Raw genomic sequence first — 72,089 nt, forward strand, 5'->3', positions numbered from 1 at the left:
CAGTCCATAGATGGATCGCTGGAGCTTGCATATTTTGTTAGCACCTTTAGGATCGACAAAACCTTCTGGTTGCATCATATACAACTCTTCTTTAATAAATCCATTAAGGAATGCAGTTTTGTTTATCCATTTGCCAGATTTCATAAAATGCGGCAATTGCTAACATGATTCGGACAGACTTAAGCATAGATACGAGTGAGAAACTCTCATCGTAGTCAACACCTTAAACTTGTCGAAAACCTTTTGCGACAATTCTAGCTTTGTAGATAGTAACACTACTATCAGCGTCCGTCTTCCTCTTGAAGATCCATTTAATCTCAATGGCTCGCCGATCATTGGGCAAGTCAATCAAAGTCCATACTTTGTTCTCATATATGGATCTCATCTCAGATTTCATGGCCTCAAGCCATTTCGCGGAATCTGGGCTCATCATCGCTTCCTCATAGTTCGTAGGTTCGTCATGGTCAAATAACATGACCTCCAGAATAGGATTACCGTACCACTCTGGTGTGGATCTCACTCTGGTTTACCTACGAGGTTTGGTAGTAACTTGATCTGAAGTTACATGATCATCATCATTAACTTTCTCACTAATTGGTGTAGGAGTCACAGGAACAGATTTCTGTGATGAACTACTTTCCAATAAGGGAGCAGGTACAGTTACCTCATCAAGTTCTACTTTCCTCCCACTCACTTCTTTCGAGAGAAACTCCTTCTCTAGAAAGGATCCATTCTTAGCAACGAATGTCTTGCCTTCGGATCTGTGATAGAAGGTGTACCCAATTGTCTCCTTTGGGTATCCTATGAAGACACATTTCTCCGATTTGGGTTTGATCTTATCAGGATGAATTTTTTTTTCACATAAGCATCGCAACCCCAAAATTTAAGAAATGACAACTTTGGTTTCTTGCCAAACCACAGTTCATAAGATTTCGTCTCAACGGATTTAGATGGTACCCTATTTAACGTGAATGCAGCTGTCTCTAATGCATAACCCCAAAGCGATAGTGGTAGATCGGTAAGAGACATCATATATCGCACCATATCAAATAAAGTACGGTTATGATGTTCGGACACACCATTACACTGTGGTGTTCCAGGTGGCGTGAGTAGTGAAACTATTTCACATTGTTTTAACTGAAGGCCAAACTCGTAACTCAAATACTCTTCTCTACGATCAGATCGTGGAAACTTTATTTTTCTTGTTACGATGATTTTCCACTTCACTCTGAAATTATATGAACTTTTCAAATGTTTCAGACTTATGTTTCATTAAGTAGATATACCCATATCTGCTCAAATCATCTGTGAAGGTGAGAAAATAACGCTATCCGCCACGAGCCTCAATATTCATTGGACCACATACATTTGTATGTATGACTTCCAACAAATCTGTTGCTCTCTCCATAGTTCCGGAGAACGGCGTTTTAGTCATCTTGCCCATGAGGCATGGTTCGCAAGCATCAAGTGATTCATAATCAAGTGATTCCAAAAGTCCATCAGTATGGAGTTTCTTCATGCGCTTTACACCGATATGACCTAAACGGCAGTGCCACAAATAAGTTGCACTATCATTATTAACTTTGCATCTTTTGGCTTCAATATTATGAATATGTGTATCACTACGATCGAGATCCAACAAACCATTTTCGTTGGTGTGTATGACCATAGAAGGTTTTTTATTCATGTAAACAGAACAACAATTGTTCTCTAACTTAAATGAATAATCGTATTGCAAAAAACATGATCAAATCATATTCATGCTCAACGCAAACACCAAATAACACTTATTTAGTTTCAACACTAATCCCGAAAGTACAGGGAGTGTGCGATGATGATCATATCAATCTTGGAACTACTTCCAACACACATCGTCACCTCGCCTTTTACTAGTCTCTGTTTATTCTGCAACTCCCGTTTCGAGTTACTACTCTTAGCAACTGAACCAGTATCAAATACCGAGGGGTTGCTATAAACACTAGTAAAGTACACATCAATAACATGTATATCCAATATACCATTGTTCATTTTGCCATCCTTCTTATCCACCAAATAGTTGGGGTAGTTCGCTTCCAGTGACCAGTCCCTTTGCAGTAGAAGCACTTAGTCTCAGGCTTAGGACCAGACTTAGGCTTCTTCACTTGAGCAGCAACTTGCTTGCCGTTCTTTTTGAAGTTCCCCTTCTTCCCTTTGCCCTTTTCTTGAAACTAGTGGTCTCGTCAACCATCAACACTTGATGTTTTTCTTGATTTCTACCTTCGTCGATTTGAGCATCGCGAAGAGCTCGGGAATTACTTTCGTCATCCCTTGCATACTATAGTTCATCATGAAGTTCTACTAACTTGGTGATGGTGACTAGAGAATTCTGTCAATCACTATTTTATCTGGAAGATTAACTCCCACTTGATTCAAGCGATTGTAGTACCCAGACAATCTGAGCACATGCTCACTGCTTGAGCTATTCTCCTCCATCTTTTAGCTATAGAACTTGTTGGAGACTTCATATCTCTCAACTCGGGTATTTTCTTGAAATATTAACTTCAACTCCTGGAACATCTCATATGGTCCATGACGTTCAAAACGTCTTTGAAGTCCCGATTCTAAGCCGTTAAGCATGGTGCACTAAACTATCAAGTAGTCATCATATTGAGCTAGCCAAACGTTCATAACGTCTGCATCTGCTCCTGCAATAGGTCTGTCACCTAGCGGTGCATCAAGGACATAATTTTTCTGTGCAGCAATGAGGATAATCCTCAGATCACGGATCCAATCCGCATCTTTGCTACTAACGTCTTTCAACATAATTTTTCTCTAGGAACATATCAAAAATAAACACAGGGAAGCAACAACGCGAGCTATTAATCTACAACATAATTTGCATAATACTATCAGGACTAAGTTCATGATAAATTTAAGTTCAATTAATCATATTACTTAAGAACTCCCACTTAGATAGACATCCCTCTAATCCTCTAAGTGATCACGTGATCCATATCAACTAAACCATGTCCGATCATCACGTGAGATGGAGTAGTTTCAACGGTGAACATCACTATGTTGATCATATCTACTATATGATTCACGCTCGACCTTTCGGTCTCCGTGTTCCGAGGCCATATCTGCATATGCTAGGCTCGTCAAGTTTAACCTGAGTATTCCGCGTGTGCAACTGTTTTGCACCCGTTGTATTTGAATGTAGAGCCTATCACACCCGATCATCACGTGGTGTCTCAGCACGAAGAACTTTCGCAACGGTGCATACTCAGGGAGAACACTTTTATCTTGAAATTTTAGTGAGAGATCATCTTATAATGCTACCGTCAATCAAAGCAAGATAAGATGCATAAAAGATTAACATCACATGCAATCAATATAAGTGATATGATATGGCCATCATCATCTTGTGCTTGTGATCTCCATCTCCGAAGCACCGTCATGATCACCATCGTCACCGGCGCGACACCTTGATCTCCATCGTAGTATCGTTGTCGTCTCGCCAACTTATTGCTTTTACGACTATCGCTACCGCTTAGTGATAAAGTAAAACAATTACATGGCGATTGCATTGCATACAATAAAGCGACAACCATATGGCTCCTGCCAGTTGCCGATAACTCGGTTACAAAACATGATCATCTCATACAATAAAATATAGCATCATGTCTTGACCATATCACATCACAACATGCCCTGCAAAAACAAGTTAGACGTCCTCTACTTTGTTGTTGCAAGTTTTACGTGGCTGCTACGGGCTTAGCAAGAACCGTTCTTACCTACGCATGAAAACCACAACGATAGTTTGTCAAGTTGGTGCTGTTTTAACCTTCGCAAGGACTGGGCGTAGCCACACTCGGTTCAACTAAAGTGAGAGAGACAGACACCCGCCAGTCACCTTTAAGCAACGAGTGCTCGCAATGGTGAAACCAGTCTCGCGTAAGCGTACGCGTAATGTCGGTCCGGGCCGCTTCATCTCACAATACCGCTGAACCAAAGTATGACATGCTGGTAAGCAGTACGACTTATATCGCCACAACTCACTTGTGTTCTACTCGTGCATAGCATCAACGCATAAAACCAGGCTCGGATGCCACTGTTGGGGAACGTAGTAATTTTAAAAAAAATCCTACGCACACGCAAGATCATGGTGATGCATAGCAACGAGAGGGGAGAGTGTTGTCCACGTACCCTAGTAGACCGAAAGCGGAAGCGTTATCACAACGCGGTTGATGTAGTCGTACGTCTTCACGATCCGACTGATCAAGTACCGAACGCACGGCACCTCCGAGTTCAGCACACGTTCAGCTCGATGACGTCCCTCGAACTCCGATCCAGCCGAGTGTTGAGGGAGAGTTTCGTCAGCACGACGGCGTGGTGACGGTGATGATGTTCTACCGACGCAGGGCTTCGCCTAAGCTCCGCAACGATATTATCGAGGTGTAATATGGTGGAGGGGGGCACCGCACACGGCTAAAATATCGTATATCAATTGTGTGTTTAGAGGTGCCCCCTGCCCCCGTATATAATGGAGCAAGGGGGGAGGCCGGCCGGCCCTTGGGGCGCGCCAAGGAGGGGGGGAGTCCTCCTCCTAGTAGGAGTAGGACTTCCCTTTCCTAGTCCAACTAGGAAGAGAGAAGGGGGAAGGAAAGAGAGGGAGAGGGAGAGGGAAAGAGGGGCCGCGCCCCCTTCCCCTAGTCCAATTCGGACTCCTCATGGGAGGGGGCGTGCCACCTCCTGGGCTGCTGCCCTCTCTCTCCCCTCAGGCCCACTAAGGCCCAATACTTCCCCGGGGGGTTTCCGGTAACCCCTCCGGCACTCCAGTTTTATCCGAAACTTCTCCGGAACACTTCCGGTGTCCGAATATAGTCGTCCAATATATCAATCTTTATGTCTCGACCATTTCGAGACTCCTCGTCATGTCCGTGATCACATCCGGGACTCCGAACAACCTTCGGTACATCAAAACATATAAACTCATAATATAACTGTCATCGTAACGTTAAGCGTGCGGACCCTACGGGTTCGAGAACTATGTAGACATGACCGAGACACCTCTCCGGTCAATAACCAATAGCGGAACATGGATGCTCATATTGGTTCCTACATATTCTACGAAGATCTTTATCGGTCAGACCGCATAACAACATACGTTGTTCCCTTTGTCATCGGTATGTTACTTGCCCGAGATTCGATCGTCGGTATCTCGATACCTAGTTCAATCTCGTTACCGGCAAGTCTCTTTACTCGTTCCGTAATACGTCATCCCGCAACTAACTCATTAGTTACAATGCTTGCAAGGCTTATAGTGATATGCATTACCGAGTGGGCCCAGAGATACCTCTCCGACAATCGGAGTGACAAATCCTAATCTCGAAATACGCCAACCCAACAAGTACCTTTGGAGACACCTGTAGAGCACCTTTATAATCACCCAGTTACGTTGTGACGTTTGGTAGCACACAAAGTGTTCCTCCGGTAAACGGGAGTTGCATAATCTCATAGTCATAGGAACATGTATAAGTCATGAAGAAAGAAATAGCAACATACTAAATGATCGAGTGCTAAGCTAACGGAATGGGTCAAGTCAATCACGTCATTCTCCTAATGAGGTGATCCCGTTAATCAAATGACAACTCATGTCTATGGCTAGGAAACATAACCATCTTTGATCAACGAGCTAGTCAAGTAGAGGCATACTAGTGACACTCTGTTTGTCTATGTATTCACACATGTCTCAAGTTTCCAGTTAATACAATTCTAGCATGAATAATAAACATTTATCACGATATAAGGAAATAAATAATAACTTTATTATTGCCTCTAGGGCATATTTCCTTCACGAAGGCGAACCACCTCTTCCAGTTCGGCGAGTCGGTGGCGTAGGCGGCGTCGCGGCGCTGCTCCGGCGTCAGCAGCGCCCGTCGGCGCCGCATCTCCTCCGCGTGCACCCTAATCGACCGTGGCGCCGCCGACACTGGGATCCTATCTGGATCCATATGCCAGTCGTGCGGCAGGGTCATGTCGGGGTACGGCAGAGGCTGGCGGTGCTGGCAATGTCACTCCGCCTGGTGCACTGGCACGTTCACGCGCACCCTCTGCCGGCAAGCCGGCGCCGGTGGAGGTGGTAGGAACTCGGAGGGAAAAGGAACGGCGGGGGCCTTGCCCTTGGCCTTGCTGCTGCTGTTGCCGGTGCCGGAGAAGAGCCCCATTTTGGCTAGGGTTGGCTAGGGTTTGCCGGCGACGGGGGAGCGAGCTTGCCTAGATGTGGACGGCGAGTTTGGATGAGGACGGCCCCGCCACACGGTCGGCTTAAAAAAGGGCGACCGCCGTCGCTGACGCGTGGGCCCGTGGTCATAAATTAAACTGACCGCGTGGGCAGCAGGTAGTTGGACGGCCGCCAGGTGGGGACGCCGCGGATAGCGAGAAGGCGCGCGTGGCGTCCCTTCGGCGTCTGCGCCGACGCATTTGGGGCGCAAATTTGGGCCGCAAATGTGTCGGCGCGGACGCGAAGCGGACGTGATTTGGGTTTAGGTGGGCCACCACTTTTGCCCGCGCCGACCCAAACGGACGCGGGCGGACGAAATGGGTCGCCCCATTGGAGTTGCTCTTATATCCGGCATCCTATATCCATAAATTCATGCAACGTAGTAGTACGTAGATCACCAAATGATCACAATGAACAGGAAACAGACTTATAAACCGATACGAAATAGGCATAATTCACATAAACATCACCAAAAGATCACCAAATGTGCATAGTTCACACAATTCAACGAAGGTGGAGGAGGCCGTCAGGCGGGCGGAGTGATGCGGAGCATCCTACGGTCATCCCCATGGACCTACCATCGTCTCATCAAGAGCCAAGAGGACCTATGACACGAGCACGAGCTAGAGCTCTCGAGAACGAGGTGACTTCCTTCCTTAGTGATATCACATATGATCCACTCGAGACATGGCTACTACCTAAGTCCGATATGCTATGCATGATCAGGTGTCAAGAGGACCCTCACGAAGATGCACGTGAAGACGGACAAGCCACCAAGTCCATGGATGAAGAGAACCAACGGAAGAAGGCAAGTCCACCTTCCAGGCCCCGGACATCCGGCCAAGGCCCTGGACATCCGGCCCCTGAAGATGTCAACAACAGCAGCAGCCCAGCCATCGAAGTGCTACAGGGCCCGGACATCCGGACCCAGCCCCGGACATCCGGCTCCTCCCGAAGCCCCGGAAATCCGGCCCCTCGCCCGGACATCCGGCGCCACGCGACAGAAACTACAGTAGCTGAACCCTCCAGCCCGGACATCCGGCCACCAAGCCCGGACATCCGGCCCCTCGGGAAGGCCCAGACATCCGGCCCGTCGCCCGGACATTCGGCCCCCTCTGTCTGCGCACAGTAAAGGGCCGAAGCCCGTGTACCCCTTTGACCCTCTAGACTATATATACTCCTTCTCCCCCATCTTTCTAGGGTTAGCAAAGGATTAGCTCATTTAGAGATAGAGCTTTGCTCATCCATATCGGATCTACTCCACGAGAGAGACTGCGGCCCCTCTACGGAGAAGATCCACCTTGGATTCAAGACCCCTCACGGGAAGATCCCCTCGTGGATTCAAGACCTCCTCACGGAGAAGAACCGGTTACCGTTTGTATCATCCGTTGTTGACTTTGGATCTTGTATCTTACCTTTGTGTTCATCGATCTAGTGCATGTGTGATCTATTCTTGTTGGTTGTGTGATTTCTCTCGTGTTCCTCTCGTATTTCCCTCGTGTTTCCCCTCATGTTCATCACGTTCCTCGTAGGGATCCGCTCCTTTCGTGAAAGATCGGCCATCTAGGGTTCCGCCCTACATCATCTTGGTATCATGAGCCACGTTGATCACGATTTCGGAGCTCCCTCTCTTTGTTTTCTAGCTTGATTTTGTTGTTTTTCGTCCTAACCCGAAAATTGGCCGACAAAAATAGCCCCAATTTTTTTTGTGATTTGTTGGTGTGATTAAGTTTTGTTGGATTTGATCCGCGGATTTCATGATGGTCCGCTCTTCTACAACTTCGTCCTCGTCAAGACGGAGCCGCTCAAGTCGACACTACGACGACACCATCTCCGGTTCAAGTACACCGACATCGAACACTCTTCGTCGTGCCGCGCGTCAAGACCGTCAAGCTAACCGCAATCCTCTACACGACACCGACTCTCAAGAGCATCGACATGGTCACAACCAAGCTGCTTTCGCACAAGCACAAGAACGGCAACGCCAACGACAACAAGAACAAGAGGAGAGAGCGCGACAACATCAAGATGCACAAGACGCCGAGGCGCAACGTCAAGAACGACAACTACGTGAAGCTCAAGCACTTGAGGCGCAACGTGCTCTTCAAGACTCAAGTCGTGCCGTCGCCAATCGAGGCCGACAAGCTCGACTACATCAAGAAGCACTTCGCGACGAAGCTCAAGAAAGGATTTACGAAGCACGTGTGCATCGACAAGCTCCTCGACATGATCGACAAGTTCCTCGTCAAGATCGACAAGCTCCTCCTCATGCGAGACAAGAACGTCAAGTCCATCGAGAGCAAGAAGACAATGGACCACCTCCTCGCCAAGAGCAACATGAGGAAGACAACCCTCCTCGCCAAGAGCGACATGAGATTGCCAATCCTCACCGACATGGGCGTCATCATCCCCGACCCCAACACAATGAAGATCAACGATATGGCAAGCTAAAGTTCACCATGCCCAAGTTTACCGGAAGTAATGACCCCGAAGAGTACATATCATGGGCATTGAAGGTTGACAAAATCTTCCGCTTGCACAACTACGAAGAAGAGAAGAATATCGCAATGGCATCCCTCGAATTCCAAGACTACGTCCTCATTTGGTGGGAACAAGAAATTGAGCGCCATGCGGCAAGAGGTGAACCACCCATCACCACTTGGGCACAAATGAAGGATGTCATGAGAGCACGATTCGTGCCAAACTACTACAACCGCGACCTCTTCAAGAAACTCCAACAACTCAAGCAAGGAACCAAGAGCGTTGAAGAGTACTACAAGGAAATGGAGATTGCCATGATACGAGCCAATGTCAAAGAAGATGATGAGCAAACTATGGCACGTTTCTTGAATGGACTCAATCACCCTATCAAGAAGATTGCCGACTTCCAACCATACTCGAACCTCATCGAGCTAGTGCATCAAGCTACCAAAGCGGAACGGCAAGTACAAGACGACTTCAAGTATGCCAAGTTCTCATCCAAGTCCTATGGCCTCTCCAACAATCAAGCTTCGACGACTCCCACCACGAGCAATGGCGACAAGTCAAGTTACAAGAAAGCTTCGACAAGCTCAAGTCGTCTTCCTACTACAAGAAACTTCAAGCCGAAAGCTTCATCATCATCTACTCCAACCGATGAGACCATCAAGACAAGTTCCATCAAATGTTTCACATGCGGAGGTCGAGGCCACAAGTCCTTCGAGTGCACAAACAAGCGCACCATGATCCTCAACGATGACGACACCTACGACTCCATGAGTGAAGGAGAAATGGAAGCTCTTGAGCAAGTGGCCATGCACCGACAAGTGAATAATGAAGAAGAAGATGATCACATCTTTTGTGACGAAGACTCAAGTCCCGCTCTTGTTGTCTCCAAGGTCTTGACTCTTCAACATCAACAAGACGAAGATCAAAGATGCCATCTCTTCCACACAAAGGCCGGCATCAATGGACGGTCCGTCAAGGTCATCATCGATGGAGGGAGTTGCCATAACTTGGCAAGTGAAGAACTATGCTCCAAACTCCAATTGGTCAAGATGAAGCACCCGCACCCCTACAAGGTTCAATGGCTAAGCGACACCGGCACCATACAAGTCGAGCAGAGAGTACAAGTCTCTTTCAAGATCGGCGCCTATGAAGATACTTTGGAGTGTGATGTCCTTCCGATGACTGTGTGCCACCTCCTTCTTGGACGGCCATGGCAATTTGACCGAGGTGTCATTCACAATGGGCGTAAAAATCACTATAGCTTCAAGATGAAAGGGAAAGAGTTTGTGCTACGTCCTATGTCTCCAAGCCAAGTGCTCGCTGACAAGCAAAACACCCATCGTGGAGAGAATAGTGAGAGAGTGAACCACCAAAAAGAGAGTGAGCGCCACAAGCCCAAATTGAGTGCCTCCACGATGAGCGACAAGAAAAACTTAGTCCTATTTGCCACCAAACGTGAGATGAGAAAAGTGTGTGAGAACCCATCAAGTGTCCTACACTATGTCCTATTGTGCAGGGATGAGGCACCAAAAACTAACAACTCTCACGATCTACCTTTGGTGTTATCTTCTTTATTGCAGGAATTCCAAGATGTTTTCCCCGATGAGCTACCTCCGGGTCTACCTCCACTACGAGGCATTGAGCACCGAATTGATCTCATCCCCGGAGCGCCGCTTCCAAATAAAGCGCCCTACCGCGTCAACCCCGAAGAAACCAAAGAAATTCAAAGGCAAGTAAAGCATCTCATAGACCATGGACATGTGCGTGAAAGTTTGAGTCCTTGTGCCGTACCGGTCATTCTTGTGCCAAAACGAGACGGTAGCTTTCGCATGTGTTCCGATTGTAGACCTATCAATGCTATCACCGTTCGTTATAGGTACCCCATTCCATGCCTTGATGATATGCTTGATGAACTTTGCGGTGCCACTATCTTTTCCAAAATTGATCTTAAAAGTGGTTACTATCAAATCCGCATACAAGAGGGTGATGAATGGAAAACCGCTTTCAAAACAAAGTTTGGTCTATATGAGTGGTTAGTCATGCCTATGGGTTTATCGGAAGCACCCAGTACTTTCATGCGTCTTATGCATTACGTGTTTCGCCCTTACATTGGTGAATTTGTTGTTGTCTACTTTGATGATATCCTTGTGTTTAGCAAATCTCTCAAAGAGCATGTCACCCACCTTCGCACCGTGCTACAAACTCTTCGAAAAGAGCAACTTTATGCTAATATGAAAAAATGCCTATTTGGTGTTGATAAGCTTGTTTTCTTGGGTTTCGTAGTATCTTCTAAGGGTGTTCATGTTGATGAATCTAAGATCAATGCTATTAAAACTTGGCCCCAACCAACCAATTTGCAACAAGTGTGTAGTTTTCTTGGTTTAGCCGGTTTCTATCGCAGATTTGTGAAGGATTTTAGCACCATTGCTTCACCTTTGCATGCTTTGAGTAAGAAAAATGCACCGTTTGTTTGGGGAACATCTCAAGATATCGCTTTCAATGAGCTTAATAATTTGCTTACTCATGCTCCCGTGCTTGCATTACCCAACTTTGACAAACCTTTCGAAATTCATTGCGATGCTAGTGGTAATGGCATAGGAGGTGTGTTAACGCAAGAGAAGCGCCCAATTGCTTATTTTAGTGATAAACTCTCCGGAGCGCAACTCAATTACCCTATCTATGACAAAGAGCTATATGCTTTGGTGCGAGTTTTGCATGAATGGGAACATTACCTACGCCTCAGGAGTTCATCATCCATACCGACCATGAAACGCTTAAATACCTTAAGGGTCAAACTAAGTTGAACAAGCGTCATGCTAAATGGAGTGAGTTCATTGAGTCGTTTCCTTATGTCATCAAGTGTATTAAAGGTAAGGAAAATGTTGTGGCGGATGCACTTTCCCGTATATGCATGCTTGTTAATCAACTTGAGTTAAATGTCATTGGCTTTGATCATATAAAAGACTTGTATGAGCATGATCCTACATTTTCTATTCCTTATGCCAAGTGTTTGACGCATACTTCTTGGGATTGATACTACATCAAAGATGGATATCTTATGAGAGCTAACAAACTTTGCATCCCCGAGTCCTCTCTTCGCTTGTTGCTTTTGCAGGAATCTCATGGAGGCGGACTCATGGGACACTTTGGACGTGACAAGACATTTGCTACGCTCTCCAAGAACTACTTTTGGCCCAAGATGTTCCGCGACGTCAATCGCTTCACCAACCGATGCTCTACATGTCGCAAAGCTAAGTCCAAAGCTCAATCTCATGGCCTCTATATGCCACTTCCAATTCCATATCACCCATGGGAAGACATTAGCATGGACTTTGTGCTTGGTTTGCCTAGAAATCGAAATGGCAAGGATTCCGTTTTTGTTGTTGTGGACCGATTCTCCAAAATGGCACATTTCATTCCTTGCAACAAGATAGACGATGCTTCACATGTTGCAAATTTGTTTTGTAGGGAAATCTTGCGCCTTCATGGAGTGCCAAAGACGATTGTCTCGGACCGCGACGTCAAGTTCTTGAGTTACTTTTGGAAGACATTGTGCGCCAAGCTCGGAATCAAGCTTTTGTTCTCTTCGGCATACCATCCACAAACTGACGGCCAAACGGAGGTGACCAACCGCACGCTCTCCACTCTACTACGCATGTTGATAAAGAAGAACATCAAGGAGTGGGAGGAGTGCCTACCCATCGCCGAGTACGCCTACAATCATGCAAGACATTCGACTACCGGCAAGTCCCCCTTCGAGGTCGTCTATGGCTTCAACCCATTGTCTCCATTGGACATTCTACCTCTACCGCTACAAGAGCGCACAAACATGGACGCGAGTGCCCGAGTCAACTTCCTCAAGAAGATGCACGAAGATACAAGAAACAACATCGAGCGCCAAGTACAACGACTCGCGACCAAGCTCAACGTCAACAAGCAACCCATGATGTTCAATGTTGGAGATCTTGTGTGGCTACACCTTCGCAAGGATCGCTTCCCCAAGGAACGCAAGTCCAAGCTACTATCCCAAGCGGATGGACCCTTCAAGGTGCTTGCACGCTACAACAACAACGCATACAAGATCGACATCCCACGCGACAAGTACTCCGTGAGCGACATCTTCAACATCAAAGATCTATCCCCGTACCATGGTGATGAGGATTTTGATCCGAGGTCGGATCTTTCCCAAGGTAGGGGAGATGATGCGGAGCATCCTACGGTCATCCCCATGGACCTACCATCGTCTCATCAAGAGCCAAGAGGACCTATGACACGAGCGTGAGCTAGAGCTCTCGAGAACGAGGTGACTTCCTTCCTTAGTGATATCACATATGATCCACTCGAGACATGGCTACTACCTAAGTCCGATATGCTATGCATGATCAGGTGTCAAGAGGACCCTCACGAAGATGCACGTGAAGATGGACAAGCCACCAAGTCCATGGATGAAGAGAACCAACGGAAGAAGGCAAGTCCACCTTCCAGGCCCCGGACATCCGGTCCCTGAAGATGTCAACAACAGCAGCAACCCAGCCATCGAAGTGCTACAGGGCCCGGACATCCGGACCCAGCCCCGGACATCCGGCTCCTCCCGAAGCCCCGGAAATCCGGACCCTCGCCCGGACATCCGGCGCCACGCGACAGAAACTACAGTAGCTGAACCCTCCAGCCCGGACATCCGGCCACCAAGCCCGGACATCCGGCCCCTCGGGAAGGCCTGGACATCCGGCCCGTCGCCCGGACATCCGGCCCCCTCTGTCTGCGCACAGTAAAGGGCCGAAGCCCGTGTACCCCTTCGACCCTCTAGACTATATATACTCCTTCTCCCCCATCTTTCTAGGGTTAGCAAAGGATTAGCTCATTTAGAGATAGAACTTTGCTCATCCATATCGGATCTACTCCACGAGAGAGACTGCGGCCCCTCTACGGAGAAGATCCACCTTGGATTCAAGACCCCTCACGGGAAGATCCCCTCGTGGATTCAAGACCTCCTCACGGAGAAGAACCGGTTACCGTTTGTATCGTCCGTTGTTGACTTTGGATCTTGTATCTTACCTTTGTGTTCATCGATCTAGCGCATGTGTGATCTATTCTTGTTGGTTGTGTGATTTCTCTCGTGTTTCCCTCGTGTTTCCCCTCGTGTTCATCACGTTCCTCGTAGGGATCCACTCCTTTCGTGAAAGATTGGCCATCTAGGGTTCCGCCCTACATCACGGAGCAGATTGGGTAGGCCGTGCAGATCCGTGCGCGGGGCGGGAAGGGCCGGCGTGGGCGTCGGCGCTGCGGCGACGGGTGACAAGAGGCGTCGTATCAAACCCGGAGCTGCCGCCCATATCGACCCGCTCACGCTCGAGTGCGATAGAGAGCGCCAGCTCGTACTCGTCTTCGGAGCTACCGTCGGAGTGTCTGCCGGTTCTTGACATGCTCGCCGACGCTAGGGATTGTACAGATTGGGGAAAGGGGAGCGTTGGGGAGCGGAGCGGAGCGAAGTGAGCTAGGGTTTGCTCCGGAGGGGGATTTTGTGGGGTCGGGGTGGGTCAGCGGTGAGGCGGGCTGATGTGGAGGACATGTTTGGGCTCGATATGAGGGCTGCCGGTCAGCCTGGGCGTTTGTCCGCGGTTTGAGAGCTCCGGTTGAGTCGGTTTTTTGTGACCGATCAGTGGCCGGACGACCTGCCCGGATATTTGAGACATGTCGGAAAAGGCAAAGGTATCCAGTATAGGATATCGATGAACGGAGGACAAGGAAAGGAGAGGTCCGGCCTTAAATGCTCTAAGGCCTCATTTGGTTCATACGGTAGAAATATCATATAGGAATCATTTAAAAAAAAGAATGAGATGACATATCTCAATTCCTACAAGAAAAAGACATGTCATTGGATGCATCGGATAAGAACTTTTACATTGAGTCTAAGCTAATTTTTTTTTTAAAATGTAAAATGTGGAGGTTTGACAGTTCTATATTATATGGTACGGAGGGAGTACATAGGAATAGGAATTCATTCATGCAAAGCAAAGGGCTCCAAATAAGGCCTAAATTTTACAACCTCCGCTCGGAAATAGATGACGCTGTATAATATGTCTATCCTTTAGAATTTCTATAAAATTCATGCAAACCAAGCGAGGAATAAATTGTAAGATAAAAGTTTGCCAACCTACAGTTAAGTAGGCGGGGCGTAGACTTTTCTTATTTGAGTTGGATGCGGGGCGTAGATCGTCTCACGTAAGTGATGTGACTTGGGCCCACGTGTGAGTCACCTGACTCGGTTATGCGGATGCTTAAGTGAGTCGCTGTTATATTCTTTGTTTGCTTGGGTGGTGGTCTTGCCGCGTAGAGAGGAGGAATGGAATGTTTCTTGCGGGGCGGACATGCTGCCGTGGAGGAGGCATAAAAAGAAGACAAATGCGGTAAGCATCATGGACTGTTGAAAGTTGATGATCCTCCTATACTGCCTCACCTTGCCCTGGCTCCCAGCCCCAGGTGGTTGTTTCGTGTTGAGGAGCACTAAGAGGCTAAATTTCGTGTTTTGATTGTTTTCTAAAACTTAATCGAAATTTGACCTTAGTTTAAAAAAAATTCAGGATCTGACCCTTTTGCTATCGTCAGGGTCCATGACGGTAGGGTATAACAGCCAACCGCCAAGGTCCCTGGCGATAGGGTTGCATGCGTTATTACAAATTTTTCCTAAGTGTTGAACACAGTGCGTGCTCATGCCTACTGCCGAGTACCTTGGTGGTAGGGTTGTACAGGCTACCGCCAGTCTGTTTGGCGGTAGGGATATTTTCTACCGCTAAGGTCTCTGGCGATAGGCTGTTACACCCTACCACTATGGAACCTGGAGGTAGCAAAAGGGTCAGGCCTCAATTTTTTTAAACTAGGGTTAGATCTTGATTAGGTTTAAAAAAAGTCAAAACACGAAATTTTACCGCACTAGGAAAGTCAAGGCCAAGAAGGAGCAGCTGCCACCGGACCGGGTCGTCCAGTCCTTCCTGCCGATCTCCGGTGATGCGATGGAGAAGGGGAGGGGGGATTCATCTGTTATCGTTACTGCTGTTGCCGTCGTCCATGTCGCCGACGACTTCCACGGAGGCAGTACCTACAGAGTCGGCAGAACATTCGTCTTGAGCCTCCCCTCGTGGTGGCATAGGAGCGGAGAGCTGTCTGTCTGTCGTGGGCAGGCACGACATGCCGCCATGTTTGGCTTGGCTGCACGTCTGAACTGAATCCCGGCGAGTAGTGGGTGCATTTTAACGTTGACTCCAAAGTCCAAACCCAACCCAGGTCGCAGCATTGGATCATTCCTTTCATGCTGGCTTGGGGTGGGTCACGTCAGTTCAGTTAGGCCAAGCCGCCAAGGTCAGGAAGACCAGGTCCTCGTGCCCGACCACCAGGAGGACAGACGACGGGTCCATCCATCTCCGTGGTGCCGGCGCCCTCTGACTTGGCCTTCCCTTCTCATACGACCGCTACCATCAGATCTGATGATGTGATCGGAGCAGCGTAATAACAGTACCACGGCAGCAGATGGACAGGGCTCGCGCCATCACACGGTATAAGCATGGCCCAGCCCCAACCCAATCCGTTCCATTTACAGCTCAACGCAGGAGCACAGGAGGCTACCTGTGACCAACAACACTATGCTGCCACTTGTGATCACAGGGCTAGCTTGTGCTGCTCTGCTGATTAATTCCTCCGTCTTATAATATAAAAACGTTTTTGACACTAGATTGATGTAGACACGGAATGTAGGGCATGCAATGGCAACAAGCTTACAGGACAGGAACTTCTCAGGTGATAATGATGACACTTGCGACTCCTCGGCGGATACCTATCTTTTTTGCAGCTCCATGTTTCATGTCGGTGGCCAGGTTGGCCGGTGGTGCCCATGCTATGAGTTGGATTGTATCCGTTTTAGTCCGGTTTACCATCAATTAAGCAATTTTTATTTGTTCTTAATCAATAAAAATGACAAATTTTTTGCCTCATTAAAAAAAACAGGACAGGAACTTGTCCCACATCATTCCTCCATGCTACTCCTTCATCTCATCCAATCTCTATTTTGCAAAGCTAGTAGGTAAGAGAAAAGAAAGATGCAACGCGCTTCTTTTATTTCATAACAAAGACCAAAGCCAGTAAAAAAAACTAAGTTAAAAAGCTACTCCCTGTCCTTTTCTATGGCTACTCCTAGTAGGGAGTAACTGATTGGACACTTCTAAAGGTTTTACTTGGCCGTAAAAGAAGAAAAACGACGGAAATTGACAATGGCTCCTAGGTGCATATGCACCCATTGTCTAAATACACATCCAAATTTGCTCCAACAGCTGCCCTAATATAGGTCGAGAGCGGTGGCGAGCATATTGGGGTCGGCGGCGGGGTGGAAGGAGCCGGCCATGGCACGCACCAGCCGGCCGGCGGATCCGAGGGTTTTCTGGCCACATGCATGGGTCCGGAAGCAGCCTCACGATTTTTGGGCAGCCGTCGAAGTGCCCCAAATTTGCCGCCAGGAGCCTATTTTTAGGGCTGCCCAAAATAAAATTTATAAAAAAATTAGGATTCTAAGAGGCCCTTTTTTAGGCCCTTCGTGCATTGCCCCAAAATATGGCTGCTGTTGGAGATGCTCAAGATCAAAGCCGGTAAAAGAAACCTAAGTCAAAAAATCAGTCATTTTCTGGACAAGATCAAACGGCTGTGAAGGTTGATTGGACACTTCCAAAGCTCATACTTGGCCGCAAAAGAAGAAAAACGACCGAATGGTATCATGTCTCAAACATGCATTTCCTATGCTCAATCCACAGGTATTCACCTCCTCCTACGGACTTTCACCCTTTTCAGCAGCATGGCAACATTCAGCAAGGAGGAATATACGTATTTGCTGCGGAACATGGGACGAAATATATAATATCTCCAAATCATATGGAGTACTATAATTTACAATACTCCTACATTACCAGGCCTAGAACAGCTGAACATGTATATGCACGACTTCCTCTTACAATGTCAGCGCTCTTCGGAACTTTGGAACGCAGTAAAAATGTTTCAGTTCCAGCAGGAACGGATACAGACAATCTCACACCCCCAATGTGCATGTGTAATTACAGAACAAAGCATTTTTCGTAACCATGAGAGGGATCAAACTGACCTTAGTGAGCTCTGGAACATAAACTCAACGACAAATTAGCCGTTGACGCACACAACTAACCAAAAATTTGGCAACATATATACCAAAAGGCATGGTAGAAAACAAAAATTAACATGGGAGAACCAAGCAGCCATCTTTAACATCATGGTGGCCCCTTTCTAATCCCCTTCCTTCCTTTACATGAAGATGAAGACGAAGGCACGTACGTACGTATTTGCACTTAAAAATACGATTTGGAACACAAACAAGCAAACCAAGAAGAAGAAAGCTACCTACGCCCACCAAATTGCCCGATCAATGGAGAGATGGGATGAATCAATCAGCATTGTGCATGGAGGAATCGAGGCCCTCCACGCGGCTGCGCACGATGCGGTGGAACACCTCCCGCACCTGCTTCTCCAGCGGCTCCAGCCCTTCCCTCATGGCCGCGCACACGGCGGAGAGTTCCGCTGCGGCCTCCCGCAGGTCGGCCTCCCTGTCCCCGAAGAGCGGGATGGGGGCCGCGTCAATGGCGTCGGCGAGCTTCTGTGTGGCTTTCTCGAGCACGTAGATTTCCTTGAGCAGGCCGCAGCAGGAGCGCCTCTCCTTGCGCTTCCCCTCCTCGGCCAGGCGTTCTTGCAGGGTGAGGAGAGGCGGCGCCCAGGGGAATGCGGCGCGCGCTGGCGCCACGGGCAGGTGGTGCGCCAGGAGCGCGCTGGAGCGGTCCGGGCACGGGACGGCGGCGACGAGCGCCCACGCCGTGAAGTGGAGTATGCAGCCCATGGCGTAGACCGGCGCCACGAGCCCCCCCTCGTGCGCGCGCGGCGCGGTCAGCCCGGCCCCGATGGCCTGCAGCTGCCGCGACGCCGACCACGCGCGGGACACGCTCCAGGAGAGGGAGCGGAAATGGGACGCCGATGAGGCGGCGGAGGAGCCGGTGGCCGAGCCGCGCGACGGGGACGCGCGAGCGCGGCCGAAGGAGCGGTTGCGGTGGGAGGCGAGGAAGGAGGCGACGCCCCCGCTGGCGGCGGCCGTGGTGTCATCAACGAGCAGGACGGAGAGGTCGGAGACGGCCTTGCGGGCGCGGCGGAGCTGGCCCTCGTGGATCTCCCCGGGCGCGAGCAGCACGGAGGCGGCGATGTCGGCGAGGCGCTCGAGGCGGCGCACCTGGTCGACGCCGTCACGGGCCGCGTTGCAGACGTCGAGCGCCTTGACGGCCCTCTCGTGGAACTCGGCGACGAGCCGCTCGGCCGCGGCCGGCAGCGCCCCGCGGCGGCGCGCCTGCGCCAGCACGACCCGGAACTCCTCCTGGCAGAGGATGAAGGCCTCGAGGAGGCGGCGGATCCAGGCGACGGAGAGGATCTCCTCCTGCGCGGGCACTCCCTCGGCCGCCTCCGCGGGCAGCAGGTCCCCAAGGTTGGCTGCCAGGTGGCGCTGGAAGACCTCGAGGTCGGCCTCCTCGCCCGACGCCATGGCCGTGTGGTCGCGGCGGAGCGAGAGGAGCGAGCCGAAGGAGAAGGGCGACGGGGAGGCCGACGCCCCCTGGTAGTCCGTCACCGGCATGGCCTCCGGCGAGGTCGCCGGCCGGGGGCGGGGCGGATCTCGCGCGCGCGCGGGCGTCCGGGCTTAGCGGGCTAGCGGGCGCGGGGCCCGGCGCATCTGTCGCGGCGACGGGGAGGGAATGGAATGGGAATGGGGAATGTGACAATGGAAGCGAAGTGGGAAGGGAGGATGGAGTTTTATATGAAGGCGTGAGATTAGGGGGTTCCCTACTTTAAATGGATTGTTAAATTAAATTAGCAGTGTTTAATAATGAGCTTGTTTTTGGGAGGCTGGGATGGCAGGGGTGCGCTAATCATGAAATGCTTCCACTTATTTATAGGCTGGGGAATTCCCATTCTTTTGTGCCTGGGATGTTTTCTACTGTACGCCTTCTTTTGGGTTGTTTTACCACAAAGTCCTTACCGGTGTTAGTGTTTATATTGCTTTTCATAGTAATAATCGCATGTTTTTAGCATGGCTTTTGGATTTCCATGCTTTGCAAAAAAAGCAGTTAAGCAACGGGATGCCAATCTCATTGCTGTCCATACCATACTCAGCTTCGCACAAACAATTTCTGAGCATTCCCAACGAGCAACGTAGAAGCAGTGAGCGCGAGCACGGGGGGCCCATGGACATGGGGCAGCGGAACGCGCCGGGGAGAACGCACGCTCTGCCACGTGGGACTCATCGCCGACCCGGTCCGCTCCGGGCTGCCCCTCGCTGCACTGCACGGGAATGTTCACCTTTCCACAGGCCAGCAAGCACCCCGGCCATGTCCACCAGCGAAGGTCGCGGCGAGCATGTCCGGTCGTTGGTCCGCGCGTTGAGTTGACCAGCGAATCCCCGTCCACGACGGGTGGGACAGTTATGTCGGTTGGAGTTGTCGCTTGCTTGCCGGGCCCCGCGTACCGGTGACGCCAGCCTTTTTTTAGAAGCAGATCGAGCTGGCAGATGATTCGCATTCTAGTAATGTTCACAGTTTCTTTTTGCTAGTGGCTGGGGCGCCACCTGGTGGCGCCACCTATGCGGCAATGTGCGCACTAATCAAACTGACACACTTATTAACGTGTTGACAATCCAAACGAGCAAGAGTGGCTAAAAATATAATACACAGAATCGAACTGCAGCAGAAGAGTGTTCATTCATAAAGCAAAGCAAGCGAAGTAGTTTCATCGATGCTAATAGATCTATATTAATAGAGGTGACAATCTTACAAGTGGATAGTTGGATGACTGATCACAGAAAGACATCCAACTGTTCAAGTCAAGGTTTAGCTTTCTCCGAAAGGTGGGCGATCTCCAAAAGAGGTAGAGTTCCTCGGATCATCACAACACAAGCATACCAAGTCTTAGTGAGAAACTAAACACGATACATGGATCATATGTACATGCAGTAGCTGGGGTCGACAGTGGTGCGTCAAGAGACGATGCACAGTTGCATCACTGGCTCACTAAGCTGCTCCTATTGCCATTTAATCAATCAACCGGTCTACCATCGAGACAGACCTCACCACCGTGAAGTACTGGCATACTCAAGAGGAGGGCACCTCCCCAGGAAGCCGAAACCTAGACATCAGCACAACCATGTTGGACCTTGTACTGCCTGTACAATGAAAAGAACATTATGATTTTCCAAAGCAAGAGTTTCCAAGAATAGGAAAATAAATTTTACATCAATTTCCTCTCAGATTCTGAAGACCTCCCTAAATCAGAAGAAGAAATCAAGTAGATGTACCTAACACACACAGATACATGAAGATAGGGTTGATAGATTGTGAATCAGTAGCTAACGTCTAACCATCTTGGAACACTGTCCCCCATGGTGTCCAGCCACCACCCTTCAGCAATTCATCAAATGGCAGCCGCTTTTTAAATGGTACTGTGTAACTAAAATCGACAATCCTGCAAACAAAATTGCAGAGACAAAAAAAATCTTGGCAAACTCACATGCAATTTGTATTTGATGTTTAGTTAGTTTGCAAATTTAGAGCCTAATGACAGCAGTTTTATTCTTCAGAAAAAAAAACAACGACAGAGGCAAGGTCATACATGTGCGCGTGAAGACTTGTCTTTGTAGCCTGATTTGGTCATGCGAGTATGACACTTGTGTGAGTTCCAAACTTCTTTCACTCCTCGACTCATCGTCATGAGTTGCAAACTTGTATTTGCACTGATGTACTTTATGAAATAGGTACATATATATTACATGACAGGTTAGCAAAATCATGTTTTGTTCATTTCCTATTTGAAACAAAAAATTGTAGTGATCCTCTGCCCCATGAAGTTTCCTCAAAATAAGGGGAGAGTATACATTAAAATAGCTGCCAACTAAGGAATACACATAATACAAATGAGGAAGATATCAAGAAACAGTAACATCGCAAAATCTGGTAGGTTTTGCATTCATTTGTTCAAACTCATTGCGTACTCCTGCTGTAAATTTTAGAAGCCAATTGCAAGACTACAAACTGTATATTAACTCCTCTCTAAACAATGTTTTCTCTGCAGTTTGATCGTTAGTTTTCTTCAGGAAACAATAGGGAACGATCTTGTTGGAAATATATTATGGTGAAATAAAACCATGTAAGCTATCTCCAGCTGGACCAAGCATCTGCTATGTCGGATGTCGTTAGACCATATAAACATAAAAGGTAAACTGAACCAACTAACCAATATTCTGCAGTAACTACTAAATTCATGATTTGCAATCTAGTAATATTACTCCAGATCAGTAGTAAACTTACCTTCCTGATCAGTGTCACCTCCAGATCCACGACAATCACAGGTCCCATCCTCTTTATTCCCACGAGAATCACAGCTAGCCAGTCTTGTCAGAGTGACCTCCTTATAAGATCCAGCAGCCCATCTCCCTCTGCATCTACATACAAAACTCGAATCAATCAGCTGGAATTGGTGACTTAACAGATGATCTAGCTGAAGAAGAAGATGAATTCATCCATGTTTGCCGGTGAAGTGAGTCCATGGATGGAATCATTGGTACCTCGGAGCAGGAGGCGTGTATGGCGAAGTCGTTGAAGCAGTCGACGATGCACTGCTGGATGTCGAGGGACAGTGTGTCCAGGGTGCTCACCATCGACAGCAGTAGCCCCGGCTTGGCGGCGCAGTAGATCTCCACCCGGGTGTCCTCCTCCTTGCACTCCACCTCAAACTTCAAGCACACTCAGTCGGTCGCTGATCACCATTTTAAGCTACATCAGCAATGGCGCTCTGCTCCATTGGCGACTAATGTTTGTGAACGTGCATATGGAGCCCTGAGCAGTGGCGTTCGCAAATAAAACAACTGGAGAATGCTTTCCCTGAGATGTGCAATCTAGTTCTGCAGATTTTCGGATAGAAGCAGCAGCAGCAATATAAGGGCTCAGCTGAATCAGCTACTATAACGAACAAACAGATCTCGATTGAAACCGTCGAATTTACCGGCACCGAGCAGAGCAGAGCTCAGTCGCTTGTCATAAACTAAGACGAAATTGTGCGCGCACACGAGCGCAACTCGAATCGTAGACCAGAGGAGAAGGAGGCCCCGGTCAGATCAAAACCGAATGGACGGCCCTTGCCGTTCGGCGGCGCATCAGCTCGCGAAGAGAGAGGGAGGTGCAGGGGTACCTTCTTGCAGGTCAACGGGGAGCGCGAGGTAGTAGATGCAGTCGGTGCTCCGGCGGCGGCGTAGCTCCTCCTCGTCGACCGGCGCGTGCGGCGTTCTGCCTCCAGTCTTCGCGGCGAGTGGGTCTGAGAGAGAGAGAGGGAGGGAGAGAGGGGTCCATGGACAACCGAACGGCCATTGCCGCCGCCAGAATGAGCCGCCGATGCGCCGCTTTCGTTGTTCCCATGCCGGAGCCGGCTTGACCTTGTCGATGACAGTCGGGATTTTTTTGTGCACGCGCCCCTAAGGACCGGCTTTCGGGAGCCCAGTCGTTGTCATTGAATCCTTGAATCGATCTGAAAAACCAAGCATCAAATCTCGTCGTTGCATACACACGACAAGAAACCCTAACCTCGTCGCGTCGAGGAGCTGGCAGGAATCTACGCCGGAGCTCCGTCTAATCTGTCTCCACGAACGAACTTGAGGAGGACCGGAGCCCGGAAGATTGACTCGAAAAAGTGCCGCCCTTGTGAGAACCAAAACCCTACCTATCTACCTCTCTCTCTTGCACGCACACACAAAAAAACCACTCGTCTCCTTTTTCTGAAACGTGCATGAGAATTGTGCGTCGTTGCATTAAGAGAGAAGAGTGAAAATTACAAGAGGCCAGCCCATAGGCTAGCCAAAACCCTTGTCCACCACCCAAAAAAACCTTGTCCACCATCCACCACACATACCTAAGACACATTACTCGTGTTCACCCACAATTCCTTGAATTACTTGCCTCATCTGCCAGGCAAACGGCCACACGTTCCATTCGTCGGCGATCCTAACCATCAGTCCATTGATGGCCATGGCTATCTTGTCAAAAACTCTCATGTTCCTTTCCTTCAAAACGGAGTTCAAAACTAGGATGATATAAGAATTCATCTCCTTCCTTGTCGCAGTGCTAGCCGTTGTCCATCAGTCCACCAACACATCCTGCTAGGAAGGGGTGAAGCTTTCCCAACGTTACCTTCAACGCCTGAAACTATACTGTGCGCGCAAGTGTGCATTGAACAAGTAAATGATCAAGAGTTTTAGGCTCTTGCAAACACATCGGGCAGCTAGGCTGGTGTGGTAGTCCCCTGGCCGCAAGACGAACGAATGTCCATCCCCTATTCGTGACGACTAACCACGCGAAGAACTTCACTTGCGGCAGCGCCCAAGAGTCCCAAACTTCATGCGCGCTAGTCATCTCAGTTAGACCAAAGAAGAAAGCATGGTAGGCAGCACGGGCTGAATAACATCATGTTTCAATCCAAATCCATCGAAAGGCATCCGGCTGTTCACTCATGTGCATTGTCTGCCTCTAAATCCCACCCCATAACTTGCAGAACCGGGTGATCATGGCAATTGTAAACGAACCCTTGATGTGTTCGATCCACCTATTTAGGGCAACGCCAACCTAAACCGCACAACCCATGCAAGTGACCGGAGGAACTGTCGCCACAATGCCAGGGGCAATATCGGTAGTAGAGACCCCTTTGATGCACTTGTCAGTCCAGAACACCGCATCCTTGCCATTGCCAACCATGCAGATCATCGATGTCGTGAACATACGTGTGATAACCCACAAGTATAGGGGATCTCAACAGTTTTCGAGGGTAAAGTATTCAACCCAAATTTATTGATCGACACAAGGGGAGCCAAAGAATATTTATAAGTATTAACAATTGAGTTGTCAATTCAGCCACACCTGAAGATTAAATATCTGCAGCAAAGTGATCAGTAGCACAGTAATATGATACTGTTGATAGCAGTGCTAACAATAGCAATGGTAACGGTGATAGAGGCGGGGTGTCTAGTCATGTCCTCATCAAACGGTAACAACAGTAACAGTTTTGTAGCAGTTGGAACATTAGCACTAGCAATAGTAACTTAGCAAGAGCAATATGTGGCAAACTCGTAGGCATTGGACTGGTGAATTCGTTGGATAATATTCAATATACAAAAGTCGTAATCTAGGGCGACACAGAACTAGCTCCAGTTCATAAATATAATGTAGGCATACGTGCTTACGGAAAAGAACTTGCATGGCATCTTTTGTCCTACCCTCCCGTGGCAGCGGGGTCCATAAGGAAACTAAGGGATATTAAAGCCTCCTTTTAATAAAGAACCAGAACAAAGCATTACCACATAGTGAATACATGAACTCCTCAAACTACGGTCATCACCGGAAAGTATCCCAATCACTGTCACCCTGGGTTTACGGATCATAACATGTAATAGGTGCATATGGCTTGCAAGATCGGATCTAGAACATAGATATAATGGTGAAAGCATAAACGGTTCAGATCTGAAATCATGGCACTCGGGCCCTAGTGACAAGCATTAAGCATAGCAAAGTCATAGCAATATCAATCTCGGAACATAGTGGACACTAGGGATCAAGCCCTAACAAAACTAACTCGATTACATAATGAATCTCATCCAACTCCTCACCGACCAACGAGCCTACAAAGGAATTACTCACTCCCGACGGGGAGCATCATGGAATTGGTGATGGAGGATGGTTGGTGATGACGAAGACCGAAGATCCCCCTCTCCAGAGCCCCGAACGGGCTCCAGATCTGGCCCCCCGATGAAGAACAGGGGGTGGCGGCGGCTCCGTATCATAAAACGCGATGAAACTTCCTCTCCTCTTTTTTTCTGGAAAAATAGGATTTTATAGCGTCGGAATTAGGGTCAACGGAGCCCCAAGGGCCCCACCACCCACCAGGGCACGCCAGAGGGGGTGGCTCGCCCTGGTGTCTTGTGGGCAGCCAGCCCCCCCCTCCAGTGGGTCTTGGTTCCAGTATTTTTTATTTATTGCAAAATAATTCTCCAAAAAGTTTCATCCAAATCCAAGAACTTTTATTTCTGCACAAAAACAACACCATGGTAGTTCTGCTGAAAACAACGTCAATCCGGGTTAGTTTCATTCAAATCATGCAAATTAGAGTCCAAAAGAAGAGCAAAAGCGTTAGGAAAAGTAGATACGATGGTGACGTATCAACTCCCCCAAGCTTAACCCATTGCTTGGCCTCAGGCAATTCAGTTGACAAACTGAAAGTGATAAAGAAAAACTTTTACGAACTCTTTTGTTCTTGTTTACATATATATGCTTAAACAACACCCAGGTTTTTAGCAAAGATCATGCCTAACCATGCAAGCAATAACTCTTAGAAATTATATTAGCTTATATCAATGGCATAATCAACTAGCGAGCAATAATAAGATATATCAAATGCCAACACTTTGTCAAAACAATCATGATATAATATGACAACAGTGGTAGCTCGCTAGCCCTTTTTGAGACCGCAGAACATAAATGCAGAGCACCTCCAAAGTTCAAGCAGCGACTAAACATTGTAATTCATGGTAGAAAAGATCCAGTTATGATGCATTTGACATTAACCATACACAATGCATGAGGATGACAATAGTGCTCTCAGGTCTGGTGCTTGTTTGAGAAGGTGATGACTCAACATAAAAGTAATTAGATAGGCCCTTCGCAGAGGGAAGCAGTGATTGGCAGAGGTGTCAAAGCTCAAAGCTTAAATCAGAGATACATATAATTTTGGGAGGTGCACCCTTCATGTCAACGTCCCGATCAAGAGTTATCAATATCTTCCATGCTAAACACATTAGCGGCAGTTCCCAAGTGGTAAAAGTAAAGGTTTACTCCCCCTCCACCAACAAACACAAGCCATGGCTAGCCGAATCCACGGGTGCCGTCCATACCAACAACAGTCCTGGGGGAGTTTTGTTTAATTACTTGCAATTTTTTATTTCGGGACTGGGCATCCCTATTACTGGCCCCTCTCGTGCAAGGACGAGTGAATAAACGCTCATCATGAGAATAACCCGCTTAGCATGGAAGATACTGACCGCCCCCTGTCGCTCCATGAGCGCTCGAGGCACACAAAATAGATGTTCATTTGAAATTTTAGAAGTGGCACATGCAAATTTACTTGGAACGGCAGGGTAATACCGCATAATAGGTAGATATAGTGGACTCATCTGGAATAACTTTGGTTTGAGGATTTTGATGCACAAGCAGTATTCCCGCTTAGTACAGGCGAAGGCTAGCAAAATAGGTTGAGAAGTGACCAACTAGAGAGCGAAAACGGTCATGAACATGCATTATGAATAATCGACATTGAATACTAGCATGAGTAGGATATAAGCATCATGAACATAAATATCGTGGAGGCTATGTTGGTTTTGATTCAACTACATGTGTGAACATGTGCCAAGTCAAGTCACTTGAAACATTCAGAGGAGGATACCATATCATCATACTACATCACAATCATTTTAATGCATGTTGACACACAAGATAAATCATTATCCACTCCTAGCTACTTAAGCATGGCATGAGCAAATATAATCTCTAATTGTCCCTACAAACATGTTTGATCATAACATGTTGAATCATGGATATTGAGTTAAACATATTTACAAAAACAAAAACAAGTTGAGTTCATACCCGCTTTCCTCTGCCACAGTCATTTCATCAAATATCGTCATTATTGCCTTTCACTTGCACGACCGAACGATATGAAAATAATAATAGTGCAAGAGTGTCGTGGAGTAAGCTGGAATCTGCAACATTTTATTCAGAGGAGAAGACAAAATAATATGGACTATCTGTTAGATCAACAATAATGAATATCAGAGCCACTCAACATTTTCATCGTGGTCTTCTCCTTGGTACGACTCGACAGAAGAAAAGGAAAATAATTTCAGAGAAGCACACTGAAATATTCTTGGAGTTTTTTATTTTTTCTTGAACAAAGCAAAAGAAGGAAAAACAAAAATGAGAAAAACTATTTACACAGGAAAGCTCCCAACAAACAAAAGAAGAAACGGGAAATCTTTTTGGGTTTTTCTTTTAATACTACAACTAAATTAAACTAGAAAGAAAAACCGAAAAGAAACAAGAAGTATTTTTGCATTTTCTCAAAGTTTTTCGAACACACAAGAAGAGAGAAAGAAAATAAATCTAGCATGGATAATACAATGAAAAAGTGTGGACACCGACAACTGGAATAAGGTGTGAACATGAATGTAATGTCGGTGGAAATACGTACTCCCCCAAGCTTGGGCTTTTGGCCTAGCTTGGTAATCACCACTCGCGGCCTAGATAATAGTCAGAGTGATAGCTCACGGAGGCCCTTGGTGCGGCCTCCTCAGCCCGTCGAGCAGCTTCGATCGCCGTGTTGTATTCGCGGGCCTCGCTCTCAAGGACGTAATATCTTCTTTTACTGTAATAAAAGAGAGCAGGTGCAGGCAAAATAACAGGTACAATGGGATTTTTATTGAACCTCAAATTGTAAGTATAATTAGTGGTTGTGCCCTTGACGAACTTATGGCGCTTCATGGCCTCAAACTCTAAGTACCGAGTAGGAAGAATGAGATCATTAGGCCAAGGTGACACACCCAGCTCCTTAGCTAAATGAGAGGCATAAATCCCACCATAAAATGACCACTATCAGCGTTGCGTTGCAACCTCCGTGCAAAGATCGCTCCAAGATTATAACATTTAATTCCTGTCAGAGCAGTGTGTATGAGGCTTAAGTCCGGGGCACATAGTGTGTTGCAATATTGCTTGCCCACGATGCATTTTCCATTAAAGAGTGCAAAGTAACACTACAAAAAAATACACTTCCGTGATGATACGTGTTTGTTACAGTAGGTCATGTTTTCTGTCATGCATGTACATCCATGACGATTTTATGACAAAATCAAGATAGTCATACCTGTACTATCGTAGAAGTGTTCCATGACATTACCAAAATTATCATCGCGGAAGTGTCCACTTCCATGACGATAAATGCCGCGTCATGGAAGTGCTATCATCAAGGGTAACCGACACGTGGCATCCACCGTGATGGGTCGTCGTTGAAGGAAATATGCCCTAGAGGCAATAATAAAGTTGTTATTTATATTTCCTTATATCATGATAAATGTTTATTATTCATGCTAGAATTGTATTAACCGGAAACTTAGTACACGTGTGAATATATAGACAAACTAAGTGTCACTAGTATGCCTCTACTTGACTAGCTCGTTGAATCAAGATGGTTAAGTTTCCTAGCCATAGACATGAGTTGTCATTTGATTAACGGGATCACATCATTAGAGAATGATGTGATTGACTTGACCCATTCCGTTAGCTTAGCATTCGATCGTTTAGTATATTGCTATTGCTTTCTTCATGACTTATATATGTTCCTATGACTATGAGATTATGCAACTCCCGAATACCGGAGGAACACTTTGTGTGCTACCAAACGTCACAACGTAACTGGGTGATTATAAAGGTGCTCTACAGGTGTCTTTGAAGGTACTTGTTGGGTTGGCATAGATCGAGATTAGGATTTGTCACTCCGATTGTCGGAGAGGTATCTCTGGGCCCTCTCGGTAATGCACATCACTATAAGCCTTGCAAGCAATGCAACTAATGAGTTAGTTGTGGGATGATGTATTACAGAATGAGTAAAGAGACTTGCCGGTAATGAGATTGAACTAGTTATTGAGATACCGAGATCGAATCTCGGGCAAGTAACATACCTATGACAAAGGGAACAACATATGTTGTTATGCGGTTTGACCGATAAAGATCTTCGTAGAAGATGTAGGAGCCAATATGAGCATCCAGGTTCCGCTATTGGTTATTGACCGGAGACATGTCTACATAGTTCTCGAACCTGTAGGGTCCGCACGCTTAACGTTCGGTGACGATCGGTAATATGAGTTTATGTGTTTTGATGTACCAAAGGTAGTTTAGAGTCCTGGATATGATCACGGACATGACGAGGAGTCTCGAAATGGTCGAGACATAAAGATCGATATATTGGATGACTATGTTTGGACTTCGGAAGGGTTCTGGGCAAGTTCGGACAAATACCGGAGTACCGGGGGGTTACCGGAACCCCCCGGGGAGTGTAATGGGCCTATTGGGCCTTAGTGGAGAAGAGGAGGGGCGGCCAGGGCAGGCCGCACACCCCTCCCCCTCTAGTCCGAATTGGACAAGGAGGGGGGGCGGCGCCCCCTTTCGTTCCCCCTCTCTCCTCCTTCCCTCTCTCCTACTCCTACTCTTGGAAGGGTTGAAGTCCTACTCCCGGTGGGAGTAAGACTCCCCTTGGGGCGCGCCTAGGAGGGCCGGCCCCTCTCCCTCCTCCACTCCATTATATACGGGGGAGGGGGCACCCCATAGACACATGAGTTGATCAGTTGATCTTTTAGCCGTGTGCGGTGCCCCCCTCCACCATAATCCACCTCGGTAATATCGTAGCGGTGCTTAGGCGAAGCCCTGCGCCGATAGCATCATCATCACCATCATCATGCTGTCGTGCTGATGGAACTCTCCCGAGAAGCTCTGCTGTATCGTGAGTTCGTGGGACGTCACCGAGATGAACGTGTGCTGAACTCGGAGGTGCCGTGCGTTCGGTACTTGGATTGATCGGATCGTGAAGACGTACGACTACATCAACCGCGTTCTCATAACGCTTCTGCTTATGGTCTACGTGGGTACGTGGACGACACTCTCCCCTCTCATTGCTATGCATCACTATGATCTTGCGTGTGCGTAGGAATTTTTTTGAAATTACTACGTTCCCCAACAGTGGCATCCGAGCCAGGTTTATGCGTAGATGTTATATGCACGAGTAGAACACAAGTGAGTTGTGGGCGATACAAGTCATACTGCTTACCAGCATGTCATACTTTGATTCGGAGGTATTGTTGGATGAAACGGCCCGGACCGACATTACGCGTACGCTTACGCGAGACTGGTTCTACCGACGTGCTTCGCACACAGGTGGCTGGCGGGTGTCAGTTCTCCAAGTTTAGTTGAATCGAGTGTGGCTACGCCCGGTCCTTGTGAAGGTTAAAACAACACATACTTGACGAAATATCGTTGTGGTTTTGATGCGTAGGTAAGAACGGTTCTTGCTCAGCCCGTAGCAGCCACGTAAAACTTGAAACAACAAAGTATAGGACGTCTAACTTGTTTTTGCAGGGCATGCTGTGATGTGATATGGTCAAGACATGATGCTAAATTTATTGTATGAGATGATCATGTTTTTTAACCGAATTATCGGCAACTGGCAGGAGCCATATGGTTGTCGCTTTATTGTATGAAATGAAATTGCCATGTAATTGCTTTACTTTATCACTAAGTGGTAGCGATAGTCGTAGAAGCAATAGTTGGCGAGACGACAACGATGCTATGATGGAGATCAAGGTGTCGGGTCGGTGACGATGGTGATCATGACGGTGCTTTGGAGATGAAGATCAAAGGCACAAGATGATGATGGCCATATCATATCACTTATATTGATTGCATGTGATGTTTATCTTTTATGCATCTTATTTTGCTTAGATCGACGGTAGCATTATAAGATGATCTCTCACTAAATTTCAAGGTATAAGTGTTCTCCCTGAGTATGCACTGTTGCGAAAGTTCGTCGTGCCGAGACACCACGTGATGATCTGGTGTGATAAGCTCTACGTTCACATACAACGGGTGCAAGCCAGTTTTGCACACGCAGAATACTCGGGTTAAACTTGACGAGCCTAGCATATGCAGATATGGCCTCGGAACACTGAGACCGAAAGGTCAAGCATGAATCATATAGTAGATATGATCAACATAGTGATGTTCACCATTGAAAACTACTACATCTCACGTGATGATCTGCTACCTCTTGAGCACTGCGTTGGTTTTCCCTTGAAGAGGAAAGGGTGATGCAGTAAAGTAGCGTAAGTATTTCCCTCAGTTTTTGAGAACCAAGGTATCAATCCAGTAGGAGACCACGCTCGAGTCCCACACACCTACACAAACAAATAAGAACCTCACAACCAACGCGATAAAAGGGGTTGTCAATCCCTTCACAGTCACTTACGAGAGTGAGATCTGATAGAGATGATAAGATAATATTTTTGGTATTTTTATGGTAAAGAGTAAAAGTAAAGATTGCAAGGTAAACGGTAATAGAAATAATTTGTTGACGGGAGATTAATATGATGGAAAATAGACCCGGGGGCCATAGGTTTCACTAGTGGCTTCTCTCAAGATAGCATAAGTATTACGGTGGGTGAACAAATTACTGTCGAGCAATTGATAGAATTGAGCATAGTTATGAGAATATCTAGGTATGATCATGTATATAGGCATCACGTCCGTGACAAGTAGACCGACTCCTGCCTGCATCTACTACTATTACTCCACACATCGACCGCTATCCAGCATGCATCTAGAGTATTAAGTTCATAAGAACAGAGTAATGCTTTAAGCAAGATGACATGATGTAGAGGGATAAACTCATGCAATATGATATAAACCCCATCTTTTTATCCTCGATGGCAACAATACAATACGTGTCATTTCCCCTACTGTCACTGGGATCGAGCACCGGAAGATTGAACCCAAATCTAAGCACTTCTCCCATTGCAAGAAAGATCAATCTAATAGGCCAAACCAAACTGATAATTCGAAGAGACTTGCAAAGATAACCAATCATACATAAAAGAATTCAGAGGAAGGTAAAACAAGCATAACTTCAAGATTTTAAGCACATAGAGAGGAAACTTGATATTATTGCAATATGTAGAAGCATATGATCCTCTCTCACAATAATTTTCAGTAGCATCATGAATGAATTCAACCATATAACCAGCACATAAAGCATTCTTTTCATGATCTACTAGCATAGAATTTTTATTACTCTCCACATAAGCAAATTTATTCTCATCAATAGTAGTGGGAGCAAACTCAACAAAATAACTATCATGTAAAGCATAATCCAATTGAAAATTAAAATCATGATGACAAGTTTCATGGTTATCTTTATTCTTTATAGCATACGTGTCATCACAATAATCATCATAACTAGGAGGCATGCTTTCATCATAATAAATTTGCTCATCAAAACTTGGGGGACTAAACATATCATCTTCATCAAACATAGCATCCCCAAGCTTTTGGCTTTGCATATCATTAGCATCATGGGTATTCAAGGAATTCATATTAAAAACATTGCTATCATGCTCATCATTCACATATTTTATGCCAAGCATTCTATGTAATTCTTCTTCTAGTACTTGAGCACAATTTTCCTTCCCATCATTTTCACGAAAGATATTAAAAAGATGAAGCATATGAGGTACCCTCAATTCCATTTTTTTGTAGTTTTCTTTTATAAACTAAACTAGTGATAAAACAAGAAACTAAAAGATTTGATTGCAAGATCTAAAGATATACCTTCAAGCACTCACCTCCCTGGCAACGGCGCCAGAAAAGAGCTTGATGTCTACTACGCAACCTTCTTCTTGTAGACATTGTTGGGCCTCCAAGTGCAGAGGTTTGTAGGATAGTAGCAAATTTCCCTCAAGTGGATGACCTAAGGTTTATCAATCCGTGGGAGGCGTAGGTTGAAGATGGTCTCTCTCAAGCAACCCTGGAACCAAATAACAAAGAGTCTCTTGTGTCCCCAACACACCCAATACAATGGTAAATTATATAGGTGCACTAGTTCAGCGAAGAGATGGTGATACAAGTGCAATATGGATGATAGGTATATGTTTTTGTAATCTGAAAATATAAAAACAGCAAGGTAACTAATGATAAAAGTGAGCACAAACGGTATTGCAATGCGTTGAAACAAGGCCTAGGGTTCATACTTTCACTAGTGCAAGTTCTCTCAACAATAATAACATAACTGGATCATATAACTATCCCTCAACATGCAACAAAGAGTCACTCCAAAGTCACTAATAGTGGAGAACAAACGAAGAGATTATTGTAGGGTATGAAACCACCTCAAAGTTATTCTTTCGGATCGATCTATTCAAGATTTTTTACTAGAATAACACCTTAAGACACATATCAACCAAAACCCTAATGTCACCTAGATACTCCAATGTCACCTCAAGTATCCGTGGGTATGATTATACGATATGCATCACACAATCTCAGATTCATCTATTCAAACCAACACAGAGTACTTCAAAGAGTGCCCCAAAGTTTCTACCGGAGAGTCAAGACGAAAACGTGTGCCAACCCCTATGCATAAGTTCACAAGGTCACTGAACCCGCAAGTTGATCACCAAAACATACATCAAGTAGATCACGTGAATATCCCATTCTCACCACAGATAAGCACATGCAAGACATACATCAAGTGTTCTCAAATCCTTAAAGAGTCAATCCGATAAGATAACTTCAAAGGGAAAACTCAATCCATTACAAGAGAGTAGAGGGGGAGAAACATCATAAGATCCAACTATAATAACAAAGCTCGCGATACATCAAGATCGTGCCAAATCAAGAACACGAGAGAGAGAGATCAAACACATAGCTATTGGTACATACCCTCAACCCCGAGGGTGAACTACTCCCTCCTCGTCATGGAGAGCGTCGGGATGATGAAGATGGCCAGCGGTGAGGGATCCCCCCTCCGGCAGGGTGCCATAACAGGGTCCTGATTGGTTTTTCGTGGCTACAGAGGCTTGCGACAGCGGAACTCCCGATATATTCTGTTCCCCGATGTTTTTAGGGTATATGGATATATATAGGCGAAAGAAGTCGGCCAGGGGAGCCACGAGGGGCCCACGAGGGTGGGGGGCGCGCCCAAAGGGGGTAGGCGCGCCTCCCTGCCTCGTGGCCACCTCGAAGCTTCCCTGACGTCCACTCCAAGTCTCCTGGATTGCTTCCGTTCCAAAAATAACTCTCCCGAAGGTTTCATTCCTTTTGGACTCCGTTTGATATTCCTTTTCTTCGAAACACTGAAATAGGCAAGAAAACAACATTTTGGGCTGGGCCTCCGGTTAATAGGTTAGTCCCAAAAATAATATAAAAGTGTATAATAAAGCCCATAAACATCCAAAACAGATAATATAATAGCATGGAACAATAAAAAATTATAGATACGTTGGAGACGTATCAGGATCTCACGGGTACAGAAGGTTGCGGCGGTGGAATTAGGGTTTTTGCTCCGTATCTGATGTTTCCAGGGTATATGAGTATATATAGGCGAAGGAGGTCGGTGAGGAGAGCTACAAGGGGCCCACGAGGGTGGAGGGCGCGCCCCCCTGCCTCGTGGCCTCCTCGTTCGTTTCTTGACGTCCACTCCAAGTCCTCTGGATCATGTTTGTTCCAAAAATCACGTTCCCGAAGGTTTTATTCCGTTTGGACTCCGTTTGATATTCCTTTCCTTCGAAACACTGAAATAGGCAAAAAAATAGCAATTCGGGCTGGGCCTCCGGTTAATAGGTTAGTCCCAAAAATAATATAAAAGTGTATAATAAAGCCCATTAAACATCCAAAACAGAATATATAATAGCATGGAACAATAAAAAAATTATAGATACGTTGGAGACGTATCATGATCGGACATGGTTTAGTTGATATGGATCACGTGATCACTTAGATCATTAGAGGGATGTCTATCTAAGTGGGAGTTCTTAAGTAATTTGATTAATTGAACTTTAGTTTATCATGAACTTAGTACCTGATAGTATTTTGCATGTCTATGTTGTTGTAGATAGATGGCCTGTGCTGTTGTTCCGTTGAATTTTAATGCGTTCCTTGAGAAAGCAAAGTTGAAAGATGATGGTAGCAATTACACGAACTGGGTCCGTAACTTGAGGATTATCCTCATTGCTGCACAGAAGAATTATGTCCTGGAAGCACCACTAGGTGCCAAACCCGCTGCAGGAGCAACGCCAGATGTTATGAGCGTCTGGCAGAGCAAAGCTGATGACTACTCGATAGTTCAGTGTGCCATGCTTTATGGCTTAGAACTGGGACTTCAACGACGTTTTGAACGTCATGAAGCATATGAGATGTTCCAGGAGTTGAAGTTAATATTTCAAGCAAATGCCCGGATTGAGAGATATGAAGTCTCCAATAAGTTCTACAGCTGCAAGATGGAAGAGAATAGTTCTGTCAGTGAGCATATACTCAAAATGTCTGGGTATAACAATCACTTGATTCAACTGGCAGTTAATCTTCCGGATGATAGTGTCATTGACAGAATTCTTCAATCACTGCCACCAAGCTACAAGAGCTTCATGATGAACTATAATATGCAAGGGATGGATAAGACAATTCCCGAGCTCTTCACGATGCTAAAGGCTGTGGAGGTAGAAATCAAGAAGGAGCATCAAGTGTTGATGGTCAACAAGACCACCAGTTTCAAGAAAAAGGGTAAAGGGAAGAAGGGGAACTTCAAGAAGAACGACAAGCAAGTTGCTGCTCAAGTGAAGAAGCTCAAGTCTGGACCTAAGCCTGAGACTGAATGCTTCTACTACAAAGGGACTGGTCACTGGAAGCGGAACTGCCCCAAGTATTTGGCGGATAAGAAGGATGGCAAGGTGAACAAAGGTATATGTGATATAGATGTGTACCTTACTAATGCTCGCAGTAGCACCTGGGTATTTGATACTGGTTCTGTTGCTAATATCTGCAACTCGAAACAGGGACTACGGATTAAGCGAAGATTGGCTAAGGACGAGGCGACGATGCGCGTGGGAAATGGTTCCAAAGTCGATGTGATCGCGGTCGGCATGCTACCTCTACATCTACCTTCGGGATTAGTTTTAGACCTGAATAATTGTTATTTGGTGCCAGCTGTAGCGACCCGACCTCAGACGGTCAAGTCTCTGTGCTTAAGTGTCATCCCTGGATCGGTATGCTGACACACACAGTACTCGAGGATTTATAACAGAGGTAAATCACATGTATAAAGTAACGTAAATACTATTACCACAAACCATATAGCGGAAGTAACAACAAGGTTGTGGATTCACATCAACACCAACGGCAAAGTTGAGTGTAGAAATCATAACCCTAACGTATCACTTACTCGTCGTAAGAAGTCCTGCAACATGAGACGTTTCAGCCACAAAGGGTCAGTACATTGAATGTACTGGCAAATTCACACCATAGGACAACGATGAATAATAGCTATCACTACATGCATATTTGGCTCGTGGAGGCTCTATGGTTAACAATGTTTTTGCGAAAAGCCATTTTTTCCCTACTACAAAGGAATATATTTTATTTAACTACAAAGTTGGTTGAAAACTATTGAGAAGGTTCCTCCAACTCAATCCCAATTAAAGTAATCATTAACATCCCAACAAATTAATTTAGAGTGATGAGATCAATATGATAATCCAAGAACCAGATACTCAAGATGTCCATAACCGGGGACATGGCTAATCATGATTAGTTTATACACTTTGCAGAGGTTTGCGCACTTTCCCCACAAGACTCGATCTCCTCCGTTGGATTTCTCGCACTACATGGTGTTTGAGAAACGGATGATCGAGACATAATCTTTCAGAAGCATTTACTCTCTACTCCGGGCAGACCGGTACACCTACAATCCCCCTACATCTGCTAGTCCACCCCTTCAAGAGCTCACGCAACTTACTCAACTATGCCAGAGCCCATAATGGCTTGTGGCTGCACACAGAAGTTTCTAGCATGAATAATCTTATGATCCCTTTGAGCCTGGGTGGCATTCCATAAGGTGATCACACGGGTCCTTCGAGATACCCTTGGGCAAGCACTGGGTTCTCCAGGTGCCCGGGCAAACCACTGGGTGCTCCAGGGTGCCCCAACCAATCCACCCAGATGTGTATTAAAGTAGCCACCTTAAGTTAACCATTATTAAAAACTCTCACATCTGTCATGGATACACTCAACCAATCTACGTCTACGAGCATAGCATAGCAGTATAAGCATAACGTAGAAGTAACTCCCAAGGTTTGAATGCCGGACAATGGGTTCCTACCTCATCAACTACTTCCCAATACCCACATGTTATCAAATCCTAACCATGCAATGTTTGAGGGTTGAAACTAATGCATAAAAACTGGGTATGAAAGGGATATGATCAAAGTGTGAACTTGCCTTGTACTATTGTGAAGATGATTCGCACTCATAACTCCTGATAGTTCTACTCGTCACACTCCGGTCAATCTATCGTAAGCAAGCAATAGTAACCGCACATAAGCAATCATGCAAAAGAATCGAAGAACGAAGAAGACAAATCGGAAAGCATCAAAACCAAGCAAATAACTCTTGCAACATAAAACAATTTCTAACAGTACCAAAATTAAGTGAATTTGGCCTTATCAGAAAGTTTAGGTCAAGAGCTTCGATTTGCAAAAAGAATCAACTCAAACGGTGTTATAAAACTCAAGTTACGATCAAAAGAAGTTTGAATACAAATCTATTTGAAAAAAAATTAAATTTTCAAAAATATGTTTAAGTTAATTATCTGGATAGAGGGGATCGTAACAAAGAAGTGGGCGTTGGTTTCGTTGGATTTGGACAAACGAGCAAAAAGTAGTGATCGTTTTAAGACTAGGGACTAATCTGTAAAAAAACACTACGGATAGGTCCCTGGCCGAAATTAAAACGAAAAAGAAAAATCCTATCGAATGAACGTTCGCTACAGAACCCTACAGAACGAAATCGTTCGCTACCAGAAGCTAACGACCGAACGCTCGCTAAATTAAGCAACTATAAAAGAAACAGGTTTTAAATGAAAACCGAAACCCAAAAAAACCCGGCAAACCGGGCGGGTTTATTACCGGTTCACAGCGGGTCGTGGATTGGGCGGATCGGGCCGTAGGTCGTCGATGGTGGCGGCTACTCCGGCGAACGGCGGCTTCGGCAGCGGTGCGCGCGGGGCGGCGGTGGATGCGGTGCGGGCGACGAGCGGCGTGCAGCGGCGCAGCAAGCGCGTGCGGCTCCGGCGTGCAGCGCAGGGTGGCGGCGGCGGCAAAGTGCGGCGGCGGCGAGTGCGGAGGCGGCGCGAAGCGAGGAGGCGAGGCGGCGGCTGGCGAGGAGGAGAGGCGGCGGGGCCTCGCCTTATAAAGGCCAGAGAGGGGCGGCTTGTGGGAGGGGCAGGCGAGGAGACCGAGGCGGACACAGCGTCGCCGGCGAGCCGTGCGGGCGGCGGACTCCGCTCGGGGTCGGGGACGAGCTGCGCGCTGGGCTGGGCCTGGCTGAGGAGCTGGGCCGGCCCAGTTCGGCGGAAGGGAAGTTTTTTTAAATAAACCTTTTTCCAGACAAACAAAAATAATAAAAGCAAAATAAATAAAAATATTATATAGGCATATAATGTATCAGAATTTTTAGAAAAAGATATTCTACGACTTGAACATTTTTCTAGCATCAAATAAAATATACAACAAATCAAATAAAGCAAAGAGTGCTACTGCTCTAATAAAAATCTAATAAAAATCATTTTAAAAATACCAAAATGATTTCAAATTTATTTCTCTCCAATTTTCTACTGTAGGGAATCATTTTACCCTATTTTCAATATATTTTATTTTTGGAGAAAAATAATTTGAATAAAAGCCAAATAACTCCAAATTGAAAATAATTGAGTTCCTTCAAGTTTCTGAATTTGAAAATAGTTCCAAATGACATTCAAATATTTTCAAATACCCTTTTCATTTAATTAAATGGAAGAAGTCATGTCATCTTCTCTCTAGGGTTTTGTATTTGAAAAGAATTTGAATTCACAGAGAGCATAAAAGAAAATGAAAGTTTGGGAAAGTCCATTTATTCCCTCTCATTTAACTTTCAAAAAATTTCAAATTTCACTCACTTTCAGTCAATCAATCACACAACAATCAAACAAATGATCAAAACTATTTATTTAATAGAACATTCCGAAATTTAGAATTTTGGGATGTTACAAACCTACCACCCTTAAAATGAATCTCGTCCTCGAGATTCGGAGAGGCTAGAAAGAAATAGGTTAGGGTCGGGGTCTTCTCAAAATCCATAGATCGTCTCCGGAGGTTACGGTTCCATCAAAACTCATATATTCCATCCTTTTTGTTGACAGGGTCTGTCTTCTCAGATTCTCGGGAAAATTCCTTCTCTGGGCTCTTCCGGGAGTGGCATAACCTTTTTCCTCAATCCTTGTATCCCTTTCATATTGGTACGGTTCTTCTGAGACTGGGTCTTCTTATCAGACGGGTCTGGCGCCAATACTAAACAACTACCGATATCTCATGGTGGTCAACAATTTATGGTTTCTCCTGCAGGAAAATGGGTCTGAGCTGAACCTCACCGTATCCTACGTTTGGCAACAACTGCCTTGTACAAGGGAAAATACTTATACCATTCTAAGGTTCAAACAAGGTTTAATATCGTCGTCTCTCTACTATAGGTAAGTCACTCAGATTTACCATCCCATATAGCGAGGCGAATAATAAGAGTAAGTCGGTATGGTGATCAATCCATCCCGCACCCAAATCATTATCTTGTACATGGTTTAGCGAATCTCGCATTCTAACACTCGGTCTTCCTCACAAGCATTGCAGAATTTCTCTTGTCGACGAACTAAGTTCGGATAAATCCATGGATCCTGCAAGCCAAACGAATATCTATCGTTCCTTCACAACTCTCAGGTTTTGCGTAACTCCTATAAGATCGTCGGTGGGTAAGGTCGTAACTTCTTCCAGGGTTTTTCCTTCAGCAAGAGTGTGCTTGCTTCTTGGCAGGTCCTGGGGCCTGTGGGTTATGGCCCATCTCATCACTTGTAAACCCGGAACTCATCATCGGGGCAACTGATCATTATTCCAATATCTAGCTTCCTAGCATTCTTAAATCCATCCAATTGTACTGTCTCTCTTCCTTCCATTGGTACCAAACTAGGACATGATTACTCAGACTCATCATGGAGTTACATTTGCTCCATATTACCAACATTCTACCTCCTTTATATCCGATAATACTTCATCTCTTCATCCTCTTGGGATACCCCACATATCGAGACAAAACTCCTTCTTATTTTGTCCGAAGTCCACTTCGTGGAATATCATAATCCTTTTCCAGAGGTCAAGTGTCCTCACAGGGTACTACCACCCTTAAAATGCTCCAATTCTTCCATAGACCATATTTCTCATATCCTCGAAAACGGTCAAAATCTTTCCATAAAATCCAAATCAGTACCAACGATGCTAACTTTATTGATTCTCAAATTACTACAATCTCCTGCATTTCCATTACATGCCTCAACTCAACACCTCAATATAAAGGAAATGTTCCCACTGCTACTACTATACTTCTTACAGACACAACTAATTATCGCAAGTCTCCTTCTCCTTGGGACAATCTCTGGCAAAGTGCCCTGCTTCATTACAGCAGAAACATATTACTTCCGACAAGTCTCATGGTTTCCTTTCCCCGACTCCTTGCACCTAAAACAAATGATATGACGCAGGTCCTTCCTGATATCCAATCTACTTCTCTTCCAGGACTTTTTCGTTCCAAACAGGGCTTCTATTTCCTGTGGTTCGTACTCTACTTCCTCTGTCGGGAATTCTACTAGATCCCCATTCAGACAATTCTGGGAGATGTGTCCTTCTTCTCCACATGAAAAGCAAGACTTAGTGCATGGTTTAATTGGGTCTTCTTCGGGTGTGTCCTCCACCTCTTCCTTCATCGTAGGTTCTTCTAAAATTTCCACGAGGGCTCCTTTCATTGCTTCTTTCTTCTGCTGGATGGTTTTTCGAACCATGGGGTAAATGTGACAGTGAGCAGGGTAGTGGGTAGTCCCTTCACACAAGAAACAAGTGATCTGCCTAGTTGGGCATTCTTCAGCTGGGTGACTTCCTTCAAAATTAGGGCATTCATCCTTGTGTTCCTTATGGTTGTGTCCTATTTCTCCACAAAGCTTGCATGCACAAGTTTTCTTCATATCCTTTCCATAAGGCTTCAATTTCTGGGACACAAACCGAGACTTTGGCAAAGTCAACTTAAATTCCTTCCAAGTGGTTGCTCCTTGCCATCCATTGATGGTTTGGTACATCCTCCACCAAGTAGCAGCACCTCTTTCAAAACACTGAAGAGCATGCTGGGTCATATCCTTTCCGGCTATAGGGTTATTCTCCATGTGATCCTCCATGTTCTGAATCCATCGGTCTGTCTCCAATTGACTCATCGTTCAAGAAAATACAAGATCATCTCCATTCATCCTCTATTAGGTCCATGGGTTTTGGGGTGAGATAAGAGAGATAGAGAGGGATACACACAATGCAAACAATGGTTTTGAAGAGATAGGTTTTTATTGTGGCTGTCGGAAAAACAACAAACAAATGACAGCTCACAAACGTCGCACCTAACGTAAGTATATAACAGGGGTTTGGTCTTCTAAAGGTCAATAAAACTTTAAAGTCTTCAAACTCGTCAAGTCTTGTTCATGTCTCCGATGACTACTTCTGATCGTGCTTGTCCTTCTCAAGTTCTTTTGCCAGATCAACTCTGTTAACGCGAAGTCTCTTGTGACGTCCTTTAATGTTCTGGAGTTGCATTCCAAACTTCTGGGTTTCAACATCCTTGGCATGAACCATGGTCCTACTGTCCTTCAGTTCCTGACGAATCTCCTGTTTCTCGAGGTTTTGCTCCTCCAGCTTGACTACTTTCGGCTTCTGGGTCATGAGTCCTTCACGAAATGCTTCCTTGTCAAATATAGCTTCCTGAAGGTCCATTTTAAACTTCTTGATGTAATACTCCAGATCCTGGTGATACACCAGCTAAGGTTAAAACTTCATCTTTTGCTGACAAGTGCTCCATTAGCCTTTTACCATCCAATCCTTCCGAAGAAATGCATGCTTAAATCAGCACGGTGACAATAGCATAAGCGGGCGATAACATCATGGTTAGCCATGTTTATGCCCATGTTACTGACATGAGTTTTCATTCCATAATTGATATCTTCTGTCTTAGGGTTTTGTTGACAAAAACTTTGAGTTCTAATGCTCCATGTTCCGGTCTTTCTCCAATACACCTTGATCTCGGGTATTGACGGCTTCCATAGTCTGCCAGGTTCCATAAGGGTAGCCTTCCTAGGTCATACTAAATCTGGAAATTCTTCAGGGCCTTCAAATTCTCCTAGTCTTCGGAGTCTTCAACTGTTGTAGTTTCCATTATTCGGATGCACGGTAAAATCCTCTTCATTCCAAATTGGTCTTAGTTGTCCGATATCTTGTACTTCTTGAAGTGGTCTCATCCGTCGTATCTTCGTGTGGTCAAAAGGGGAAAGGGGTATGGTCTCACTAAAATGGAATATTTGAATAAGCTCAGAAGAGAAGAGAGGTAAAAGATCTTTTTGAAAATGAAGTTGTAGAGAAAATCTTTCCTATGGGCTTGCCAGTTTCTAGGGTCACGTCCTACAGTCAACATGTGCTCTGATACCATCTTGTAGCAACCCGACCTCAGACGGTCAAGTCTCTGTGCTTAAGTGTCATCCCTGGATCGGTATGCTGACACACATAGTACTCGAGGATTTATAACAGAGGTAAATCACATGTATAAAGTAACGTAAATACTATTACCTCAAACCATATAGCGGAAGTAACAACAAGGTTGTGGATTCCCATCAACACCAACGACAAAGTTGAGTGTAGAAATCATAACCCTAACGTATCACTTACTCGTCGTAAGAAGTCCTGCAACATGAGACGTTTCAGCCACAAAGGGTCAGTACATTGAATGTACTGGCAAATTCACACCATAGGACAATGATGAATAATAGCTATCACTGCATACATATTTGGCTGGTGGCGGCTCTATGGTTAACAATGTTTTTGCGAAAAGCCAATTTTTCCTACTGCAAAGGAATATATTTTATTTAACTACAAAGTTGGTTGAAAACTATTGAGAAGGTTCCTCCAACTCAATCCCAATTAAAGTAATCATTAACATCCCAACAAATTAATTTAGAGTGATGAGATCAATATGATAATCCAAGAACCAGATACTCAAGATGTCCATAACCGGGGACACGGCTAATCATGATTAGTTTGTACACTCTGCAGAGGTTTGCGCACTTTTGCCCACAAGACTCGATCTCCTCCGTTGGATTTCTCGCACTACATGGTGTTTGAGAAACGGATGATCGAGACACAATCTTTCAGAAGCATTTACTCTCTACTCTGGGCAGACCGGTACACCTACAATCCCCCTACATCTGCTAGTACACCTCTTCAAGAGCTCACGCAACTTACTCAACTATGCCAGAGCCCATAATGGCTTGTGGCTGCACACGGAAGTTTCTAGCATGAATAATCTTATGATCCCTTTGAGCCTGGGTGGCATTTCATAGGGTGATCACACGGGTCCTCCGGGATCCCCTTGGGCAAGCACTGGGTTCTCCAGGTGCCCGGGCAAACCACTGGGTGCCCTAGGGTTCTCCAACCAATCCACCCAGATGTGTATTAAAGTAGCCAGCTTAAGTTAACCATTATTAAAAACTCTCACATCTGTCATGGATACACTCAACCAATCCACGTCTACGAGCATAGCATAGCAATATAAGCATAACGTAGAAGTAACTCCCAAGGTTTGAATGCCGGACAATAGGTTCCTGCCTCATCAACTACTTCCCAATACCCACATGTTATCAAATCCTAACCATGCAATGTTTGAGGGTTGAAACTAATGCATAAAAACTGGGTATGAAAGGGATATGATCAAAGTGTGAACTTGCCTTGTACTGTTGATGAAGATGATTCACACTCATAACTCCTGATAGTTCTACTCGCCACACTCCGGTCAATCTATCGTAAGCAAGCAATAGTAACCGCACATAAGCAATCATGCAAAAGAATCGAAGAACGAAGAAGACAAATAGGAAAGCATCAAAACCAAGCAAATAACTCTTGCAACATAAAATAATTTCTAACAGTACCAAAATTAAATGAATTTGGCCTTATCAAAAAGTTTAGGTCAAGAGCTTCGACTTGCAAAAAGAATCAACTCACACGGAGTTATAAAACTCAAGTTACGATCAAAAGAAGTTTGAATACAAATCTATTTGAAAAACAAATTATAAATTTTCAAAAACATGTTTAAGTTGATTATCTGGATAGAGGGGATGATAACGAAGAAGTGGGCGTTGGTTTCGTTGGAGTTGGACAAACGAGCAAAAAGTAGTGATCGTTTTAAGACTAGGGACTAATCTGTAAAGAAACACTTTGGATAGGTCCCTGACCGAAATTAAAAAGAAAAAGAAAAATCCTATCAAACGAACGTTCACTACAGAACCCTACAGAACAAAATCGTTCGCTACCAGAAGCTAACGAGCGAACGCTCGCTAAATTAACTAACTATAAAAAAAGGGTTTTAAACAAAAACCGAAACCCTAAAAATAAACCAGCGAACCAGGCGGGTTTATTACCGGTTCACGGCGGGTCGCGGATTGGGCGGATCGGGTCCCGGGTCGTCGACGGCGGCGGCTACTCCGGCGAACGGCGGCTTCGGCAGCGGGGCGCGCGGGGCGGCGGTGGATGCGGTGCGGGCGGCGAGCGGCGTGCAGCGGCGTAGCAAGCGTGGGCGGCTCCGGCGCGTAGTGCGGGGTGGCGGCGGCGGCGTGACGGGCGGCGAGTGCAGAGGCGGCGCGAAGCGAGGAGGTGAGGCGGCGACTGATGAGGAGAAGAGGCGGTGGGGCCTCGCCTTATAAAGGCCAGAGGGGGGGCGGCTTGCGGGAGGGGCAGGCGAGGAGACCGGGGCGGACACGACGTCGCCGGCGAGCTATGCGGGCGGCGGACTCCGCCCGGGGTCGGGGACGAGCTGCGCGCTGGGCTGGGCCTGGCTGAGGAGCTGGGCCGGCCCAATTCGGCGGAAGGGAAGTTTTTTTATTTAAAATAAACCTTTCCCCAGACAAACAAAAATAATAAAAGCAAAATAAATAAGAATATTATATAGGCATATAATATATCAAAATTTTCAGAAAAAGATATTCTATGACTTGAACATTTTTCTAGCATCAAATAAAATATACAACAAATCAAAAAAAGCAAAGAGTGCTACTACTCTAATAAAATCCAATAAAAATCATTTAAAAAATACCAAAATGATTTCAAATTTATTTCTCTCCAATTTTCTACTGTAGGGAATCATTTTACCCTATTTTCAATATATTTTATTTTTGGAGAAAAATAATTTGAATAAAAGCCAAATAACTCCAAATTGAAAATAATTCCAATGGGATTTTAAATTTGATCCTTTGAAACTTCCAACTCATATTTCATATGATTTGAAGAAGTCATTTTATCTTCTCTCATGAAAACCATTGAGTTGCTTAAAGTTTCTGAATTTGAAAATAGTTCCAAATGAAATTGAAATATTTTCAAATACCCTTTTCATTTAATTAAATGGAAGAAGTCATGTCATCTTCTCTCTAGGGTTTTTTATTTGAAAAGAATTTGAATTCACAAAAGAGCATAAAACAAAATGAAAGTTTGGGATAGTCCTTTTATTCCCTCTCATTTAACTTTCAAAAAGTTTTCAAATTTCACTCACTTTCGGTCAATCAATCACACAACAATCAAACAAACAATCAAAACTATTTATTTAATATAACATTCTGAAATTTAGAATTTTGGGATGTTACACCAGCGTTGAGCATGAACATTATATCTGGATCTTGTTTGATGCGAGACGGTTATTCATTTAAATCTGAGAATAATGGTTGTTCTATTTATATGAGTAATATCTTTTAAGGTCATGCACCCTTGAAGAGTGGTCTATTTTTGATGAATCTCGATAGTAGTGATACACATATTCATAATATTGTAGCCAAAAGATGCAGAGTTGATAATGATAGTGCAACTTATTTGTGGCACTGCCGTTTAGGTCATATTGGTGTAAAGCTCATGAAGAAACTCCATTCTGATGGACTTTTGGAATCACTTGGTACTTGCGAACCATGGCTCATGGGCAGGATGACTAAAACGCCGTTCTCCGGAACAATGGAGTGAGCAACAGATTTGTTGGAAATCATACATACTGATGTATGTGGTCCAATGAATGTTGAGGCTCGCGGCGGGTATCGTTATTTTCTCACCTTCACAGATCATTTGAGCAGATATGGGTATATCTACTTGATGAAACATAAGTCTGAAACATTTGAAAAGTTCAAAGAATTTCAGAGTGAAGTGGAAAATCATCATAACAAGAAAATAAAGTTTCTGCGATCTGATCGTGGAGGAGAATATTTGAGTTACGAGTTTGGTCTTCATTTGGGACAATGGGGAATAGTTTTGCAACTCACACCACCCGGAACACCACAACATAATGCTGTGTCCGAACATCGTAATCGTACTTTACTAGATATGGTGCGATCTGTGATGTCTCTTACTGATTTACCGCTATCGTTTTGGGGTTATGCTTTAGAGACGGCTGCATTCACGTTAAATAGGGCACCATCTAAATCCGTTGAGACGACGCCTTATGAACTGTGGTTTGGGAAAAAACCAAAGTTGTCGTTTCTTAAAGTTTGGGGCTGCGATGCTTATGTGAAAAAGCTTCAACCTGATAAGCTCGAACCCAAATCGGAGAAATGTGTCTTCATAGGATACCCAAAAGAGACTGTTGGGTACACCTTCTATCACAGATCCGAAGGCAAGACATTCGTTGCTAAGAATGAATCCTTTCTAGAGAAGGAGTTTCTCTCGAAAGAAGTGAGTGGGAGGAAAGTAGAACTTGATGAGGTAACTATACCTGCTCCCTTATTGGAAAGTAGTTTATCACAGAAATCTGTTCCTGTGACTCCTACACCAATTAGTGAGGAAGCTAATGATGATGATCATGTAACTTCAGATCAAGTTACTACCGAACCTCGTAGGCCAACCAGAGTAAGATCCGCACCAGAGTGGTACGGTAATCCTGTTCTGGAGGTCATGTTACTTGACCATGACGAACCTACAAACTATGAGGAAGTGATGATGAGCCCAGATTCCGCAAAATGGCTTGAGGCCATGAAATCTGAGATGGGATCCATGTATGAGAACAAAGTGTGGACTTTGGTTGACTTGCCCGATGATCGGCAAGCCATCGAGAATAAATGGATCTTCAAGAAGAAGACTGACGCTGACGGTAATGTTACTGTCTACAAAGCTCGATTTGTTGCGAAAGGTTTTCGACAAGTTCAAGGAGTTGACTACGATGAGACTTTCTCACCCATAGCGACGCTAAAGTCCGTCCGAATCATGTTAGCAATTGCCGCATTTTATGATTATGAAATTTGGCAAATGGATGTAAAGACTGCATTCCTGAATGGATTTCTGGAAGAGGAGTTGTATATGATGCAACCTAAAGGTTTTTATCGATCCAAAGGATGCTAACAAAGTGTGTAAGCTCCAGCGATCCATCTATGGACTGGTGCAAGCATCTCAGAGTTGGAATAAACGTTTTGATAGTGTGATCAAAGCATATGGTTTTATACAGAATTTTGGAGAAGCCTATATTTACAAGAAAGTGAGTGGGAGCTTTGTAGCATTTCTAATATTATATGTGGATGGCATATTGTTGATTGGAAATGATATAGAATTTCTGGATAGCATAAAAGGATACTTGAATAAGAGTTTTTCAATGAAAGACCTTGGTGAAGCTGCTTATATATTGGGCATCAAGATCTATAGAGATAGATCAAGACACCTAATTGGACTTTCACAAAGCACATACCTTGATAAAGTTTTGAAGAAGTTCAAAATGGATCAAGCAAAGAAAGGGTTCTTGCCTGTGTTACAAGGTGTGAAGTTGAGTCAGACTCAACGCCCGACCACTTTAGAAGATAGAGAGAGAATGAAAGATGTTCCCTATGCTTCAGCCATAGGCTCTATCATGTATGCAATGCTGTGTACCAGACCTGATGTGTGCCTTGCTATTAGCTTAGAAGGGAGGTACCAAAGTAATCCAGGAGTGGATCACTGGACAGCGGTTAAGAACATCCTGAAATACCTAAAAAGGACTAAGGATATGTTTCTCGTTTATGGAGGTGACAAAGAGCTCGTCGTAAATGGTTACGCCGATGCAAGCTTTGACACTGATCCGAATGACTCTAAGTCACAAACCGGATACGTATTTATATTGAACGGTGGAGTTGTTAGTTGGTGCAGTTCTAAGCAAAGCGTCATGGCGGTATCTACGTGTGAAGCGGAGTACATAGCTGCTTCAGAAGCAGCAAATGAAGGAGTTCATATCCGATCTAGGTGTGATACCTAGTGCATCGGGTCCAATGAAAATCTTTTGTGACAATACTGGTGAAATTGCCTTGGCAAAGCAATCCAGATTTCACAAGAGAACCAAGCACATCAAGAGACGCTTCAATTCCATCCTCGACCAAGTCAAGGAGGGAGACATAGAGATTTGCAAGATACATACGGATCTGAATGTTGCAGACCCGTTGACTAAGCCTCTCTCACGAGCAAAACATGATCAGCACCAAGACTCCATGGGTGTTAGAATCATTACTGTGTAATCTAGATTATTGACTCTAGTGCAAGTGGGAGACTAAAGGAAATATACCCTAGAGGCAATAATAAAGTTGTTATTTATATTTCCTTATATCATGATAAATGTTTATTATTCATGCTAGAATTGTATTAACTGGAAACTTAGTACATGTGTGATTATATAGACAAACTAAGTGTCACTAGTATGCCTCTACTTGACTATCTCGTTGAATCAAAGATGGTTAAGTTTCCTAGCCATAAACATGAGTTGTCATTTGATTAACGGGATCACATCATTAGAGAATGATGTGATTGACTTGACCCATTCCATTAGCTTAGCATTTGATCATTTAGTATATTGCTATTGCTTTCTTCATGACTTATACATGTTCCTATGACTATGAGATTATGCAACTCCCGAATACCGGAGGAACACTTTGTGTGCTACCAAACGTCACAACGTAACTGGGTGATTATAAAGGTGCTCTACAGGTGTCTCCGAAGGTACTTGTTTGGTTGGCATAGATTGAGATTAGGATTTTTCATTCCAATTGTCGGAGAGGTATCTCTGGGCCCTCTCAGTAATACACATCACTATAAGCCTTGCAAGAAATGCAACTAATGAGTTAGTTGCGGGATGATGTATTACGGAACGAGTAAAGAGACTTGCCGGTAACAAGATTGAACTAGGTATTGAGATACCGACGATCGAATCTCGGGAAAGTAACATACCAATGACAAAGAAAACAACGTATGTTGTTATGCGGTTTGACCGATAAAGATCTTCGTAGAATATGTAGGAGCCAATATGAGCATCCAGGTTCCGCTATTGGTTATTGACCGGAGACGTGTCTCGGTCATGTCTACATAGTTCTCGAACCCGTAGGGTCCGCACGCTTAACGTTCGGTGACGATCGGTAATATGAGTTTATGTGTTTTGATGTACCGAAGGTAGTTCGGAGTCCCGGATATGATCACGGACATGACGAGGAGTCTTGAAATGGTCGAGACATAAAGATCGATATATTGGATGACTATGTTTGGACTTCAGAATGGTTCCGGGCAAGTTCGGACAAATACCGGAGTACCGGGGGGTTACCGGAATCCCCCGGGGAGTGTAATGGGCCTATTGGGCCTTAGTGGAGAAGAGGAGGGGCGGCCAGGGCAGGCCGCGCGCCCCCTCCCCCCCTAGTCTGAATTGGACAAGGAGGGGAGCGCCCCCTTTCCTTCCCCCTCTCTCCTCCTTCCCTCTCTCCTACTCCTACTCTTGGAATGGTTGGAGTCCTACTCCCGGTGGGAGTAGGACTCCCCTTGGGGCGCGCCTAGGAGGGTCGGTCCTTCCCCCTCCTCCACTCCATTATATACGTGGGAGGGGCACCCCATAGACACACAATTTGATCAGTTGATCTTTTAGCCGTGTGCAGTGCCCCCCTCCACCATAATCCACCTCGGTAATATCATAGCGGTGCTTAGGCGAAGCCCTGCGTCGGTAGCATCATCATCACCGTCATCACACCGTCGTGCTGACAGAACTCTCCCGTGAAGCTCTGCTTGATTGTGAGTTCGTGGTACGTTACCGAGCTGAACGTGTGCTGAACTCAGAGGTGTCGTGCGTTCGCTACTTGGATCGGTCGAATCGTGAAGACGTATGACTACATCAACCGCGTTCTCGTAACGCTTCCGCTTACGGTCTACGAGGGTACGTGGACGACACTCTCCCCTCTCGTTGCTATGCATCACCATGATCTTGCGTGTGCGTAGGAATTTTTTTGAAATTACTGCGTTCCCCAACAGTCGTTAAGCTATCGGGTTCCGGTTTGGATCCGATAACCCGTTAATAGCCCGGACCAATGGTGATTTTCCACGTGTAAAATTCTCATTCACCGACGATCCACATGTCAGCTCAGCGTTGGGACAGATGTCAACCATCCATTGGACAAGAATCGCCAATGAAATGTTGACACGTGGGACGGCCCAATAGAGGCCCATATAGGTTTAAAAGTCGGCCCAGGAACAGGCCCACAAGATTTCGTTAGATGTAACGGGCCAGCCCGTTAAGAGCCTAACATTTTCTGGACCAAATTATGGCTCACATCAGATGCAGGCCGTTAAAGGACTGCAATATTCTGGGCCAGTTTACAGCCCATATTAGACCCGGCCCGTTAAGAGCCTGCAATAGTTTGGGCCAAATTACGGTCCATACCTGATCCGGCCCGTTAACTGACTTTCATTTCTCGGGCCAAATTACGGCCCATAACAGATACGACCCTTTAACAACTACTGTGCCATCCAGCCCTTTGGGGGGCCTGATTTGCTCTTCGGCCTCTTAATGGCCCATTTAACAGTTTGGCCCGATGTTAGTTTCGGCCTGTCAGCGGCCCTATCTACATATGGGCCTCATTCGGCCCGGTTTCACTTTTGGCCATTTAAAGGCCCGAGTTGCACCTGGGCCTAATTCTGGTTCGTAGTTACATTCGGCCTCTTAACGACCCATAGTCTTCATGGATACATTCTAGCCCAAACTGCCTATCGGCCCGTTAAAGGCCCTTGAGAGTGTTGGGCCTAATTTTGGCCCGTTATACATCCGGCCTGCTTCCCGCCCGTCATGTAATTGGGTCAGCCAAGGCCCAAAAACATTTCAGCCTGTTAATGGCCCATCACACAAATGGGCCAATAATGGGCCGATGTATATCACAGCAAGCTGTCGGCCCGTGATTTGTTCGCCACAATTAAGGCTCAATGTAGTTCTCAACCTGTTAAAAGCCTATTTAATTTTCCGGCCCAATTAAGGCAAGTGGTTTACTCGGCCTTTTAAAGCCCGACACTAATAGTGGGCCAGATTAAGACTAGACCTAAATAATGGCCCAAGATGATTATAGGCCTACGGTTCAGCGCGTACTAGCGATTGGCGACCGGCCAGTTTTAGTACCGAAAATATTTTTTTATAAACCTAACCTATTGGCTCATTGCGCGCCGATCGAAGATGACGACCTTTTCTCAGAGCGACGACAGCATAAACATCAAATAAATTACAACATCGTGACGAAGAATAAACCTAGACTATACAACAAACAAATTAGAGCATATTACATCCCCTCGGCATCAAAGTTCGCCGCCAGTGATAATAAAGGGCAACTAGACAACAGATTCCATACACTGGGCAGGTCGCCACCAGTGGAAGTAAACAGGCTGACAAAATAATAGACAGAACCGACAGCACTTCAACACAGTTCAAGAAAGGTTAGCCCGGCCCAGGAGCTGCAGCGCAAGCAGTTTAGCAACCTGATGAGACTGCGCTTGTTTGATGCTTATATCCACCAACTTAACCTGCATAGCATCAATAAACGTCCTGTACTTATGGTTAATCTTGCATAGAGATTGGAGTTCCAGTCGGATTTGAGTGGAAGCATGTCTTTCTTCTTGAATTTCAGACTGAAGAAGTCGAACAGATTCACGCGGCAACTTCATTGAGCTTGTGTCACTGAGTAAGTTCGACACTACATCAAGACATGACTTTGTGGTTGTATCCCTACCCTCAAGATGTATTGCCTTGTTCTCTGGAATATATGTTAGAGGGACAAACAATGGATTCATCTCACTATCATTGTGGCAGTTCTTCCTAGCATCAGTGTTATCACCCTGAAAGAGAAACAAGTAAGTAGATAACAGGTTTTGCACGTATAAGCATCAGCGCTGTCAATTCATCTCATTTCTTTGTCAGAAATAAAGAGACACAGTTTAAAATAGCATTAACATAATAGGCATTGTTCATAGTTAAGACGGCAGGAAATGGCATTGTGCAGGAGCGACCAGCTTCACCATACCACTGGATTACAAATCAAGAACACAAGCATACATGTAGTGCTAAACAACGTATAAGCATGAATGGTGAGTGTACTATCAATTTATACCATTTCAGATTGGTAAATAAAGAGACATGATTTAAATAACATTAATATAATATGGCATTGTTCATAGTTGAGACATAGAAGGATATGACATTGCGCTGGAGTTGGTAGTTTCACCACACCACTGGATTACAGATCAAGAACACAAGCATACACACAATGCTAAAGAAGATAACTTGCTATGTTTATTTTAACTTACATGGTATGAATAAGGAACTAGGTTTTACAGCTAAAGACTGAAATTGAGAAGGCCAAACTTATGTTTATGTACTTCTTCATTATAAACTTTGAACAAGCAATTTGATGTAGACGACAAAAATAAACAGCATTTGCACTTATAGCTATCCAAATATACACAACAATGTTTGAAGGCTCTAGGAGGACAAACTTACATTAGTAGTGAAGACCGACTCTATAAAGCCCTTGTCCATATTGATGGGGCGGGGGGGGGGGGGCAATTCAAGAAGTTTACCGCACACTCTTCTTCAAGAGCATTGCCTTTATTCTATATCTTGTTAAGAGTAAATATAGATGTGAAAATATAGGAACAAATGGGGATTATTTAACCTAAGATGCGGAGTACAAATTTAAATAGAGCATACAGGCAAAATGCATCGAGAAGAGCAATGCAGAGCTAAACTTCTTTAGTAACATTGATTTTATTCAATATTTTGGCAAGAGTAAATGTAGATCTGATGTGTAGAAAATGGAGGGCAAGGGAAAATAAGCTGCAAAGTGTACATGAATAACTAGCTGACAATATAAGTACAGTGATAAAGGACAGCAGATACTTACAAGAACAATGCAGAACTAAATTTCTTCATAAGCATTGGGTTTATTCTACATTAGTGTAAGCATTAATATAGATCAGCTAATTTGGAGCGAATAGTGGATAAGCAAGCTATATGATACGTCCATTTTGCATCATGCTTTTATATTGATATTTATTGCATTATGGGTTGTTATTACACATTATATCACAATACTTGTGCCTTTTCTCTATTATTTTATAAGGCTTACATGAAGAGGGAGAATGCCGGCAGCTGGAATTCTGGACTGGAAAAGGAGCAAATATTAGAGTCCTATTATGCACAACTCCAAAAGTCCTGAAACTTCATGAAGAATATTTTTGAAATATATAAAAAATATTGGGTGAAGAAAGCACCAGAGGGGGGCCACTAGCCAGCCACAAGGGTGGAGGGCACGCCCTGCCCCCTGGGCGCGCCCCCGTCCTTGTGGGCCCCCTACCAGGCCTCCGACGCCCATCTTCTGCTATATGGTGTGTTTTGACCTGGAAAAAATAAGAGGGAAGCTTTCGGGACGAAGTGCCGCCGTCTCGAGGTGGAACCTGGGCAGAACCAATCTAGGGCTCCAGCGGAGCTGTTCTGCCAGGGAAACATCCCTCTGGGAGGGGGAAATCAAAGCCATCGTCATCACCAACGATCCTCTCATCAAGAGGGGGTAAATCTTCATCAACATCTTCACCAACACAATCTCCTCTCAAACCCTATTTCATCTCTTGTATTCGATCTTGGTCCCAAAACCTCAGATTGGTACCTGTGGGTTGCTAGTAGTGTTGATTACTCCTTGTAGTTGATGCTAGTTGGTTTATCCGGTGGAAGATTATATTTTTAGATCCGTAATGATAATTAATACTTCTCTGATCTTGATTATGAATATGCTTTGTGAGTAGTTACGTTTGTTTCCTGAGGATATGGGAGAAGTCTTGTTATAAGTAATCATGTGAATTTGGTATTCGTTCGATATTTTGATGAGATGTATGTTGTCTTTCCTCTACTGGTGTTATGTGAACGTCGACTACATGACACTTCACCATTATTTGGGCCTAGGGGAAGGCATTGGGAAGTAATAAGTAGATGATGGGTTGCTAGAGTGACAGAAGTTTAAACCCTAGTTTATGCGTTGCTTCGTAAGGGGCTGATTTGGATCCATATGTTTCATGCTATGGTTAGATTTATCTTAATTCTTCTTTCGTAGTTGCGGATGCTTGCGATAGGGGTTAATCATAAGTGGGAGGCTTGTCCAAGGAAGGTGTCAGGACCCCGATTCCAAGTCACACCGATCTAGCCTGTAACACCTCATATAGCATTGCGGCCTCACGCACGGTACTCCCACGGGTGTCGCCTTACCATGGCCCGGGACCGTTTGCGCCTATTGGCTCACGTATATGATAATGTCGCTAGCATCCATATGACAGAGAACCCGGGCCGACATGGCTAGTCGTGAACCCAAAGCGGCACTAACGTATGGGAACAGGCATACATGAATCAACATCGAACGTGTCGGTCAGCAGCGTGTGAATCCGGGCTGTAGCACTGGGCTAACAGGACTCCGGGAACCCGGGCTGTAGCAGGCTAGGCAGGACTCCGGATGTCACCGCGTGACATTTCCCCGAAGGGACAGACACAGGAACGATAAGATTCACATGCCGGCCAGTCAGGTGTCCAGAGCAGTAGTGCTGGGCTAGCAGGACTCCGGTGAACCGGGCTGTAGCGGACTACTATGGCTCAAGGAGGCACTAGACTACATTTCCCCATAAGAGAGGCTGCCCAGGATAAACAACTAGATTGTCGGATCCCACACATACCAAGCATTTCAAACATACACACAATATGCTCGATATGTGCAAATACAACATGGCATCACAACAAAACTCTACAACTCAAGGTATTTTATTTAAGGGGCTCCGGAGAGCCTTACATAACCTGTTCATACAAATAGGGGTCACATGACCCGACACTCAAGTCATACAATCATACAAGCACATGCGGAAGCAAACTGTCTGGGTACAGACACTAGAAAGAAAGAAGGCTTGACGAAGCATGTCTATCTACGTAGGCCCTTCACAAGCCTAGATCACCACCTGGGTGGCAAGTCACTCGTCGTCGTCGAGTTCTACGTAGAACCCATCAGAAGGGGCGGTGTTGTCGTCTGAAAACAGTAATTAAAGCAACATGAGTACAAAGGTACTCAGCAAGTCTTACAACAGATCCTACTATACATGTTCATTCTCAAGAAGGTAGTGGGGTTATTGCAGCAAGCCAGCTTTGACTCTTGGCTAAGCTATCCTACGATACACCACTTGTGAAATAGTTTTCGCACACGAGTCCACTAATCACCATCTCAATACCCCACCGTGGATCCTCCCTCGTCATCCCACGAGAGGGCCATCCGCGGTACTCACACTTATCTTGAGGCTTTTAGTAGTATCCATTTACTTGTCTATGAACTGCATAAGCGACCAAGTAGTCCTTTACCGCGGACGCGGCTATTCGAATAGTTTTATACCCTGCAGGGGTGTACTTCATCACACACGCTCTCACCACTTATCGTCGCTACATGACGTGTACTCGGCAACCTTCAAGCGGAAGCCCAACGTGGGTGTCGGCCACAGCCTACCTAAACACTCGAGTCTCTAGTCCAGGTTTATCGCCTATTTAGGTTCCATCCGCAGGGAGTCCGGCCGAGGTTTCCACATACGGCCCCAAACGATGTGTGTAGGGTTCCCGGACACCAAACGGGCGACTCGGTACACCGTGCCACGAGCCTACCGCATCACAGCCCACCCCTTGGTCAGCGCTGTCCACGGCCTCCAGCTTACTACAAACACCAGAAACTACGTGCAATTCCTGGACAGAGGACAAGGGTGAATAAGAAGCCGAGGGGGTCCATTGGTTTCGGGCCCAATGTGTGGTAGTAGCTGAATCTTAAATCATGCATACAGATCTCAGTTCTTAGGGACGGTCTCAATGAAACAACCCACCATGTACTCCTACATGGCCTCCCATCGATACCTTTACCAAATCGTATTCAACACTTCACTCTCATTACCGACACACGCACTTTCACTCTAGTTCATCACCCTGATGAGCCAGACCTGACACAACTCTAAGCGTAGCAAGCATAGCATTGTAGGAACACAACATGGCTCAATCAACTCCTACACATGCTAGTGGGTTTCATCTAGTTACTGTGGCAATGACAGGTCATGCAAAGGAAAGTGGGTTCAACTACCGCAACACACAGTAGTTTGAATCGCGTTGTCTTAATGCAGTAAACGAGAGCAGAAGCAAGAAGATGGGTTTGTATCGAAATGATCAATGGGTTGCTTGCCTGACGGAGTGGTGGTGGGATACTGCCCTTCAGTTGGATACTCGTGAATATCCTCGGAGGCAGGACCTACCACAATGAACATACCGAAGCACAATCAACACCAAGCAAGTGCAACAATATGATGCATGCATGAGACATGGCAAGATGGATGTATTGGGCTAATGCAACTAAGGCCAGAAGGGTTTGGACTATTTTGAATCGAAGATTCAAATTCCAAGTTCATAAATGGCCCATATTAGTGCTTTATCTTGTTCTGTATAAAACAGTAGGTTAACTTGCTTAATCATGCATGAAACCAGTACATATGGATAGAATGGATTTTTTTGATCATTTTTCATATATAAATCTTTTCATTCTGAGCTATAGATTATTTTCTATGATTTTTTGAAGTTTGTGATAATTTCTGGAATTTCCAATATAAGAATAATTCCAGTAATGCTTTATTGCGTCAGCCTGACGTCAGTGTGACGTCAGCAGGTCAACGGGGTCGTCCAGGTCAAACCTAACGTGTGGGTCCCCTGTGTCAGTGTCACGGTTAGGTAATTAGTTAATTAGGATTAGTTTTAACTCTAACCCAGATTTAATTAGCAGGCGGGCCCCACTTGTCAGTGACCTTGGGGGGGTCAGCCTGTGGTCAAACCACGTTGACTCGCCGGCGTTTAGTCGCCGGCGACGTCCAGACGCGGCGGTGGGGTGCGGGATTGCTCCTCCGGCGACCAAAAGGACGGCGGAGAGTACCTACGTGTAGCTGGGGGCGAACCGCGTCGACTGGTGGTGGTAGTGGAGCTCGGGGTCGCCGGAATCGACGCCGGCGACGAGCCGTGCGGCTGCCGGGGTACGGGCGTGGTTGAAACCGTAGCTAGAGAGCACGGCGAGGGACATGTGATGGCGCTACAGGTTCCTGGCGTTGCGGTGGAGCTAATGGCTACGGTGGTGCGGCCTTTGGATGGCCGGAGCCTCGTCGGCGACGAGCTCGTGCGGCGGCGCGTACGGGCGAGCTTCGTGCAGTGGCTACAGAGCTCGAGAAAGAGAGAGGAGAGGATGGGAAGGTGGCCATGCTCACGGCGGTTGCGACGGAGCGGACGGCGAGGTCGGAGGCGAGCTGTTGCAGTGGCGACGGCGGAGGGGATCTCCGACGGTGAGCGGCGAAGGCGAGGTCGGTGGTGGAGCTTCGGGGCAACCGAGCGCTCGGGGCTCGGCTTGCTCGAAGGAGTGGGCGACGGCGGTGCTGTTGGACACAGTGGGATGGCGCGAGGTCGACGGTGGCCGCGGTTACTCCGGCGAGGTGGCTGCGGCGGCGTCGGCCATGGTGGGGAAAAGGCGAGGGAGAGGCAACGGGGGAGAATGGCGGTGTCCAGAGGCTCGGGGCGCGTCGAGGGAGTCGTCCAGCGCATCCACGGCGAGGGCGGCAAGCAGGTGGCGCGGTGGCGAGCTCGCGCTCGCCGGCGTCACCTCTCTGCCTGCTCTGGCGAGAGCAGGCAGCTGACTGGCGCGGGCCAGCACAGTGCTGGGGCGCCAGGTGGGCTGCCAGGTGAGTTTCTCTGCTTTCTGTTTCTCTTCCTTTTATTATTATTTCTGTTCTGTGTTTTGAAATAGTAAAAATACTATTTCATTTGGAAAAATCCTGAAAATATTCTGAGGCACCTTTGACATTATTCTCAACAGCCTAAAAATACTTTCAAAATTATTTGGGCATTTGAAAATATTTATAGCATTTAAAATGCCCAAATGCAAATACTTATGACTTGTGCAAAAATCCAAGATGGCCTCCAAAAATATGAAACCATTTTTGGCAGAGGTTTTAGCCAGGACCAAAGGTGGTGAACATTTATGGAGGGCATTTCAGGTTCATTGAAAGGAATTTTAGTAAACCCTAGTTGTTCCAGGGGGGGTGCTGGGGGTTTCTGGCATCCCCATTTCAGGTTTATATGAAATGTAGACATGATGCAACACTCTAATGCATGAACTAGCTAGGATGTGACAACTCACCCCCACTCAAAAGAATCTCGTCCCGAGATTTAGGATCCGTTGGGAAGAAGGTGGGGTACTCAAGTCGAAGACGATCCTCCCTTTCCCAAGTAGCTTCTTTCTCGGAATGGTGTGACCATTGAACCTTGAGAAACTTGATGTTTTGGCGTCGAGTGGTACGCTCGGCTTGATTAAGGATTCGAACGGGATACTCCCGGTATGTGAGATTATCTTGGAGATCAAGCGTTTCGTGGTCCACTCCACGGATAGGATCCGAGAAGCAACGCCTGAGTTGGGAAACGTGGAAGACGTCATGAACCTTGGAAAGATGCGGAGGTAGTTCCAATTGGTAGGCAACTTCTCCTCGCTTGGCGAGAATGCGAAAGGGTCCAATGTAACGAGGAGCCAATTTGCCTTTGATACCGAATCGATGGGTTCCCTTTAAAGGGGTCACCCGAAGGTAAGCCTTCTCGTCAACCTCAAAAGTCATAGCCTTATGTTTGCGATCATAATGGCTCTTTTGACGAGATTGGGCTGTTTTCAATTTCTCACAAATAATGCGAACCTGCTCTTCTGCTTCCTGAATCATATCCGGGCCAAAGAGTTGTCTTTCCCCGGTTTCTGACCAGTTAAGAGGCGTTCGACATTTTCGTCCATAGAGAACCTCGAAAGGGGCCTTGCCCAAGCTAGCTTGGTAACTATTGTTATAAGCGAACTCGGCGAATGGAAGGCATTTCTCCCAATCCATGCCAAACGAGATGACAGAAGCTCGGAGCATATCCTCCAGAATTTGATTAACTCGTTCTACCTGACCACTTGATTGAGGGTGAAAGGCGGTGCTAAAAGAGAGACGAGTTCCCATAGCATTTTGGAAACTTTCCCAAAATCGAGAGGTGAAGAGACTTCCACGGTCTAAGTTAATTTCCAATGGAACACCATGAAGAGACACTATTCGGGAGATGTACAAGTCTGCTAGCTGGCTAGCGGTTATATTCTCACGAACAGGTAGGAAGTGGGCTACTTTGGAAAGACGATCGACAACAACGAAGATAGCATTATTCCCTCTCTTGGTCCTGGGAAACCCGGTAATGAAATCCATACCGATTTTATCCCATTTCCATCAGGAATAGCCAGAGGCTAAAGGGTGCCAGCAGGCCGTTGATGCTCTGCTTTAACACGACGGCAGACATCGCAATTAGCAATGTACTGAGCAATTTCTCTCTTCATCCTAGTCCACCAAAACCTCTGGCGTAGGTCTTGATACATTTTAGTACTACCGGGATGAATGGTGAGAGGAGATTCATGAGCTTCCTTAAGGATCAATCGCCTCAGGTTGCGTACCTTGGGAACCACTAAGCGGTCTCCAAAGAACACAACTCCTTGGTCATCAACGGAGAAACAATCCGCAACTCCTTTCTTGATGTTTCTCTTAATACGGGAGATTCCCGGATCTACCTTCTGAGCTTTAATGATCTGATCCGTAAGGGTAGGTTTCGCCACCAGGGTGGATAGAAAACCTCGAGGAACAATGTGAAGGTTAAGCCTACAGAATTCCTCGTGGAGAAGTGGTTGACTTTGTTGTAACATCAAGTTGTTACAATAGGATTTATGGCTTAGCGCATCAGCCATGACGTTGGCTTTGCCCGGGGTGTAAGTTATTCCTAAGTCGTAGTCTGAGATCAACTCGACCCAACGTCTTTGCCTGAGATTCACATCCGGTTGGGTGAAAATATATTTCAGACTCCGGTGGTCGGTGAAAATCTCGCAACGATTACCGGGAAGGTAATGTCGCCATGTTTTGAGTGCATGGACTACGGCTGCAAGCTCTAGATCATGTGTGGGATAATTATCCTCATGTGGACGCAACTGTCGAGAGGCGTAAGCAATCACATGACGATCTTGCATGAGTATGCAACCTAGTCCTTGTCGCGAGGCGTCGCAATAGATAACAAAGTCCTTAGAAAAATCTGGTGGTACGAGTACGGGGGCAGATGTCAGGCGTCTTTTCAGTTCCTGAAAGCTGAACTCGCACTGTGGGGTCCACTCGAACTTCTTATCTTTCTTGAGGAGTTCGGTTAGAGGTTTAGCAACCTTGGAGAAATTCTCGACGAAGCGGCGGCAGTAGCTCGCTAAGCCAAGGAAACTACGGACTTGCTTGACCGATTCAGGTGGAGTCCAGTCAAGGATGGCTTGAACTCGCTCGGGATTGACAGCAATACCCTTACCAGAGATTACATGGCCTAGATAGGTCACTTCTGGCAACCAGAATTCACACTTAGAGAATTTATCATAAAGGCGGTGCTCTCGAAGTTTCGTCAGTACTAGCCTTATATGCTCGGCATGTTCTGCCTCGTTCTTGGAGTAGATGAGTATATCATCGAGGTATACTACGACAAATTTATCCAAATACTCCATGAAGATTGAGTTCATTAACCGAGAGAAGGTGGCTGGAGCGTTGGTTAAACCGAAGGACATGACAGTGTACTCGTATTGGCCATAACGAGTAACAAAGGCCGTTTTAGGAATGTCCCCGTTCTTGATTTTGATTTGATGGTAGCCCAACCTCAAATCCATTTTAGAGAAGACTGAGGATCCAGCGAGCTGATCATACAGGTCGTTGATCCTGGGAAGCGGATACTTGTTCTTGATTGTGACTAGGTTGACGGGTCGGTAATCTACAACCATCCGATCCGTACCATCCTTCTTCTTGACGAAGAGGACGGGGCAAGCCCACGGAGAAGAGCTAGGACGGATGAAACCCTTTTTCAAGGACTCATCGAGTTGTTTCTTAAGCTCGGCTAGCTCTAGGGGTGCCATCTTATAGGGTCTTCTAGAGATTGGGACGGTTCCTGGAACAAGGTCTATCACGAACTCAACATCCCTGTCAGGTGGAATACCTGGCAGTTCTTCAGGGAAGACATCCGGGAAGTCACGGACTACCGGCACATCTTCGAGGTCTGGAAGAGGGTTGGCATTTAATGAGTAGAGCTGACGCTTAGATACTCGGGTCAAAACATTGACTGTCTTGCCCGACGGATGGGTGAGTTGAACAGTTCTAGTAGAGCAATCAATCTTAGCATAATGGCCTGACATCCAGTCCATACCCAAGATGATGTTTATGTCCGAGGACTTGAGAGCTATTAGTGATGCAAGGAAGACCAGTCTGTCAACAAGAATTTCATTTCCATGGCTTATCTTAGAGGTTTGCCACTTAGAACCAGGAGTTTGAATTACCATGGAGGTGGGCATGTCACAAAATGTGGTGTTGTGTAATCGAGCATAGCTCTAAGAGATAAATGAATGAGATGCTCCAGTATCGAAAAGAACAGTTGCCGGATGGCAATTAACAAGGAGCGTACCAAGGACGACGTTGGGATCCTCATGAGTTTCTTCAGCTGAAACATAGTTGACATGGCCACGTGCTGTGGTGGCTGGCTTAGCGTAGTAAGTCTTTCCTGCTGGCTTACCACGGCCAACGGACTGTCCAGGTTGATTGAGGTTGTTTCGGGGGCACTCGCGCAAATAGCGACCCGCTTCTCCACACTTGAAGCATGTCACAATATTGGGGCGTGGAGCAGCATTAGCAGCGGGGCCGCCATAGACCTTGGCCGGTGCATGCTGCTGGTTGGGGTGAGGCGCCTCGAAGGATGGCCTCGAAGTGAACCTGGGTGGCAGAGCAGTGTTTGGAATCCAGACCCGGCGTTTCTGGGATCCGGAGCGGGATGAGGAACCAAAATTGCGAGAGTGCTTGCGTGTAGCGTCATAGTCAGTCTGTCCTGTCTCGGCACTGATGGCCTTATTGACCAACTTTTGGAAGGAGGTGCACTCATGCAGACGGAGATCACGACGAAGCTCAGGGCTAAGTCCCTTGCGGAACCTTGCCTGCTTCTTGGCGTCGGTGGATACCTCTTCAGGAGCATAGCGTGCTAGATTTCCAAACTCACGGCTGTATGCATCCACGGTCAGTCTGCCTTGGGTGAAGTTGCAGAATTATTCCCGCTTACGATCTATGAGACCCTCCGGAATGTGATGCTCACGGAAAGCCTCACTGAACTCAGCCCAAGTAGTGATTTGGCCAGCTGGGCGCATAGCCTCAAAGTTTTCCCACCAAAGGCTAGCAGGGCCTTCGAGGTGATAGGCAGCGTAGGTAACCTTATCAGCTTTGGCTACGTTGGCAGAACGTAGCTTATGGGTGATGCTGCGAAGCCAATCATCCGCATCAAGGGGCTCGACGGAATGGTTGAACTTCGGTGGGTACAACTTGATAAAGTCATTGATGGACACCAGGTCGTTCCTCTGGTGACGTGCAGTATTCTGCTCAATTCGCTCTAGCAAGCAGTTAGTCTCACGCTTGTTTCTTTCTGCCTCCAGCATAACTTCAGCCAGTGAAGGCGGTTGGGGCAGATTCTCCGCCCTGGCTGCATTGGCTTCACCCTGCGCCTGGACAGCAGGGTTGTTGTGGGTGTTAACCATCCTAGGAGAAACAAGGCAACGGTTTAGACGAGGATGGCTAAATCTTGATAGGGAAATGCGGAATGTAATGGATAACACAGAATGCAGAGATGACCATCAGTATGACATGGTAACATAGCAGCATACATATACCAACGGTCATACACGCCATACATAGTTTAGTACAAGCCCAGGCTAAGGTACAACTACGATGAAAGACGGTACATCTCATCAGAGGCATTCCAAGCTCCTATACATTATTTTTCTACACCTCCGGAACGTGATACACACCAAGTCGTATCCCACAAGACACGCAGGACTGTGGAGATTACAACTGTTACAATACTAGTGGAACTACTACCAACTCAGAGGTCTCCGTAGTAATCTTCATAGAAGTCACCACCATGTCCTGGGAGCTGAACATGATCATCTGGAAACAGTCGGTCCTGTGGAGCTTGCGGTCCATAGGGACTCGGGTGTGGCCTTGGTCCAACAAACGGTGGCAGACGGGGTCCACGAGGAGGGGTGATGCCTCCTACATCACACCATTCCATACATTCTGGCAGACCAGATCGCACGGGGTATAAGTCCCTCATGTCCATAAACCCAGCTTGCACGGCAGGTGCAAACCGTGTCAGAGTGGCCCAGTGATCAGCACGAGCATTAAAGAGCTCCATTTGCAAGGCACGATTCTCACGGTCCTTGTCCTCAAGCATCTCGGTGGTGGTACAGAGTAGTGAGCCCTCATGGGTAGAATCACAGTAAGTGGCCTGATAGTACCCCTGTGCCCCAGGGAGTGCTGCTGGCATGTAGCAGAAGTCAGTGTTCTGAAGCAAGGCAGTTCTGGCTCGCATGATAGTCATCATTGAGTAAGCTGCGTCCTGCACAGACATCTCGATAGTAACCCCAAGTCCATAAGAGCAATGGAGGGGTTCAGTGGCTCCAGGATAAGATGGGTAAATCCTGACTGTGCAAAGATATTGACTTTGATTAAAGTCTCGAAACTGCTCCTCGACGGTATACTCGGGATACCAACGATAGCCTGTCTCAACCATCACTCGGACCAGCATGGCCGTGTGACCAGGTACGCCGATGCACCGGGTCAGACGAACCACTTGGTTCTGGGAACGGGTGGCCATCTGAAAGCACGAAATAATGCAAGGCATTAGTATTTCTAGGAGAATTCGGACAGCATAACGGCTGTAAATGCTCGAAAAAAGGATTTGAGACATTCGCAACAGTTTGCAATACCACTCAACAACATCATGTCAAGGTTCTGGTTCAACCGACAACATACTAGGATAGTAGAAACTGAACCGAAGCATGGAACCAACAATCCTATAAGTTACTACGGATTAGTAACACGTGAACCTGATAGAGAGGAGAGCGCCTAGTCCTTAACCCGCGTAGAATGAGAAGAGTATGACCCAGATCAGAGGGCATGAGGTAAAGGAGTAAAAGCACCTTACGTTCCCTCCCACAATCAATTCCCCTACATATAACTAAAGCATTTCTAGACTCGACATCGACCAGTTTGGCTTATCGCACCTACAGGCAGTCCGGCTCTGATGCCAACGCTGTCAGGACCCCGATTCCAAGTCACACCGATCTAGCCTGTAACACCACATATAGCATTGCGGCCTCACGCACGGTACTCCCACGGGTGTCGCCTTACCATGGCCCGGGACCGTTTGCGCCTATTGGCTCACGTATATGATAATGTCGCTAGCATCCATATGACAGAGAACCCGGGCCGACATGGCTAGTCGTGAACCCAAAGCGGCACTAACGTATGGGAACAGGCATACATGAATCAACATCGAACGTGTCGGTCAGCAGCGTGTGAATCCGGGCTGTAGCACTGGGCTAACAGGACTCCGGGAACCCGGGCTGTAGCAGGCTAGGCAGGACTCCGGATGTCACCGCGTGACATTTCCCCGAAGGGACAGACACAGGAACGATAAGATTCACATGCCGGCCAGTCAGGTGTCCAGAGCAGTAGTGCTGGGCTAGCAGGACTCCGGTGAACCGGGCTGTAGCGGACTACTATGGCTCAAGGAGGCACTAGACTACATTTCCCCATAAGAGAGGCTGCCCAGGATAAACAACTAGATTGTCGGATCCCACACATACCAAGCATTTCAAACATACACACAATATGCTCGATATGTGCAAATACAACATGGCATCACAACAAAACTCTACAACTCAAGGTATTTTATTTAAGGGGCTCCGGAGAGCCTTACATAACCTGTTCATACAGATAGGGGTCACATGACCCGACACTCAAGTCATACAATCATACAAGCACATGCGGAAGCAAACTGTCTGGGTACAGACACTAGAAAGAAAGAAGGCTTGACGAAGCCTGTCTATCTACGTAGGCCCTTCACAAGCCTAGATCACCACCTGGGTGGCAAGTCACTCGTCGTCGTCGAGTTCTACGTAGAACCCATCAGAAGGGGCGGTGTTGTCGCCTGAAAACAGTAATTAAAGCAACATGAGTACAAAGGTCCTCAGCAAGTCTTACAACAGATCCTACTATACATGTTCATTCTCAAGAAGGTAGTGGGGTTATTGCAGCAAGCCAGCTTTGACTCTTGGCTAAGCTATCCTACGATACACCACTTGTGAAATAGTTTTCGCACACGAGTCCACTAATCACCATCTCAATACCCCATCGTGGATCCTCCCTCGTCATCCCACGAGAGGGCCATCCGCGGTACTCACACTTATCTTGAGGCTTTTAGTAGTATCCATTTACTTGTCTATGAACTGCATAAGCGACCAAGTAGTCCTTTACCGCGGACGCGGCTATTCGAATAATTTTATACCCTGCAGGGGTGTACTTCGTCACACACGCTCTCACCACTTATCGTCGCTACACGACGTGTACTCGGCAACCTTCAAGCGGAAGCCCAACGTGGGTGTCGGCCACAGCCTACCTAAACACTCGAGTCTCTAGTCCAGGTTTATCGCCTATTTAGGTTCCATCCGCAGGGAGTCCGGCCGAGGTTTCCACATACGGCCCCAAACGATGTGTGCAGGGTTCCCGGACACCAAACGGGCGACTCGGTACACCGTGCCACGAGCCTACCGCATCACAGCCCACCCCTTGGTCAGCGCTGTCCACGGCCTCCAGCTTACTACAAACACCAGAAACTACGTGCAATTCCTGGACAGAGGACAAGGGTGAATAAGAAGCCGAGGGGGTCCATTGGTTTCGGGCCCAATGTGTGGTAGTAGCTGAATCTTAAATCACGCATACAGATCTCAGTTCTTAGGGACGGTCTCAATGAAACAACCCACCATGTACTCCTACATGGCCTCCCATCGATACCTTTACCAAATCGTATTCAACACTTCACTCTCATTACCGACACACGCACTTTCACTCTAGTTCATCACCCTGATGAGCCAGACCTGACACAACTCTAAGCGTAGCAAGCATAGCATTGTAGGAACACAACATGGCTCAATCAACTCCTACACATGCTAGTGGGTTTCATCTAGTTACTGTGGCAATGACAGGTCATGCAAAGGAAAGTGGGTTCAACTACCGCAACACACAGCAGTTTGAATCGCGTTGTCTTAATGCAGTAAACGAGAGCAGAAGCGAGAAGATGGGTTTGTATCGAAATGATCAATGGGTTGCTTGCCTGACGGAGTGGTGGTGGGATACTGCCCTTCAGTTGGATACTCGTGAATATCCTCGGAGGCAGGACCTACCACAATGAACATACCGAAGCACAATCAACACCAAGCAAGTGCAACAATATGATGCATGCATGAGACATGGCAAGATGGATGTATTGGGCTAATGCAACTAAGGCCAGAAGGGTTTGGACTATTTTGAATCAAAGATTCAAATTCCAAGTTCATAAATGGCCCATATTAGTGCTTTATCTTGTTCTGTATAAAACAGTAGGTTAACTTGCTTAATCATGCATGAAACCAGTACAGATGGATAGAATGGATTTTTCTGATCATTTTTCATATATAAATCTTTTCATTCTGAGCTATAGATTATTTTCTATGATTTTTTGAAGTTTGTGATAATTTCTGGAATTTCCAATATAAGAATAATTCCAGTAATGCTTTATTGCGTCAGCCTGACGTCAGTGTGACGTCAGCAGGTCAACGGGGTTGTCCAGGTCAAACCTGACGTGTGGGTCCCCTGTGTCAGTGTCACGGTTAGGTAATTAGTTAATTAGGATTAGTTTTAACTCTAACCCAGATTTAATTAGCAGGCGGGCCCCACTTGTCAGTGACCCTGGGGGGGTCAGCCTGTGGTCAAACCACGTTGACTTGCCGGCGTTTAGCCGCCGGCAACGTCCAGACGCGGCGGTGGGGTGCGGGATTGCTCCTCCGGCGACCAAAAGGACGGCGGAGAGTACCTACGTGTAGCTGGGGGCGAACCGCGTCGACTGGTGGTGGTAGTGGAGCTCGGGGTCGCCGGAATCGACGCCGGCGATGAGCCGTGCGGCTGTCGGGGTACGGGCGTGGTTGAAACCGTAGCTAGAGAGCACGGCGAGGGACATGCGATGGCGCTACAGGTTCCTGGCGTTGCGGTGGAGCTAATGGCTACGGTGGTGCGGCCTTTGGATGGCCGGAGCCTCGTCGGCGACGAGCTCGTGCGGCGGCGCGTACGGGCGAGCTTCGTGCGGTGGCTACAGAGCTTGAGAAAGAGAGAGGAGAGGATGGGAAGGTGGCCATGCTCACGGCGGTTGCGATGGAGCGGACGGCGAGGTCGGAGGCGAGCTGTTGCAGTGGCGACGGCGGAGGGGATCTCCGACGGTGAGCGGCGAAGCCGAGGTCGGTGGCGGAGCTTCGGGGCAACCGAGTGCTCGGGGCTCGGCTTGCTCGAAGGAGTGGGTGACGGCGGTGCTGTTGGACATAGTGGGATGGCGCGAGGTCGACGGTGGCCGCGGTTACTCCGGCGAGGTGGCTGCGGCGGCGTCGGCCATGGTGGGGAAAAGGCGAGGGAGAGGCAACGGGGGAGAATGGCGGTGTCCAGAGGCTCGGGGCGCGTCGAGGGAGTCGTCCAGCGCATCCACGGCGAGGGCGGCAAGCAGGTGGCGCGGTGGCGAGCTCGCGCTCGCCGGCGTCACCTCTCTGCCTGCTCTGGCGAGAGCAGGCAGCTGACTGGCGCGGGCCAGCACAGTGCTGGGCCGCCAGGTGGGCTGCCAGGTGAGTTTCTCTGCTTTCTGTTTCTCTTCCTTTTTTTATTATTTCTGTTCTGTGTTTTGAAATAGTAAAAATACTATTTCATTTGGAAAAATCCTGAAAATATTCCGAGGCACCTTTGACATTATTCTCAACAGCCTAAAAATACTTTCAAAATTATTTTGGCACTTGAAAATATTTATAGCATTTAAAATGCCCAAATGCAAATACTTATGACTTGTGCAAAAATCCAAGATGGCCTCCAAAAATATGAAACCATTTTTGGCAGAGGTTTTAGCCAGGACCAAAGGTGGTGAACATTTATGGATGGCATTTCAAGTTCATTGAAAGGAATTTTAGTAAACCCTAGTTGTTCCAGGGGGGTGCTGGGGGTTTCTGGCATCCCCATTTCAGGTTTCTATGAAATGTAGACATGATGCAACACTCTAATGCATGAACTAGCTAGGATGTGACAGAAGGGCAGCACCCAAGCACCGGTCCACCCACATCTCAAATTATCAAAGCGAATCATACGAGCATGATGAAAACTAGCTTGACAACAATTCCCATCTATCCTCGGGAGCGCTTTGCATTATATAAGAGTTTGTCCAGGCTTGTCCTTTGCTATAAAAAGGATTGGGCCACCTTGCTGCACCTTGTTTACTTTTATTACTGGTTACCCGTTACGATTTTATCTTATCACAAAACTATCTGTTACTAATAATTTCAGTGCTTGCAGAGAATACCTTGCTGAAAACCGCTTGTCATTTCCTTCTGCTCCTCGTTGGGTTCGACACTCTTACTTATCAGAAGGACTACGATAGATCCCCTATACTTGTGGGTCATCACTATAATGCACAATGATGTCACATAATCCACCAGGTATGAATGTAAGTACACCAATAGGACAATAGGTACTCACAAGAGCAAAGAAGCGACCAACATAGTTGCGATATCCTAGGTTTTGTGGCGCTGGTTCTATCGCCAATATACGTGGGGTGCTATGTGATTTCTCTGGTAGCACCACCTTTTTCAAGGACTTTGCTTGTACTCCTTCAGGTTCTGCAATCACCCTCTTCCTCTTGGATGTCTGAAACACAAGAACAACATTTGAATGGAAAGACATGGTATGACGACAAATGGAAAAGGTATTGATAATGGATGGGCATGTCATCTTCACATATATCATGACTAAGCTAAGCAGATGGCGGTGCAATGAAGCAAAAGAAATGCAAGACACCTTATGCAAGATATGTGCAACTAATAAAACCTTGCCAAATTAGAACAAACACCTTATTGGGTGAATAGGATAGGCCATCTACCTTTGACTCCTTGAGCTCAAAATAGTCATTAGGATCATATTCTGAACGAATCTATAGGTCGGGAGCATGTGGGTTTCATTGCATCCACAATGGACCTCAATCCCTTGATGCCAAGTTTGTTACCCATTGAACTGTTCTGCAATATTCTTCTGATGTGTGCATTCTTATATTCATTGTGATTACGTACAATATCTGAAAAGCATGAAAACATAAATAGTAGTGATATTATCTTCGTAATGCAGAGGATATTGTAATATAATAGGGGCTCCCTGTAAACCCTTGTGTGCTATCACTAGATTCTGATGAGAGAGCCCATGTGTGATGTAATATGGTGAGTACATTAATAAAATCTGGCACAACTACATAAAAACAGGCTCCCTGTTGGGAGCTCCAGATGTAAGGATAGTTGGCAGATGATAGGTTCATAATATTACCGTATAGAAAGTTTATTGCCAAACCATGATAATGAGAGCGCACAGCCACTAGGCAGATCGTAGTGTAGATAATAGGGGCACACCATAACCACCATAAATAAATCGAGAAAGCGGAACTGGCTGGAAAATACAGGGTTTTGCCGCTACTAATATGCAGCCTATCGATCACCTACAGGCCAACTCTATTCATCTGAAGGCGCACAACTGTTACTATTAGTCTAGTCTATCAAAGACCGCGCGACTCCCACCATTTTCGGGATATTATGGTAGACCAACTCGAAGTGCGAAATCATGTAGCAAAACCGGCCCAATAAAGCTGTCGACTGTAGATGTCCCTGCTCCCCTTCCTGACAAGGAACATACCGTACTTACTAAAGAAGAACAGAAGAGGAACATGTTAAAGAATAGAAGGGGAAGCATATTATTGAGATTCCCCTTCTTTCTATACAATGTTGGTTGCCCACCCATGATGAATCAGAGCGCCCAAAGAAATACCATTCCATGATGTCTCTCTATATGTGGCCACATGCATTTGGAAACTCAAGTGGGAGCATTAGGTAAACAATTAAATGTGTGTCTGTTAGCTAATGTCTATCATATCACATTCGTATTTGAAGAACCTTAGGATGTATGATTGGTGTGTTATTTAGCTTTAAAGGGTGGACAACTACTAGTAGGACACAAAGCACCTACGCAGATCATAGTGTAGATATAATGGGGAAACATTAAGCATCAGGAGTAAAATCAGGAAAGTGGAACTTGCTGGAACATATGTGCTAGTATTGCCGGTACGGCTAGAAAGGCTTCGGATACCAGCTCTCCACAACTGAAGGCATAGTATTGTTACTATCAGTCTAACTCTCAAAGGCGACACATATGACTGAATACGAAGAGTTGAAAGCGTCCATGACAATCGACATGAAGACCAACACAAAGAGTTGAAAGCATCCATGACAAGCGACCGAATAGACCTGCACACTGCAAATGTCCCTGCTCCTCTTCACTACAAAGAACATATTGTACAACTATTATACTCCCTCTGTTCCTAAATACAAGTCTTTGTGGAGATTCCACTATCAATGACATACGGATGTATATAGATACATTTTAGAGTGTAGATTCACTCATTTTGCTCCGTATGTAGTCCATGGAGGAATCTCTACAAAGACTTATATTTAGGTACAGAGAGAGTACTTACAAAAGAAGAACAGAAGAGGGTCATGCTAAAGAAGAGCAAGGAGATTTTGGATAATAAAATGTTGGTTGGCCACACATGATGAACCAGAGCGCATAAAGAATGCAACTCCCTGCTGTTCCTCGATATGTGGCGCATGTGCTTTTCAAAAGTAAAGTAGGAACATTAGCTGACCAATTAAACATTCTCTGTTT

At 46.1% G+C, this 72,089-nt stretch overlaps 1 protein-coding gene and 1 long non-coding RNA gene across 3 annotated transcripts; both read right to left on the reverse strand.

The window, feature by feature from the left end:
- Nucleotides 1-17,907: 17,907 nt before the first annotated feature.
- On the reverse strand, nt 17,908-19,580 carry LOC109740608 (protein BYPASS1-LIKE). Its single transcript, XM_020299670.4, has one exon. The coding sequence runs from the start codon at nt 19,428-19,430 to the stop codon at nt 18,204-18,206; it is 1,227 nt and encodes a 408-aa protein (XP_020155259.1). The 5' UTR covers nt 19,431-19,580; the 3' UTR covers nt 17,908-18,203.
- Nucleotides 19,581-20,585: 1,005 nt separating this feature from the next.
- LOC109740594 (uncharacterized) lies at nt 20,586-23,245 on the reverse strand. Of its 2 annotated transcripts, none has more exons than XR_012184507.1 (6): nt 23,033-23,245; nt 22,410-22,745; nt 22,153-22,286; nt 21,458-21,586; nt 21,144-21,310; nt 20,586-21,011 (listed from the first exon to the last, which is right to left on the reverse strand). It is a non-coding gene; the product is annotated as an uncharacterized lncRNA (long non-coding RNA). The 2 variants fall into 2 exon arrangements; XR_012184508.1 differs by having other exon boundaries at nt 22,410-22,600; nt 23,033-23,239.
- Between the last annotated feature and the right edge of the window lie 48,844 nt (nt 23,246-72,089).

Source organism: Aegilops tauschii, chromosome 5 (assembly GCF_002575655.3).
Source record: "Aegilops tauschii subsp. strangulata cultivar AL8/78 chromosome 5, Aet v6.0, whole genome shotgun sequence".
In the NCBI taxonomy this organism is placed as follows: domain Eukaryota; kingdom Viridiplantae; phylum Streptophyta; class Magnoliopsida; order Poales; family Poaceae; genus Aegilops; species Aegilops tauschii.

What these genes read in the sequence shown, in the direction of transcription:
- LOC109740608 (XM_020299670.4), bottom strand. Translation starts at nt 19,430, where the DNA reads ATGCCGGTGACGGACTACCAGGGGGCGTCGGCCTCCCCGTCGCCCTTC.